Raw genomic sequence first — 72089 nt, 5'->3', positions numbered from 1 at the left:
CCCAGTGGCAGGACCTTCCCATTTAGCAGCAGTGGCTGCTGCTCACAAAGTACCTTCTCCCAAAATCAAAGTTCAAGAAAGATCGGGCATGTTACAAAGTTTACTGGATTTGTCCAAGCAAGAACTGGCTCGATTTAGTCCGTTACGTACCCCTGCACGACGTGTCATGCCTGTCCTCAAACTGATAAAACGTAAAGACAATCAGTGGCGACGCGTTCCAGTATAAAAAAGGCCTGTGACCGAGTAGGGTATCAGTGTTTTTAGGTGCTCCTAAAGACTCAAAGATGTCACCCTCCAGAAAACCCCAAGGAAAGAAAAGGAAAGGACTACCACCACGTTTAGCCAAACATGGGGACCTGTTATCTGTCCTGTCCAAAGCTTCTCCACCCCTACGAAAAAAACTCATTCAAACGGCCTCCAAAGAGGTCATCGATACCGTGTGCGAATGTTGTTTGAACGTTTTGAAAGGCACGATCCCTTTGTCCAAACACCAGAAACAATGCTTAGGCAAACATCGTCACGTTCTTCGGAAAATGGTTCAAAAGAAAATTCCCATTCGTCAAAAAAAGAAGATGTTGGTCCAACGTGGAGGCATTTTACCTCTCTTGTTAGGCCCCATACTGAAAGGAGTCTTGGGAACCATGTTGGGAGGACTGATGGGAGCAAGATGAAAAGGCCTTCGGAAGTCCCAAGATCTCAGAATTCACCCCTGACAACCCCATGGAAGGACGAAAACTAGCTTTAGTGCCTTACAAACGATGGATGGAATACCATCGGTGGCAAGAACTACGCACCCCGCATTTACCTCCCAATCCCAATTTGAGCGAGATGTCCCAGTTACAACACGAATTGCAATCCTTGCTGGATCGCCAAGATTTGTCCGAAACAGAAAAATCGCAAAAGTACGGTCAACTCTTGCAACGACTGCAACTCTTTCACCAGAAAGCTTTAGACGAAACAGCTCTACCCACTTTGAAAGATTTTAAGACCTTGATGAAAAGTCCAGCACCATCACCAGTACCAGTACCAGTACCACCAGTACCCGTGACCAAGACAGAAAAAGGAAAAGAAGAAGAAGAAGGGTTTCAAACTCCACCCGAAAAAGTACGCAAGTTAACAACACCACCTACCTCCAGAATTGGATGGATTAAAAAGATGATGGCCACCCCTTCTTCCTCACAAGAGAAAAAGAAAGTGAAGACAGAAGTGAAGACAGAAGTGAAACAAGAACCGATATCCCCCGCTCAGACATCCTCCTCTTCGACACCTATTGCTGGCCGCACACGCAAAGCCTTGCAATCCAAGAAAATACCCCAAGAGAAAAAGAGTAGCCTCTTCCAAGAGTGGGTGCCTTATTAACACACCAATCAACACAAAAAAATGGAAAAAGTCTTAGCTAGCATTTACTACGATCCCTCCCATCCTGCAGGTTACGCAGGAGTTCAAAAATTGTTTCGTGCTGCCAAAACGCGACTGAAAAGTCTCCGTTTACCTCAAGTGCAACGATGGTTACAAGAACAAGCTACCTACACTTTACACAAACCCATTCGACGCAAGTTTGCCAGAAGTCGCACCCGAGTGGAAGGTATCGATCATCAATGGCAAGCCGATTTAGCCGATGTCTCTCATTTGGCCAGCTACAATCGTGGTTACAAATATTTGTTTTGTGTCATCGACGTCTTTTCCAAATTTGCCTGGGTCGTGCCTTTGACTTCCAAATCGAGCAGCGAGTTAGTGCGAGCCCTGCAACGGGTGTTGAAACAAAGCGGTCGTCACCCTCTTCGATGGCAAACGGACAAAGGCACCGAATTTCTGAACCAAGCTTTCCAAAAAGAATTAAAGAAACGTGACATTCATTTTTTTACCACCGAGAATCCCGAAACCAAAGCCAGCATCGTGGAGCGTTTTCAACGCACTTTGAAAGAACGCATGTGGAAATATTTTACGCATCACCACACTCTGAAGTACATCGACATCTTACCGCACCTGGTGCAAGCGTACAACCAATCTTACCATCGAAGCATCGGACGTGCCCCGCAAGACGTGACTCCCGACAACGAAGTGCTGGTGTTTGAGCGCCTGTTTCGTACGTCCCCGACGAGGGCTGTCCCTAAGAAAAGTGGAGAGTTGGCCGTAGGAGATTGGGTGCGCATTGGCAAAACCAAACGCACTTTCGACAAAGGTTACTTACCTAACTGGACGACCGAATTGTTTCGCGTCACTGGACGAGTGCATGGCCGTCATCCTGCCGTCTATAAATTGGAAGACATGAACGGAGAAGTACTCAAAGGAACGTTTTATTTGCCCGAGTTACAACGTGTCACCAAAAAAGAAGACGACGTGTACGACATCGAAAGCATTCTCGAACGCAGAACCCGTAAAGTGGGCAAACGACGTGTCAAAGAAGTCAAAGTACGTTGGAAAGGATATCCACCCAGTTTCGATTCTTGGATCGACGCTTCGCAAGTCATCGACTATAAAAAGAAGAAGTGACCATCATGCCCTTTCACACAGCAGCAGACGCAGCTACGTCGACCAGTCCTTCTTCCCCTAGTTCTTCTGTGCAAGATTTACAAAAACAACCCTTGTGGGTGTGGTGTGGAGAACGTGTGCCTAAAACGCAAATCGTCTTTTTCTGCCAAATCTTCGTGGTGTATTGTGTCATCGGGGCAGCCATCGCCAATTTGAGTTTGCAACAAGGAGACAAACAATTGTGGACCATTTTATTGAGCAGTTGCATCGGTTACCTACTTCCCAATCCCTCCCTGAAATTCTCCTCGAACGGGAACGTTGTGTCCAGTGCCAGTGCCAGTCACCAGTCCAACCACAATCAGAACCCCATTTTGGGCGGAGACACACCTCTGACATCCACTAATATTCCCTCGGACAGCCACAGAACTCTGGAATTATGAGTCACCAAAACCAATTTTACTTAACCTTACCCAGTGACAGTTCCATGGAGGTGTTTCCCAACAACACGTTGTGCTGTTACACAGCCAAATTACCTCAAGCCATCCCCTTAGATCACGAAGCCCATTGGGAAGTGGCTTTAGTAGAAATGATTCACCCGACCCAAGTCCTCAATGTCATTGCCCAGCAAAATACTTTTACGGTGGAAGTTCATGACGAGCAATTGCAAGAGTACTTGGATAAGAATGTCAAATATGACAATAAAACCTATGATGAGAAACTTAAAACGTGGACCTACAACTTTGTGATTCCCCCAGGCTATTATTTCAGTGGTCATCATTTGGTCAGCGCCATAGCCTCCAAGTTTAATGGTGTGTTTGGGGAAGTTTTTAAGAAGGACAATTTCAGGAACAAAAGTGTCACCATGGAGTACCACAAAGTAGCTCGTCGCTTCTTGATGAAATTTGAGCGAAGTAAAATCGTGTCCATTATATTTTGTCCCGAATTGTTTGACATGTTGGGCGGGGACATGGAGCTGAGGAAGAACTTAGAACGAAAAACATCACCCGAATTACCAGTCATTTTCGACAACGTGACTTTTGGCCAGTATTTTCGTACCCCGGTAGAACTGAACCAAGGACTGAATTTGATGTTCGTGTACTCCGATGTGGTGGAATACAACGTGGTGGGACACACCTCCGTACCGTTACTGCGTGTCATTCCTTTCAAAGTGGATTCTGCCACAAACGCTGACGAGGAAGGTGGAAACACTTATCACGTCCACCGCGAATTTGTCCATCCTCACTATTTGCCGGTCACTAAGTCGTATTTGGACACGGTCAACATTACTATAAAAGGAGATTTGGGACAAAATATTCCATTCACTAACAAAGGAAAAGTCACGGTGAAACTCCATTTTCGAAAACGGTTCTCTCACGACTCGTAAGTAAGTCATGTATCCAGTGTACCAAGGGGTGGCTCGACAGCGAGGACACGGTTTAGGAGACATGTTAAAATCGGCCTTTCGTTCGGTGGCCCCAGTGTTGAAACCGATGGTGACACGAGGATTGCACGCCTTGAAAGATGCGGCACTGACACAAGGCAAAGAATTTCTCCAAAATGTCATCATCGACAAACAGAACCCTAAAGAAGCCTTCATGAGGGAAGGCAAAAATGTCTTGCTGCAAACGGGCAAAGACATTTTAGGCCGACGAGACACACCTATAAATGCCCTGCAGGCTACCGAGTCAAGCATTCAGCAAGGACAAGGCAGAAAGAGACGACGAAGAAGAAAACACCCTTTCACCAGACTTCAAGCGAGAAAGGCCAAGAAAAGAAGAACCGTTCGAGACTTAGACGTTTTCGATTATTGAAACACAGCAACAACAAAAAATGATGCACCGAGAGTCTTGCGCTTGTTCCAAGACGGAACTGGATCTGTTTGCCATGCCCCCCACCATGATGACCATGCAAGAATCCCAATGGGTGGAATTTCATCCCGTCTCCTCATTGACAGCCTCAGCTCCCATCGAGTTTGAAATCAAAGGACAGCCCGAAGATTACATCGATCTGAATAGCAGTTACTTGTACCTGAAAGTCCAAGTTCTAGATAAGGAGGATGGTGCAGTAGAAGACACTGAGAATATAGCTCCCGTCAACAATTTCATGCATTCCTTGTTCAGCTCAGTGGACTTGTACTTGAATAACAAACTAGTCAGCAGTAGCATGGATACTTACCCTTACCGTGCCTACCTGGAAAATCTCTTGACGTACGGAATAGATGCCAAGGATACTCATCTCAATGCTTGTGTGCTGTGGGAACCTGACGAAGCGAACGAGTTCAACACATTAAAAAAAGACAATGACGGCTTTGAGGAAAGACAAAAGAAAATCCTAGGTGGAAAGAGTTTAGAACTGATGGATCGTTTGCATTTGGACATGTGGTTGCAAGAGAAATATTTGCTGAACGGTGTCAATGTGCGCCTGAGACTGAATCGCAGCAGTGCCGCTTTCCATTTGTTGGCTGATAGTGATGCTACTAAAGGTGGCAATCCTAAAAGCACAATCCTACAAGCCAGACTCTACGTACGGCGCGTGGAAGTGTTACCCAAAGTGGCAAACGACATCAGTCAGACGTTGAGCAGAACGACAGCCAAGTATCCCATCCGACGTGTGGAAGTGAAAACGTTCACCATTTCTGCTGGACTACAATCCATAACCGAAGATCATCTGTTCCAAGGACAGTTACCCAAACGTTTGATCCTTGGTATGGTCTCGAATGCAGCCTTCAACGGAGCCTTCAATCAAAATCCTTTTAACTTTCAACACTTCGACGTAAAGAAAATCGAAGTCAGTCGTGATGGCAAGACCTTGTGTACCCGACCTTTCGAACCTGACTTTGCCAAGAACAATTACTTGAGATCGTACTTGTCCCTGTACGAAGCCACCGGACAGTTAGGAACCAACACCACTCACGGCATTACGTACAACGATTATGACGGAGGCTATGCTTTGTGGGCTTTCGATTTCACTCCAGACCAAGGCAGCGACGAGGGACATTTCCACCCTATAAAATCTGGCCAGATTCGTGTGGAACTTCAGTTTGCAAATCCTCTGACAGAGACAGTGAACGTCATCCTGTATGCAGAATTCGATAATACCATAGAAATCAACAGTTTGAGAGAAGTCATTCTAGATTATTAGAAAGCCATGGAAGACTGTTATCCCTCTTTACAAAGTGGAGAAACTTTGGAGACGGAATGTGAGGAGATCGTGGAAGAAGGATCCCAAGACAAAGACGAAGAAGTTGTCATGATGAAGTCAAGATGGCCAGAACAAGAAGCCCATTTAGTCTCCTGTTTTGCCAAACACTTGGTCGACAAAATGACGGAATTGATCAAGAAAAATTGCTATGGATGTCAAAACGATCATCCCAGTCAAATTCAACACGATAAATGCCTGATGTTGAGTCAAGAAGAAAAATTGGACGAGTATCTGGACGAAGCTTGGAGTCTCATCTCGAACAAAGACGTGTTGCACCAGTGGTATAAAGACTTGCGTGAACATTCTTGTCCAGCATTAACCACTCAAGAGATCCATCGTATCGAAGCTCTCCTGAATCAGAGTGAGGAAACAGAACGAATAACCGTTTATTCCTCAGACATTTTCAAGCAAAAAGTCAGGATCGAATTGACGACGTATTATTACCTGTGAAGAAGAAAACAAACACAAAACAATGGATACCTGGGAACTTTATTACCTTTTGAACCACAGTTCGTATACGTCTTCTTGGAATCCCGTCGTCTGTGCTAAAGATGAACTCCCTCATCGCAAACCTAAAGACCATCAAGCTTACGTGATCAACACGGACGACAGTCATCTCCCAGGAACCCACTGGGTAGCCGTCTACTTTCCTCAAGAAGGCTGTGTGGAATATTTCGATTCGTACGGATTGCCCCCTTTGGAAGACGATATCATCGACTTTATGAGAAGAAATGCTCAAACCACCCGATTCAATAACGTGAAATTACAAGGCACAGATTCCTTGGTGTGTGGACAATATTGTGTGTATTTTCTGCATCATCGCAGCCTGGGCTATTCCTTAGAACATTTAGTGACTCATTTCGATCCTCGTTCTTCTGCTAGAAACGATGTGAAAGTAGATCGATGGTTTTGTGACCATTATGCTTATCTTTTGTCTCAAGCTAGGAAACGTAGTGTCCATCAATGGCCTAATGATTTCCAACAGTGGAAATCACAATTTCATTCACAACGTTGTCAGCCTTGTTTAAAGTAGATTGTATTTGAAGAAAAAAATGTTTGTAATTTGAAAAAAATTGTTTGATGTTATAATGTTGGATTATTGTTAGAGTTGTTGTTAGTTAGTGTTAAGTGATTTTTGAATAAAAAATGTTGTGTTTTGAAAAAAATGCCTTTGTGGTTTGTTTAGCTAGAAGAATGTTGGATTGATGCTCTTTCATTTCTTACTATCCCTCTCATGAACGTTGCGGCTCGAAAACCGTGTGGGGATGTTTTCCTTCACGTCCGCGCTTTCACTTTAAGAACCGGGTTGTTCCCAGTCTAGCCATCCATTGTCGACTCATCCTCCTAAGAAGATGTGCTCCAAACTAGCTAAGCTCAACGAAGCCTACGTGAATCTGCATAGGGTCAGACACAGTCTGATACCGAAGCCAGAAGAAATAGAGAATGTGAGAATGTTAAAAATCACTGAAGACCTGATAGAAGAGCTCTTCAGAGAAGAAATGAACAGGGAAAAAGAAGAATGGACAGAGAAGTACAGACTTCAGAGACAGCAGCAACAACAACAACAGCAGCAGCAACAACAACAGCAGCAGCAACAGCCTGAAGCTGACAGAGGCTTTGTGGATTGTCGTATCGACACCAAAGAATTCTTCTTCTCTTTCCGAAGAAGCAGACCTATCGCCAGAAAGTCTATCCTCAGAGGACATCGCATTCTTAGAAACTAAAAAAGAATGCCATAGCAAAACAAAAAACAGCCCTTTTCAGGGCTACCCAATACTCTAGAAAAGAAATAACGATCGATTTGCCAATGTATGTAGGTAGAGTAGTGTGAAAATAAACACTAACTCTAGCTTTTAAAAATGTGAGCGTATGAGTTTGTGTGATTGTGTTTGTAAGTGATAAAGTAGGTTGGTGTGGATAGTAGATTAAAATGATGTTTGTTTTTGGGGTTGTTTGAGGTGTATATTAGGGGTTAGATTGGATTGCTTTGCGTATGTGGATAGTCAATTGAAGTGATGGGTAGCATAAAAAAGTGAGCGAGTGTTTCTTTTAGGTCCGCGCGTTGTTGTTGTTTTAGGTCATGATCTAGGTAAGATGAATTTTATGTTTTTAGGGGGATGTTTTCCATCACGTCCGCGCTTTCACTATAAATTGAAACTCGTTCGGCAGTCGAGCTACCCTTGTTGATTGATCAACACCAAAAATGAACACGAGACTTGAGAAACTGTTGGAGCTTCATGTGCATCTGGAATATGCCAGGCGCATATTAAATGAACTGGCCGCGGAAGCCATTGTCGAGGAGGGAAGGATAAGAGAGGAGGAAAGAAGAAACAAAGAAGAAGAAGAAAGAAGATATAAAGAGGAAAGAAGAAACAAAGAAGAGGAGGAGGAAAAGGAGAGAAGAAATTTCAAAATCCCAGAGAGTGAAAATTGGGATTCTGAAGCAACATATCCTGCCTCTGCTCTCTCCCCTCAAAAGGTAAAAAGTAACTGGGGGATAAGATGTGTATGTGGCGCCAGGCCTGGAAGGTGCCACCATTAACCAGGTGCCCATGAAGTTCCAAACAAAACAGCCCTTTTCAGGGCTACCCAATACTCTAGAAAAGAAATAACTATTAATTTGCCAATGTATGTAGGTAGAGTAGTGTGAAAATAAACACTAACTCTTTATTAATAGTGGAAGTGTATGTGTTTGTGTGTTTGTAAGAGCTCAGGTATGTTGGTGTGAATAGTAGATTATGGGTTTCTTAGCAAATGTGGAGAGTATAGTTAGGGTTATATTATATGAAATGAGAAAAGTGGGATGTTTTCCTTCACGTACGCGCGATGTTCGGTCATCATCTAGGTAAGATCCATTTTATGTTTTAGGGGATGTTTTCCTTCACGTTCGCGCTTTTCGTATAAGAACCCACAGTATTCGTCGTTCAAACCATTCTGCAAAGAATACAAAGAAGATGGCGTCAAACCAAATGGACAAATTACAAACCTTGCAAGACGTTTTAGACAACTTAGGAATAATGGAACAGATGCTATTAAGACTGGTTGAAGACCATTATTCCTATAGTCCCCATCGTGTAAAGATGGAAATTAACAATTTAAGGAAAGCAAAGGACAAGATTAGTGGTGTCATGAAAGAGATCAAGGAGGAGAAGGAGGATGAAGAGGAAAAGATAAGAATAAGAACATGGAACGAAAAAATTGAAAAAGAAGAGGAAAATGAGAAGAGGAAGAAAGAAGAAGAAGAGGAGGAAGAGAAGAAAGAAGAGAAGGAGAAAAAAAAGAAGAGAAAGAGTGTTGGAGATAAAATAAGAAGTTGGTGGAGGAAAAGAAGAAATTAGAAGCAGAAGAAGAAGAAAACCCAAAGGCCCTTTTCAGGGCCAGCCATATTTCTCGAAAAGAGATAGTCTTTGAATTGCCTACCCCTTTTTTAAATTTAAATTTAAATTTAAATTTTAAAAAAACTTTTTAAAAAAAAAAAAATCCCATGTTAAATTCCCCTTGTACGTATAGTATCCCACAATTTATTCCCATGTTAAATTCCCTTGTACGTATAGTATCCCACGATTTATTCCCATGTTAATTCCCCTTGTACGTAAAGTGTCCCACGATTTTTCTCCATGTTAAATTTCCATTGTACGTAAAGTGTCCCAAGGGTGTTTTTAATGCTAATTCCCATTGTACGTAAAGTGTCCCCCTTCACTACTTGCATTTCCCTTGCTCGGCTATCCCACTCGCATAAGAAACACATGTATTTTGTATATCCTTGCTGCAGTCCCATTAAAAGGGCAACTACCTTCAAATCACCACAGAGGTGCCAGCTGTACTTGTTATACTCAATGGAATTCAGTAGCTGCCTTAAGTTATCGTATGTCTCTTTCATGTGGACAGCATACGCTACTGGAATAGATGGAAGAATGTTTCCATTGTGCAAAAGCACAGCCTTGAGACTCAGTTTCGAAGAGTCCACAAATAGTCTCCATTCTTGTGGGTCATGAGTGATTTTTAAAGCATTCATGAGGCCCTCAATATCGGAACAGAATATCAGATTACTTTCCTTTCTGAAGAAAGGCTCCAATTGCTGGTGGCGCTTTCGATATGCAGTAATTGTGACATCTTCTTCTAGAAGATTCCATTGTTGGAGTCTTGATCCTAGCAATTCTGCCTTGTTCTTTGATAAGTCCAAATCACGAATCAGGTCATTTAGTTCTTCCTGTGTTATTCTGTGTGGGGTTGATGATGCACCACAGTGAAAATCTGGATCACTGCATGCTGATGGACCAGGAGAAGAACAGGTCGACTCACCTTTGTCTTCGTCAGATGAATCAAGAGAATATTCTGCTGGAGGTTCTGGAATAGGAAGTCCCTCACCATGTGGAACTGGTCTCAATGCAGACGGAATGTTTGGGTAGACTATTCTCGACTTCTTTCGCTTCGTTATTCCGCCGGAAAGAGGAGGAACCAAGCAGAAGTAACAGTCATTTAGGTGGTTGCTTGGCTCTCTCCACACCATTGGGACTGCAAACGGCATTGATGACCTTTTGCAATTCAACCACTGTGAAAGCTCTGTTGTACATGTAGCACAGCATATATGCGGAGCCCAAGGCTTGTCTTGGTCACCAACCTTGCATCCAAAGTAAAGATGATATGCCTTCTTCACTTGAGAATTGATACTTTTCTTCTGGTTGGCAAATGTCACTTCCCCACAAATATAGCAAAAATTGTCCGCGGTATTAACACACTTTCGAGGCATTACTGTTCTTTATTGTACGTAAATGGATAAAATAATAAGTTTTATGTAACAGTAGCTTGAACTGTCTCGCACAACGTCTAAAATATTTTAAATGCTGAACCTATCTGATTGGGCTTTATATAGTACACTGCTTACGTCAGCTTCAGCAGCCGCCTGGCATTAGTATAATAGGCCTACACATGTATAGTACACTGCTGACGTCAACTTACTTCAGCAGCCGCATGGCATTAGTATTGCATTGCATCAGAAAATGATGCAATCAACTGTGGATGATGTGAGCATGATGGTATTATGCAATGTTACATCATTATTCCGGATGTTGCTGCAGTCCTACTGGAGAAATTTACACAGTGAAACATAGAAAATGAGGTATATGAATATCTTCAAAACGAGAGCCAATACAAATTTTTCACGGTTATATTCGTGTTCGGCACACCAAAATACTACAGATTAGGGCCTTTTCAAGTCAGTAATGATTTCACTGTTGACCAGTGATATTGTACTTTTAGAAATTGTAAATGATCTAAGCACACTAATAACTAAATTGATTGCTCCCTTGTACTCCAAAAATCAGCCTGAATTTGTCTAAAGTACACTATCCTTAGCAGCTATTAAAATAGGGAAACTGAATTTTGCCGGACTAGATAATGCAGGCCTCTAAAAGTGCTATAAATGAATTTTATATATTTGATATTAGGCCCATACACACAGAGAATATTTTAGTTATGTATTAGTTGTTTACAGTATAAAATAACAAAAAAAGTGAATTCAGGTCAAGCAGAAAATGAACTCAGTTTTGGACAAGGTCAAGTCCAACATACAATGTTACATTAAATTTAGCATGTAATGAAATAAAATTTTGTTTGAAAAACCTCACTAACAAATAATGCAAATTATATATATATATATATATATATGACACTGATATGACTCCTATTTGCATTATTAAATTGGGGGCCCCGAGTGGCCGTTATTGATCACTGCCAACTCACCTCTGGCTGTGCAGGTTCGAGTCTTGGGATTGGCCAATGTGGATATGTGAGAAAGCTTGCCGGTAGCTTCTCGCGGGTCGGTGGTTCTTTCTGGGGTTTGTCTGGGTTCTTCCTCCACCATTTATACTGGCCGCCATGTATGGCCTATCTTGTGCTGAAAAATGGCGTTAAACCCTGTAACAACAACAACATAATTGGACTGTCAATAGACTAATAAGAAGTCAATAGCAGGTACTGGATTGAGTCATTAAATATGAATGATTTGCTTAACTATTTAAAGAGCATTACAAATACCAAGTGAAATATCTCCATTTTTATTTCTCCATAGATTCGTTTCTTCTTCTTCCAAACCTTACAAGACAAGTTATTTTGTGTGCATATTTAGAATTGTTCAAGGGAGGTCATAAATACAATTTCTTAATGGGTGAGTTTGGGTAAGATGTAAAGGGTGAGGTTGCAGGTCAGACAATACGTTCATAAGTGGAGTAATAACAAATAAAATAGATGAAATTGTTCAGTTTAATTTAATTTCAAGAAATAAATTTCCCCCAAAATTACCAGAGTTCAACATTTTATGCACCTGCTTAGTAAACTAAGCAACTTGCAGTATACTTAAATATGGCTATAATATCTTACATTAAATCAATTTGTTTCTGAGGCAGCATCACATATATCAACATTATCAGTTGTACATAATACAAGAATGAATAGATTATACATGTGCTCAATGCGAGCTTGATATTAAAAAAAGCAATAATCTAAAGGAAAATAAAGTCATACCGAGTGATAAAATTCCTCAGATCACCTCCATGATCCATTTTGACTTAGGACCCTGCCTATCATATCACACCCATGGCACCATCAAATAACATATACAATCTTCAGTTGGAGGTGGTTAGATACCTACAATGCTTTGCATGATAATTAATTATCACTGCTTTTCGCACAGAAACAACAAAATACTAGATCTTTTATTATTTAAAGATCACTGCCTTCTAATAGTTTGTATTTTTACCGGTAATACTTTTTACTTAATGTGCTATTTTCTCATAATGTACCAATTTGTTTCATATGCTTTTGCATAACATGCCTGTACATTACACCATCCAAACTGTATTGAGACAGCTTCCAGCGCTCAAAAATCTGATAGATGCATGGAGCCCCTCTAATTTTAGATCGGGCTGATCCTGTATTCTAAGTGCGGTGTCCATTGGTCTTCTCGAAAAAAATTCTAATAGCCATGAGGAAACTTTGGTTTCTCTGATGAAATGTGTAAATGTATTTCCAAAAGTTGACATATGTGCCATAACACAGCGCAATCTAAATCAGATCACCTGTTTTACGTGAAATTGATATATGATTTTAATCAAACTGAAGCATGGCGTCTCATGCTAAAAATATGATTTTGTACTCCCAAACCCCCTGACACGGTCATGTTACGAGAAAACACAATTTTCAGAATTCTTCAAAAAGAAGACAAAAACCCCACCACTTTCAGTATATGCCATATTTTAATATTGTCACACAAGGTATAAGTATATCCCCATGATATGTAGAATATATAAACAATATACAGTCATGATTGATTGGTGCTAATATAAAACTATCCCTTACAGAGTTTAATTAATGGCAATTAATGGCAAGGAGGTCGGGTATAAACCATCATTTTGCATAATACTTAATTGGCTCAAAATATCTAGTGAAATGTGTTTGAAGGCTGCAGTGGGTGAGCCCATTGTGCTAATTTGCATAGGTAGGATCAGGATGTGGAACAACTCATTATAGGTAAATCAAAGAGATGCTTGATGCATGTACAAGAACAAAAGTTATTACGTACCATTGCCTTGAATGAGAATGTTTAAGCCATATGTATTATATTTTTGACAAGTTTGTGAACAGCTGCAATGTTTCGTTGAAGTTGGATTTTACTGCATACATAGAATGAAAAGCATGATCATTTAAGCTGTTGGAATAGTGTTCAAGTGTAATTCATTTTTGAAGCCAATAGCTACCAGCAAAGTCCAATAAAAATAAATTTCAGAAGTCTTGGTTGACGGAGTTTTACTTTGTGAAGCATGCCAGCAAATAAAAAAAAAGGATAAGGCGGGCTATTAATTCTTTACAAATACTGCAAACATGACCGCCATACATCAACTCAGTTCTGACCAGGTCTCTCTCAGAGAATCCAGCAGAGAAGTTTGAACACCAGGACCATCCAGTCCCAAGTGAGTGTAGTGACGAACACCAATGACACTTGCATTACTTTGAAACCCCTTTGAACCCTACTGAATTTATATTCGAAATTGTTGATGTTGCAATGTTGTGTGACAATATTAAAATAGAAGAAATTTTTGGCATGTGGAAATAGGAGCTCAGGCTTGTGAAATTTCAGTCAGGGCTTGTGAGTTTAAGTCACCAGCCCTTTGCCTGTGTCTAAAAAAACGAAATCTTTGAGCCTTCCCAATGAAAATCTGTTACATAATTCACTAAATGAATGATCCGACTTAGAAACTGCGAAATTTTCATGGTTTAAAAATGTTTATGTCTTTTAAATTGACAGCAGAATTTATAGTGAAAATTGTATTAATATTAATAACATCATAATTTTACTGTATATTTAAATATATATATATATATATATATATATATATATATATATATATATATATATATATATATATATATATATATATATATATAAAATCAATCATGCTAAGTGGTTATCCCATCAATTAGTTGTTTAGCAATTAAATAAAGCAAAGCAATAAATCAACAAGGATGCTCAGACTTGCTGGTAGATTAAAAGAAAGTTTATTAATAATTAAATCCAGTAAGTGTTCCTGGTGAAACAAAATTTGCTCACAAATTTACATCCAGTGCATTCTCTGATCTCAATAACGTTAGGAGAATAGATACATGTACTAGGATGAAATGAACATATATGCAACCAATCCCATGGGTACCCATGAAGGGACGATGAATCCTTGGACTCCTAAAATGAGGACAGTACAACTGGCAGTCACATAACCCCTGATGACAATACACAGATAAGAAGGGAAAAAAAATGAATTTTCCTTACCAAGAACAAATCCAGGCAAACCCAATGAAAGTTGATGTCAGTTCAACCTGGTGGTCATCTGGGCTGGACCCACTAGATTTAATTCTGTGTCTCTGAGATGCTAGATTAAAAAAGTTAAAAGTCTGAGAGGGCTGACAGTGTATGCCAACAGCTTCTATTATGTCTCAGAATGAATCTGAAAAAATCTTGCAGAAATAACTCTCATCTCATCAGCTAAAATCTTTATAAGGCGAATCTGGTCTTTTCTAATCTCTAAGTATGCTAAGCTTATTAGCCATGCATGACTGATACCAGGCCTTGAGAGATTATATCTTCTTCACAGCCTTTATTGGAAGAAAGATGTGTCACTTTATCCCACAACATTGTGTTTTTCAAGTAATTTGAATGCACAAACTGGGTCTTTCATCATTGTCTCTCTTATCTCTTTGATTGTCCACTGATGGCAACCTGCTCTAAGCTAAGAAGTTTAATTGTACCATTAGGACCACAGAACAAAGGGGATGCAATTTGCCAACCCTGCATGTCAGTGGTACATATATCAGAAAACATGTTAAATATAAGAGCAGTTGAATGAGCTAGGGCCTGTCTCAAGGCTCAAATAATTGAGCTGAGTAATATCAAAACTCACTGAGGATCCCATTCAGCAAACTGGGTCAAAGATTTTGACCTATTCAATTCAAAATCGGCTTGTCAGTTTGACAGACATTTGTTGTGACCAGTATTTCCTCTACCATGATGCCTGAAAGTGGCTTACTTTTTCAACTCATAAAATGGGAGAAAAAGGTTTGCCAATTGCATAACTAGAGTCACTTTAAGGAGCAATGCTACTGACTTTGCACCAGTACCTGATAATGTAAGACTTTAAAATGTAGGGCTCTTTAGTTTATGAGATTCTTTACGACTAAAGGTTTCAATTCCTTTCTCGCAAGGTTTTACTCACAAAAGCAGGTATGAAGGAGAAGCATGAGGAAACAACTTTTGACTATGACAGTTAGAGTTGGCTGGGCCTCACTAGAATATTCCTAGGGATGTCTATCATTAGATCAAGATCTTTCACCCAGGTCTTGTCTCACCTGAGAGGGGCCATCAGAAACACTTTGCAATCTGTCCCTTCATGTTTTTTCATTATTCTTAGTACAATACCAGAACAGTTGTGGGTGGGTGGGTGGGGGGACCCAAACCCTTGCCAACTGACTGATAGTGCATCAAAGCTCAGGTTTGAAGACTGGGGATCAAAGACCAACTGTGGGTAGTTTGTGATTTCACCTTGTAGCAGAAAAGCTCATATTGGACATCTCCAAAGTGCATACATCTGCTGAAAGACCAATGGATGGATGGGCTACTCGCAGTGTGAATGGTCTGGTCCTTTTTCAACAGTGAGTCAGCCAGGACATTAAACCTATCATGTCTTATCTGGAACATGATTATTAGCTGGGAGGACCAGCACTGAAAATCTCAAACCAGAATGCATACTTTGGGTGTCTATGTCTCTCGCACCCACCCCCATTTGAGGAGGTAGGTCACAATCACTAAATAGTTCATCACGATGAAAACTACCTTCCTGAAAAACTGATCCTTCCTGATATGAAATGTATTAACTATATCCTTCATTTCTAGAAGGCTGCTGTGAGGAGACAACTCTAGGTCATCATGGCATCCACAGCTACACAGGCAATTGATGATATCTTTGGGTGCAGACTAAAGATGTCATATTCCATTGATTGAGACTTCACTGATCTCTCTTTGCTATTCTAGTTCTACTGCAAAACCATGGACCGAATCTCTTCAGACCACATTGCACACACATTGCAAGTAAAACTTAAAGAACATTTTGTGCAAGAGACATATATTGCTTTAAATTTCAAACAATTGGTACATTTCATCGCAATTGTTCAATTGAAATTATAAGAACGTCAAAATTATTTGAAAATAACAACCTGAAAGTGTTCAAATATAATAATAGAACTTAATACTTAAGCACAAAGTACTAGCTTGTTCAAAATGCAACCAACAACAAGCACCAATGACGAGGGTGTAGCACAAGGTCAGAATAACAAAGTCCACAACTATGAAAAAATTCAGCTGAGAATTTTATTTTAAGAAAATGATTGTAACATGTAGCAAATACATTAATACTACCCTGACTTTCCAGCTGGATGGGTAAACATAACATGAATGAAGATATCCCGTGGATTCTGAGGCTGAACAATGCGATGTTGACAGTACAGGTGGTATATAGATTGTACTAAGCAGAAACTTAGACCGGTAAATAACTGATTGATGGGTAGTCACCTATCACTGGTAAGGGGAGGTAACAGGAGTTAATTCCCTTTGTTGACATATTATGTAGACTGGCAATACAATTTTTTTGTTCTTTTTGAAATTGCTGGAATTATAGGCGATGGAGTTTGTTTCTTTAACATAAATGTATTAGAAAAATAGGAATGTGACATATTTATAAAGGATTAAATATACATATAAAACTTAGACATACATTATATTTTCATGCTATTCACAATCAAAGAAATTGAACAGAAAACCAGACACGATGCAATGAAAGTAAGAAGGCACTTGATGCAACTGAGATTCTCTAGAAGTGTTGGCATGCTATAATCCATTAAAACAGGTACCGTAGCTGATTGCCATGGCACGAAACATGTTTATTTACACTTCTTCATATCTGTACAAATTAGAGTTCGTTGCATTCTTTTACAACTTGATAGTCTGACTAGTTGTGTTCAGCAAGACTCATATAACTTTTCATGATCTCTCCTGAAAGTAGGACTGTTGAAAAAGATTAAGAAAAAATATACAGAGCAAAACAAAAACAAGTTTCTCTTGTAATGCAAAAATGAGGCTTTTATGAAAATCTGGAAAGCTTGTATTGGCTGATGAGATAATGTGTCTTTTCTCTGTACATCATTAAAGATGGTTTCATTGGTTCATTGAAACAAACTATCTGCAATGTTTTTTGTTTACAGTGCCATAACCAATGACATTCTTTTAAGTTTCAAATTTAATTTTGACTTGAATGATCATAAAAAAATATAAAGAAACAAGAGTCCTTCAAAGGACTTATGATGTATGTCTGAAAAGAATTTCCAGGCAAACAAGATAGATAATTCTTTTTAACTCTGGAGTATTGAAACCATCTATTATATTCTTGAGCAATAAGATTTTCAAATTAGCTGTTGTGGAAGCCATCTTGAATTTAAGATCGGCACCATTTTCATTAGGACAAACTAGACATCATTATAAGAAAACCCCATGTCAATATGACCATCCATTCAGAAGCAGTAGCAATAACAAAAATTTTAAGATGGCCATTGTGACAGCCATATCCAACACAAGACTGACAGCAACTGCATCTAGGACCAATCAGATATCATAAAAAGTTTTTGGGTGCAAATCCTACGTCACTATGGCCATCAATACTGAGGGGTAACACTAACAAGATTTTCAAGAAAGCTGCCATGGTGACCATATTTGATATCAGATCAGCATGTTTTTCATTCAGGACCATCCGACACCATATCTTTTTCAGTGGAAACCCATGTGAATATGACTTTCCATTTGGGAGAAGCAGTGATGACCAGATTTTCAAGATGGCAGCCATATTTGAGGTCAGATCAGCACAATTTTCATTTATGACCAAGTAGTTATTATAATTTGTCTTCTGGTGAAAACTTCAAGGAAAAATGACTTCCCATTTGGGATGAGTAGCAATAATAAGACTTACAACATGGCAATTGTAATCCAATATTAGTGGCCAGATCAGCGCCATGTTTATTTAAGGCCAACTAGATACCATAAGAAGTCTTCAAGTGAAAACCCAATGTCAATGTCACTTTTCATTCATAAGTAGTGATAACATGATTTTCAAGATGGCTGCTTTGTCAGATGTACTAGATGTATAAAAGCATTCATCCATAGGTTACAGGATTCCCATGAAACCTCATGCAAGCATTCATCCATAGGTTTAGTTCGTCCTAAATAAAAATAGTGCTGCTTAGGCATCCAGCATGGCCACTATGGTATCCATCTTGAAAATCTTGATACATGTCTCACTCCAGTACTGAAAGGTATTTAAACCATGGTTGCTTTCTGTCCCAGTTGGTAAAAAAATTTTTGCTCAATGTTTTACTACTTTTTAGCAATGGCAGCCAGATTTTAGGGCAGACTGGCATCATATGTATTAATCTTTAAGGCCTTCATGCTATGGTGTACTTTTTAGCAGCTTTTGAATTTTTCGTAAGGTCAGTGACTACAACCCTATTTGATAGTGGATCTGTATAATTTTTGTACATTTAAAAGGTATTCATGCCTGGCTGTTTCTGGAGAGTTTGGTCAAATGCTGTTGAAAGGATTATAGATGTTGTTGTTTTTTTAAAAGGATTTTACATTTCTGTTAATGTGGCCATATATGATGATAAATCAACATTATTTGTAAAAATCTGAAAGTCTTTCATGTCAAAATGTTTTCAGTCAATATTTGGTCAAATTCTGTCAGAAGTATTCAAGAAAAAGTCACTTCAATTTTTTTCCATTTTTGTAACAGCAGCATTTTCTGTGCAAACTTGTGAAATTCTTTTGAGTGGTTCTTGAGAAGTCAATTAAGGGTTTTCTATTTTTAGTAATGGTGGCCATTTTCCAAGGCATCTTTTGCACATAATTAACAAAACTTTAATTCCATAATACTTTCTCTTAAATTTGCTAAAATTCTTTTGAGCTGTTTTTCAAATGGAGTTGCTTCAAGAATTGTTTATTCTTAGTAATGGTGGTCACATTTGATGGCAGATTGGCATCATTGTTTTTAAAACTGATAGTTATAATGGTATGATGCTTTCTGTCATATCTGGTAGAACTGTTTTTGAGTAGTTGTTTTAAAGGACTTTCTCTTTTATGTTGTTGTTGTTGTTGTTGGGTTTAACGCCATTTTTCAGCACACGATAGGCTATGCATAGCAGCCAGTATTAATGGTGGAGGAAGAACCCTGGAAAACCCCAGGAAGAACCACCGACCCACGAGAAGCTACTGACAAGCTTTCTCACATACCACATTGGCTGAATCCTAGACTCAAACCCATGCAGACAGAGGTGAGATGGCACTGATCCGTAACGGGGAGCACTTTAGACCACTCGGCCACTTGGGGCCCCTCTCTTTTTTGTACTGGTGACCATATTTGATGGTGGATCAGCATGATTGCTACAAAAACTAACAACCTCTACATAACGATATTTTCTGGCAAATAGGGTCAAATTCCATGGAATTGGCTTTTGACAAGTAGATGTTTAAATGTTTTTCTATTTTTAGTAACAACAGCCATATCTGATGGTGAAAAGATATCAAACGCATCATTTGTAAAAATCTGAAAGCACTTACTACCAGGATGATTTCTGCAAATTTTGACTGATATTGGTCCAAGATTTTTTTAGAATTTAAAAGCAAATATTGTTGGAAGCAAGACATGTGATACATAATGGATGCAAGATAACACCATAAATTCAACAGACTATAACCTGTGAGCCAAAATATACTAACTCATGTTGATTCAGATTTTAAAAATACAAGTTGGGAACACTTTGATCAAAGGCAAAGAATTTATTGAAAGATACTTTATGAACTTATATTAATTTTTCATTTAGAGATAAAGAGCTGCCAAAAATGTGATATAGCACAACCACCACCACATAGCACAACCACCACCACATTATAAATACAAAGAAATGCACTTTAAATGTCCAAATAGTGAAAATACATACAATGAAATATTCTGTTCTGTTAGTGCTGTTAGACTCTGCCAACTACAAATTCACTGTTTTTGTGGGTTACCAATTTCCATGGGTTTTGTTTGTCATTGCTACAGATGCATGAATCTGGAACTCATAGCACAATGAACCATTCCAAAGTCAATAAATTTAAGTGCTGATGACATCATTTTCCCCTAAACCATACAAACTGATACCTATGAAAATAAACGAATCAACGAGTATTTCTAATGTGACCATATTAATCACAAATGTTAACTGAAACTGCTCTAGTTTTTCTTGCAGTATTTACAACTTGCATAATTGCTACCTAAGTTTTCACACATTTTGCCAAAATTCATCCAAAAAAAAGCATTCTATGAAAACTCAAGCATGGCTGACCAAGTTGTCACATAGTGTGCAGACAGTATTGTTCTTCACCTATGTCACTTTGATGATAGCAGCATTAAAGAGCAGGTTGATATTTTCTTACAAGAATACAGTGGATATAATATATGATGTGATGGCTACATAGATGATAAACAGTGCATATACTAATGATCTAGAAAGCGTTAAACTCGTGCACTTAATTGCTTTCACTATCTCTGATCCAGTCTTAAACACATGCTCTAATTACTTTCATTATCCTTCCTTTTCAGTCATAAACTTATGCTCTATAGTCCATTCCACACAGCATTGGGAAAGATACATGTGAAGGTTCTCACTGAATTTTCACATCAGTATTTCGAAATGTAAATAAAATTACTTAATTTTTGTGCATGAATGATTCAACATAATTTATACTGACAGACAGTGCAACACCATTCATTCGATACATGCTGAAAAAGACTGGTCTGTGTATATGTAATCCATCATGCTCATCTTAAGTTCTGATGAGTCAATTTTAGATACTGCAAGGAAATCAAAGGGAGGCAACAACATTGCGATTGAATAAGAAAGCTGATCACTCCTTAATAAACAAAATTCACTCTTTCACAAGTAATGGAAGCACTGAAGATTTTGACACAGACAACACTACTTCAGCATGTAATAAGTGGCAAGTGTGTTAAACTGTTTGTCAATACAAATGGTTCTAAAATAGTTCATGTGCGAAATTAAGTAATTTTACATAGATTCAAGGATGCTGACATGAAAATTCACTGAGTTAAATATTCAATATCATTTGTGATGTTGTGTGGAATGAACTATAATTGCCTTCATAATCCTTGTGTTCCAGTCAAGCCTGACTCTGAAGCTGATTCTTCATTCTGCTTTACCTTTGAATATTTAATGGGGCTGCCCCCCACCCCCATATAAACACTGTCCATAGCTATTATCCGGGGTATATACTCCTTTAATGTGGTAAAATGAGTAATATTAGAAACATTTCCCATTAGGCTGTTAAACTGAATTTCCTAAAATTCTTCTGACATTTGTTTAATACTGCCTGAATTTCACATGGCAAAAATTACTTCAGAAATTAAATTCTTCTCAGATGTTGTTGAATTAAATCTTCACATGAGTATGTCTTGATCTAATTAATTAATATTTTTTTGTATAAAAAATAATCTTTCATTTATTCATCATTTCAATACATCAAACACTATGGATTGTACAATATTACAAAAATATGAAAAGCAAGGTTTAATATCACATCAATGCAAATGATATCTTCATTTAATTTCATATCACTGTCAAAGATATCTTTATGAAATATCATATCATTGCAAAACAATATCTTAAATATCATCACATAACACTTTCCTCCTCAAAATGGAACTCAGTCATGAGATCAATCTGATACAGAATTTTGCAGGCACTGAATCAACTTTAGGGCTATACCATTTAAACAATACAGGAAGGGTTAGAATACTGATAAATTATTTATTTTTTTTCTTTTACAGAAAGGGTTAACAAAAACTCTGTAAGAAACATATACCTATCATTGAATGATTCTATCAGTGCTGATAGTAAGCTGCAAAAATAGTATTCAACCCCTCCCAAAAGTAGTATTCAACTCTGCCCAAAAACAGTATTCAACCCCTCCCAAAAAGATTAAATGGAATAGTCTATGAATAGCGTGTAAATGCTTTCATCTCTCACAAGTAAAATAAAAACTATAGAAAATGGTCATTTTGTATACAGATTTAACAGCTTGGAAGACTTTTTCAAACATTATATTTCTGTAATAACATACTTTGAACAATTATACAACTGTGAAGATATTAGAGAACAAGCACATTATAATTCATCATCCATCTTGAACCTATCGGTGAATTTCTCTGCATTTTTATGAACTAGGTAATCCATGTAGCCAACAATGGGATATTTCTTCTTGTAGACACTAATAAAAATGTCATCAAGAGCCTTTAATTGTTCATCTGTCAAACCGCTCTGAAAAAAAAATACAGGATGCACCTATAAACACATTTTGCGTGTGTGTGTTTTGGACTTAAAATTTTTTGTTAGACTTATCACTACAATGTCCGTAGCATGGTAGTTTATAATGATGTCTAGCACTGGGGCATAATGCCACAGACATACATATTTTGCAATACAATGCTGTGTCAGCAAGTATTCTAAAACTCATTTCATACCAAAATGAATTGTCTATCCTCCAACAAATAATTTTTTCTAACCATTACTGACTCATTTTTCATCATGATTTCCTTAATTGTTTACAGTTTGGGCTTAATTACATTACCTGTTGGAAAACAAAGATAAAAAAAAGGAATTACATTCAGTATCTCTCCAATAATAAGACCAAGTCTGGATTTCACCAACTGAAAGTCCAGAAGCCAGTAATCTGAATGGTTGAAAACTAAGCCTGACTTTAAAATGACCAATCAAATGTTGTGAGATTCATGTTGCTGAAATTTGGTACAGAGATCAAGCATAACAATTATTTCAAAAAGCATGGACGGGCTTATTATTTGACAAAAAATATCCTTTGCATATATGTACCAAAAGTTTGCATGATGGATAGGTTTATCATCAATCATAGGCCTACCATTCAATGAATATGGTATACAAAATACATGTATTTCTATGCACACATACTGCATGATTAGCATATATATGCATTTACTTTCCATGGTAATGCCTTGTGTTTTAACTTGCATGTATTATATATATATATATATATATATATATATATATATATATATATATATATATATATATATATATACACACTGTCACACAAAACCATGTATACTGTGCAGCAGGATATATATATATATATATATATATATATATATATATATATATATATATATATATATATATATATATATATATATATGTAACATGGTGAATATTTCTGCATGATAACCTCATGTTAGCTGAACATTGTCCACTACCAGCATATGTATCTATTGCATACAAACAAATTACACCAAAAATAGACAATAGAATTACTGGGAAATGGATGTATTATATTTAATAACAGAATGTATTCACTTCATATTCCAGAAATGTTACTAACAGATGTTTCTTTCGTGGGTCAGAGTTAAATCACAGCTCCTCATGCTGGTCCAGAAATGTCTGTGGAATGTTCTTGAAAACTTCATCAGCTGTGTTTTTTATAGCATCCAAATTGTCATTTTTTTTGTCCCCTTGCAGGCTTTCCTCCTGCAATTTATGTTCTGTCTTATCGCCATTTCTGTCATTTTTCATCTCCACTGATCTAGTCTTCTCTTTGGAGTTGGCAATCTTTTCAAATTGTTTTTGTTCCACCAAATAATCCATGTAGCCAACCACAGGATACTTTTTCATGTAGGTTTCCTGGAAAGTCTCATCTAGCATTTTCAACTTGAAATCAGGCAGGTCATTCTGTAGCGAAATTATGGTTTAACTCTCATATTCGAGGAATTAAGCATGTTAAACGCTGCATTACTTTCAAATTCTGGTGGGTTTCTTTTGTATGAAAAGTGGAAGCAGAACTGGTAAAACATGTTGGGCGGTAAAATTGCAATTAATATCTTGATAGCCTCAAGTACAAATAGTATAATTATCTCTGGCACTACATTAAATTGAGCAACATGGTGCTATATTTAGGTTTTTAAATTTTTCATGGACTTTATGGCCAACCTGCAAAATCTAGTTATCACTGAGTACAAACAAAACCTTAGTGTTTAATGTTAAGTTAGCTTTAAAGGACTAATCAATACTAGTTACCTATTTAGTCAATACTAACAGGAGCGTCATATAGCCAGGTATTGACTTGTCAGCTTCTTTATATCTGATCAAAACTTTTATTTCTTATAATTTGTCTTCAAATGGAAACTGAAATGCCATGTTTTTATGCTGAAGATGTGTAAAGCATCAACAGACATAATGTAGTAAAAACAACTAGTTAATCTGTTTTATTATCCACAGTTGTTCCGAGTGATGAAAGGAAGAAAACATAATGAAGCAGAGGTATGTTTCAGAGAATTGTTGTTGCTGATGTAGGGTTTAATGCCATTTTTCAGCACAAGATAGACTATACATGGCAGCCAGTATAACTGGTGGAGGAAGAACCCTGAGAAATCCAGGGAAGAACCACGACCCACAAGAAGCTACTGGCAAGCTTTCTCATGTACCCATGTTAGCCGAGCCTGAGACTCGAACCCACACAGACAGAGGCGAGATGGCAGTGATCCAGAATGGTGAGCACTTTAGACCACTAGGCCACTCAGGGCCCCTGTTTCAGAGAAGAAAAAATTTCCATGAAGAGTACCAGGAGTTACAAGTGTAACTGCTTTTACTGTTTTATTCTCATAATTTTAGCATAGATAGTCCCAGTGTTATTTGTTTAGCACTTGTACAAAAATGGTTGTGACAACCTAACTTTTTTATTTTTACACATTTCTGAGAGCCAAGACTGCCTATGGGTCAGAAAGAAACCCTGCTTCACCTTTGGTAGTTTATCATTATATGAGGAAAATTTTGTTTATATTCTGAGATGACAAATTCTTAAAAGATCTGGACCAGAAACCTAGACCTCAAGGGTACCAAGATTGTTCTGGAGATGTTGCTTACCTACAGCAATGACTGAAAAAATGCCATTTATGGCATTCCCTTGTCTGTATTGTCATCACAGAAAGAGCTGTGTTACCATGGTAACAGGTATATTAAGGCACATTACACAAAGAATCAACATCACACAAAAAATATCAATATTCTAACTGATAAAAGTACAATAGGAAAAGCCATTACATTAATTTATTGCACAATGAATTAAAATTCGGGAAGGATGACTCTGTTTTATGCACTAATTTGTGCTGCAGAACAAATTAATTTTTACACAATCAGCACCTGCTTATACTCCTCAACCATATGTTTAATGAAAATATCATAAATAATTACATGATTAATGCATTACATACACAGCCAGTCATGTTAACTACATATTATGACTATTAACTCGTTCTATCATTGGTCCCAGACAACAAACAAGAAGCATTTCCAAGCACCATATTAGCCAACAATACATACTGTATCCCTTGTGCCCCAGAGTCAAGATGTTAGGCAAGCAATCGTCTTGGTAAGTGCTTTTTTCCACCATGCAAGTGAGGTGAGCTGTGATTTTAACTCCATCCACCAAGAATTAGCATTGTCTTTACACAAATACAAAAAGAAAAAGCTGATATAAAAATCTGTGTATCAGACAATACCATAATGTAACATGCAATACTATTTACAGCTCCTCACTATAACAAACAAACTAGGCTCCATATGAATTGCTTGCGGTAACTAGGCATTTGTTATAACGAAATATTCTGTTAACATATAAGTGCTTAATGTGATTCATTGTAGGCAGCACAGTGATGTTTGTTATAGTGAATGTTCACAGAATCATTGAAATGGTTTGGTACATAATGGCACAGCAACACAAGTAGGTTATTTAGTGCCAAGGCAGTTGGAATGAAGTGCCTTGCCCACGGACACACCACGGTAGCTGACCCAGGCTGGTCAGATGGTAGGATTCTAACCGGCACATTTTCTGTGGTGAGTCCAGTATGCTAACCACCGAGCCACTACAACTCTCCACTGAAATGTTTCATAAAGTCCATCTCATGCTTTCAATACAACAGTGTAACATCACACTATAACATCCCATAAGACAGCATATATGTATCGCATAACACACCAGCATAACATATGGGGCATCTGATTGTAGCTCAAGTCATACAAATTTTAACTTCTGTCATGTAATGAATAGAATGTGTAAGAATATTTGTACTCAACTTCATGTGAAATATATGAAATTCCAATAATTTCAATGTTTTAAATGCAAAAGCTCACTATGGCTCACTAAGCATGGTGATTATTCCCCCTTTATATCCATTTCTTATCCCTTGTCACTCAAGTAAGATTATATATGGCGGTTCTTACATGAGTACTCATTTCAAATGAAATTTATAACTGAAGTTGACTAATTTCCATACCTTGTAAGTCTCGCTGAGCAAAAATGTGAAATTATTCAACAAAATGTCATAAATTTGCTTTGAATTGAGCTTGTCTGTAAGATTCTATTTATCACATGATGATTAATATTGATTTTATTACATAATACTGCATAAAAGTATTATGAATCAAGTTTGAACTACATTTAGATGCCTTGCGTATAACAATTTTACCTTACATCATGTTGTGACATCATTCATGTGGAATATGACAAAATACAATATATATATATATATATATATATATATATATATATATATATATATATATATATATATATATATATAAGTACTGACCTAAAGTAACATGGTAGCTAACTGATAACTTTATGCTGACATAATTAGAAATTATGATAAATTACTTTCCAGTTCTGCACCCAATTACACTGATTCCAACAGACAACTCTGGAAGTAGGATAAGATGGCTTTCAAAGACTGTTGCTACTGAAAATGAATTTATATTTAACTATTAATAATAAGCTGCATGAAATGTTACATATGAGGGCAGTCTATAAAATGTATCTTTACGTTTCAGTGTTAATCAAAAGATAACCAATTACCACATCAGGTACAAGATCCTGTGGTTCAAGGGACCAAATGGCTACAGCGCGGGTGGCATCCTTTCCTACTAGAGCATTGTACTCAGAACCCTTCCCATAGAAACCTGGAAATCAAAAGTACAACTCTTAAAAACAAAAACAAAAAAAAACTGTATAGAGACTGTGAAATTACTTTTGTTTACAACAAGTTTGGTCTATAACTGCTGTGGTATTAAAAATATTAAAACATATGGTCGACGAAGTAAGAAAAGGTGTCATATGAAAAATTGGAGTTCAAGTCCACTTAACCCTTATTAAAAGATGTTACCTACAGTAGTAGATGTTTTCAGAACTGTGTAGGACACATTTGGCATATCTCTGCTTTTGTCAGCTTTTCTGCATACATGGCACATGCAGCATGTAAATGCCATAAAAATGACTGTAGCACATGTATGCCAGAGACATACATGTAGTATACAGTACATTTAACTTAAATATACTGATATGCATCACAGATTTAATCCATTCAACATTGCATGTCATGCTTCAGTTTTGTAATGAAGAGCTGAACAACAAAATACATTATGTTCTTTTATCATACAATAATACTGATATCAACAATATAATGATTCTACTGCTTTATAAATTTTTTTAGAGGTATATTTTTCATCAAATGGACAAAGCATTTTCTTACGTGTTAAATACTGTTAAATAATAATAGTATTAAAATGTTATAAAAACAAATAAAAGATATCCAAAAATAAACTCTAATTTTCTTAAGTATCAATTTGTCAAGACTTATCACTCTATCTGCACTGCCGAATTTTAACCAATTAACATTAGGAACGGGCTATTTAGGGTTACTGTGATCTGCCTTGTAACTGATTATGTTCTATGTCTCAGTTCTGTAAGACTTTTAGATACAATACAGGCAGACTGCAAATGTCATTCAACACCACCACAAGCAGAAACAAAAATTATACAGACAAGTCAGGGCCACCAACATAAATAAAATCAGATTTCAAAGCATTTGGGTGAAAGTAGCTGGAGTCTGACATTTACAGGGAAACTTTTATGGAAGTGTATTAACTTTTCACCAGGCCTAAAATATGCTTTACTGTCCTGCTAAACTTAACCCCCACATGGCTGTACACCCTCCCCAGTCAAAGTCAGTACATTCCCGCTTCTTTAAACTTCCTAATACTTTGAAACAATGTTTACAGAAGTGAGTTATGTTTCAAGCTATTTTTGCACATTTCTGTACATAACTTTACATATCAATTTGAAATTTAAAGAAAGTGCAAGTACCAAAGTCTCAAAAGGAAAAGTTAATTCACATGGGAATTTCAGCTTAAATTTAAGAATAGGAAAAGATTGTTTTGCATGATTTCTCCTGCAACATTTTCTGCATATACATGTCAGTTATTGATAGTACAGTACGCAATGATCATACTGACCATCTTTTACTTATTCTGGTGTAGCTGACACCTAATCTCTGTGCCATAATACAAGATCAAATGGCAAGATCACTACTATTTCACTTTAGAAATCAATTATACCATTTTAATATACTGTAAACTCATAATATGAAGGGAATCTGAAATCCTTTTGTCAATGACCCCTGACCTTAAATACAAAGGATCTTCAATCACTTGTTTACTTTATGTTCACTTCTTTTTTTTGAAGACTGTACAACATGATGTTTGCAATTACAACTGCAACTCGTCACTCAAAAGGTGACTTGGCCATATTTCCTATTTAAAAGAGGTAGTCAGGCTACTAAGTTATTACAAAGCTTTTGTGCAATTCTTCACTTTTACATTTTTCAAACTTTACTTCTGATTGGCACCATGTAGCCATTATTGTGCTGATGTGCCATTAAATAAAACACATATATACCAGCTATAAAAATGCTACAAATTTCAGGTTGAAATCGAACATGTTTTGGAATATCTGGTATATGTTTTCAATGCTATCTGACCAGAATTTCCTGTCAAGTTGATTTAAATATTTCACTGTGTTTTTCAGTTTGAATCCTGGTCCATTTAAGCAGGAAATCAGAAATCAAGCAAGAATTAATATTTTACTGTATCTTGAATTGCTGTTTATCTGGGGCACAATAGTAACAAATTCCTGCAGGATGGTTGACCAATTACAGCTTGACTATTTCATACAGACATGATATTCATATAGGGTTCTTCTTTTATGAACATTTTCACCAACACAAAAATTAATTTAACATTTTCACTTCTACCTTAATTACCCCTAACAGTGACCTTGATGAGATTTTCATATGATTATTCTTTATGTATACAGCAAAACTTTCGAGAGACCCTTTATCTTGATAGACTGAATTATCCATGCACATATTTATTGATTATATAGTGTTATGACTAGTAAGAGACCATAATGTTTTGGTCTCTCAGCATTAACTACAGCTGTATTACTAGTTAATCCTTATGATTGCAATTATCTAGTGAAAAGAAATGCCCCTCTAACATACTTCAAAGAAACCATGTTTTACTGGGTGCATATGTAAGCAACTGATTGACAGATAAACAATTCCCTATTTTGTTGTAAGAGTGTTTAAATTAATGACAAAAATATAAATCATGAATGTAAACAAAGCTTTCTCAGTCTGATTTGGAAAAAATTGTCACATGATCAATATGCCATAATAATAATAACTGATATTTAAATACACATGGCTTATACAGGACACTAGAGAATCAGTAGAAACATTTAAAAAGACGGCAGAAATGTATGTTGACTTTCAAAAATAAGCCAGCAAAATCAGTTTCCATTTTTCGGGGAATGGACTTGTGATGAAACTGGACCAACACAAGGAAGATAAAAAACAAATGGTGAAAATTCCATTTGATTGGTTATATTTTAGTAAGAGTACCAAATGTGCGTGTGAATTCATCTTGACAACAGTTCAAATCTGCAGTCTCAAGCTACATGTAGTTAGGTACAATACTTGTGCCAACCATTTTTTTGTATTCCCCAAGTTATATCCCACTTTAGTTACTTAGGTCAACTTGTCAGATATTAAAGACTGTACGCTAATGAACATTTTATTTTGAATTAGTTGTTTTATACATATATGCTGCTTGGTATATCTTTTAAATCCTTCTTTTGTTTAATTTAACGATGGTAATTCATGTTTATATATACATGTACAGGGTAATTCCAGGTGTTTACACATGTAAGTTTCTTTGGTGAGATTGCTAGTTTACTTGTAGAGAAAACTACAAAGCATTCCCAGTGACCATACTTGGTATTTAAACTGTTGAAAATTGTATTGTTGTGGTTCATTTTATGTTTTCAGTATTGTCATAGGGGTAAATAATTTATGAATTAAAGAGTATAATGTTTAAACATGTGCTTTTCATTTTCCTTTACATCCTTTTGAAATTAGGTGTTCCCAAATTTATGCCAAGAAATCACAGATATATGCCAGAGATTTCCAAGTTCAAAGAGTAAAGGACTTCCCATCCAGAAATTTAGTTGTGCACCTGCACGCACACTTGCATGTGTGTGTGAAGTTTACCTATATGGTAGGCAGGACAATGATTTTTTTGCTCTGAATCGAAATGATTTTACTTCAGTCACCTTTTTAGTGAACATAATTTAAAGTATAAATACTTACAGTGCTCTTTACTTACCCTTTCCATCAGAGACATCAAAAACAACTCCCCTCACTCCCATATAAATTGGCTTCTTGGGCTGCAACAAAAGACAAGGATGAAAGCCAGTGATATTTTATAAATAAATCAGTGTAAAGAGCTGCATTTTTGCATACATGACATCTTGACCTTTGACCACCATCTGTTCGGATCCTGCATCCAGAAGCTAAAACATTCATTTTCATCTACTCAAGAAATATCAATACCTAATGTCATTCTCCTTCCACCCCTGGTTTTGATGGAGTTCTAGTCACAAACGATGATACATTTTACTTACTTAAGTGCGACTGATGAATTACTCTCAGCCAATTTCACAGGGGCTGATTGCAGGATCTGCAATCTGAATTGTCTTCGTCAAGAAATATCACTTTAGATACTACCCTATCTCAAAAACAAGTGAAAGTGTGTGAGTGTGTTTTGGATTTTTAACATAGCTTTAACAGTTTTTCAGTCACATCACTATGATGTTTGCAGTGTGACAGTTTATAGTGATGTCAAGTACTGGGGCATCACGCCGCATGATGTCCAACACAGTCACATTATCCTGACACCAGGCCGACCAGTCCTAACACTAACCTCTTGAAGCTAGTACATGTACCATTTTCATAAGTCTTTGATATGACTCCTCTGGGATTTCAACCCGCAAACTCCTGCATCTCAGGCTGACACTCTAACCACTAGGCCATTGGAGTGGTCTAACAAGTGAAAGAGTTAAGATGGCAAGGAATTATAACCAAGATAGATAAAACCAAATCAAAATTAAATATATTGGCAAAAGTACAGATAATAAAAACAAATAATCAAGCCCATGATGTCAAAACAATATAATCCTCATTATGAAAACAGCCTCAAACAAAATTATTATTGACCTCCCCCAACCTAGAATGTACCGTAATCAATGATCATATACCTTGCCTCAATGAATCTCTTCATATTCTGCAGCTGCGACTGTAAACATTAATTATCAAAAAACAATTCTGACTAATGTAATATTAACAAAATGTTAGCTACTGTGAAAAACATAACACAATTTTTTTTTAAAGCATTCATTTTGTTCTGTAATATCAAATTAGAGGTCCTTTAGTGAGTCGATAAAACCCAGAAATTAATTTTGTGTTCTTTTTTTAAATCAAAATCAATATTTTTCAAATCTGTTTCAGAAGATATTATTATTGTCTTCCCTATATGCCAGATTTTACTGGGTGAAAGTCACAGGTTTTGAGTAAACTTGCAGTAACAGTCAGAAAGACTTGAAAGCAAGCATGTAGTTCATGCATTAGTAATTAGATTGACTGGCCACTGAGGCTTCACATGAATGCAAGCCGTCTATTCATCTATTTCCTATACTCATTTGTATGTACAACACAGTTAAGTTGCTGATGGCAAGCTTTCACAATATACAGCAATATAGTGTCTGATTTGGATTTTTAATGTAGCTTTCACAATATACAGCAATATAGTTAGTACTACGAACCATTTGCCACTGAGTAAATCTATTTATTCTTATTTATAATTACACCGATGAGAACAGGATGTCTGTTTAGAGTAGGGTATACTTAGTATGGGAAGAACCTATGTAGTCATGACCTAATACTAAAACATATGGTAGTAAAGCCATAAAATGTAGATGACAGTGACCTCCTTTGGCTGTAAGCATGTAATGCTAAGAGATGAATCCAACTACAGTATCGAGTTTCATCATTTCAATATACAATAAATAGCACCCAATAAATTAACTTTAAACACAAAATTTCAGCAGTCACTGACACATGAAATATAGTTCATAGCTGAAAACAACATAACTATCTAATTCAAAATGATTTAATTAGTTAATTCGAACAAATGGAAACTCCTTTGTAAAATCTGCACACAAAATACTCATGAAAAGGCAAAAAAGTAAAGGATTTGTCCCTTTTAAATCTTGTGGGAAATTCTGTAAGCTGGTTTTGTCCAATTTATACTTTTATTAGAATTCTAGCGCTGTTTTTCTAAATACATGTATTTGTATCTATTTTCAAAGCATTTCAAGAGTCATGTTTTGCCAATAAATTTTCAAAGTGTAAACAAAGATTATTTTTGTTGGGTTAACTTTGCAAGATTTTCATGTTACACTACTTGACCTTGCAAGTTTGTCCAACAACCAAAATGTTAACTAATGCAGCTTTATAGGGGCAAACCTAAGGAGTTTCTTTGATAGTAAAAGTTCTAAATACTTGGTCACTGATATTGGTCAGATAGATGCACATTAAAAAAGAATATCAAAGATATAACAAAATGCAAAAACTGAGTCATTTCATTAATCAATTTATAATTTCTGAATGACACCAGGGGGTTCATAACAATCTCAATTTATCATTTTATCAGGTCTAACTACTGAGCCACAATGTGTTTATATATATATATATATATATATATATATATATATATATATATATATATATATATATATATATAACCATGTTGGCCTATTCTGCATTTCGTGTAATTTTCCACAACGATACATCATTTCTGTCAACATTTTTTGGTCAAAAATCCAAATTGTATCATGAAAGAATGATCATTCTTTAATTTAGGAAAGTGATATTCATAAAGTGTACAAAAATATCATACATTTCTATTCTAAATGCATATGAAAATGTGATTTCTAAATATCAGCATTAAGACCACTCCAAGACCTCCTTGAACTTGTAAACCCTGAAAACTAATGTAATATTAATCTTTTAGAATCATAGAAATAAATACATTATTTAAAAGACAGAAATGTTTACCTTATATCAATACTACATCTTAACCTGGTTTATATATATATATATATATATATATATATATATATATATATATATATATATATATATATATTACAAACATATGGTGATACAATTAACAATTTGACGCTCACACAAACTTCAGGAATATACGATGTTTTAAAGTATTCGTGGCATTATAACCACAAGGAATTACTTCATGAAAAACATTGCGGCTGGACCTGGATTTAATAAATGAGAAATATATTTATCGTCGCGAGTCATTTTCCGACGGTCAACCCCGCCCACAAAAATGAATTTGTCAAATATTTACGTCTGATCCGTCGTATTTTCTAATTTCCTCCGCAGTAAATATTCGAGCTTGTTCACCATTAATTTCTGACTGCAGTTCTATTTCTATGGGTTTATACTTCTCGCATAAAACAGGAATTAGCAAACAAAAAAAGACAGCTAGAAACTGTGTCATCACGGGGGCTGCCATTTTACCGGTACTTTTAATACCTACAATTTGATTGGAGTAAAGAAGCCCATTGTCCAATCAGATATAGGGTTTTAAGGGCATTGGGTCGTTCTGGGAGGAAATATTTCCGTTTGATGGTAGATAGACGACGGCTGAAATCCACCACAATCCAAAATGGACAGTGGAGGAAGAAAAGTAGTTGTTTGCGATAATGGTACTGGGGTAAGTAAGGAACTCAATTATATGTTTATTTTAGGTGTGGCCGTGAGAAATGTTTTAACACTAGGTCGATGAATATGGGTCTTTGAGACCCGGAAGTGTTCGATGTTTCGACTGTTTTTCCTTGTTTTGCCGAATATATTTGTAATAAAAACAAAAATTAATAAACTTCACAGCTTTAGCGAAAAAGAGACAGCTATTCGCACTCTCTAGTTGGTTCTGTAGCAATTAAATTGACAACAAAATAGAGAATTGCTGCAAGTTATTTAGCTGTCAGTTTCCGCATTTCTCTGTAAAAGAAACAAACCATAAAGCACAAATACATTGCCACAATGTATTCAGACAAAAAAAGAATCATTAGAAATCAACGTGAATATACTTTTCTGATACTATGCATACGAACTGACCAAAAACAATCAAAGACTGGAATTTATTACGACAAGTATCACTGCATAATCCTCAAAAAACCGACTTGAAAACTGTTCACAGTAGTAGGTATATCATAAAATAAGTTCGTCTTGTAAAGGTGTCATTATGATATAGCAGTGTTCCTGTAAAGATTGGGAAGAGGTGGTGGTAATGGATGAGAGCTTTGTGGAATTATTGATTCCAAAGTTAATATTTAATTTTCATTGCAGAGATACCCAAACTTTCCTCATTACGTTATGCTTTGAAATTAATATCATATTTCAGTCATACCTGAGCTTTGGTATAGCTGCAATGATTATTTTTTATTTCCTTCATCTAGTAGGTTTATACACTTGGGAATGTGGGTTATTGAAAGAAGACAACGAGAGGACCGTGGTAAAATCTGACATGTAGTTACATATATATCACTACAAACTGTATAATATCAAAATACATACCTGTCACACTGTACTTTAAGAACCCCCATTGGATTCTGTATGATGGTGGTATCTTTACAAGAAGAGTATTGATGATAGCTTGTATTTTAGATGCCTACATAAATCCATTTTTTATTCACAACAGTACGATACAGAGTACAGTATTATCTTTCCAGTTTTTAATATTGAAAAAAGTTATGTTTCGATTGAAGTCCAGTGCATGTTTCCTATTGAACACATGGTAAGTAGGTACAGCATTGTGTTAGACTAGCTTCACATCGATAAAAGTTTACGTGTATTTTGTAATTTTTAATAAGGTAAAGCAATTATAAATATTTCCAAACCTTTTTACTTATTTGGACAGTATTGTCATTGGATCTGAAATGGTTACTTTATTACTCCAGGAAGTATTATGAACAGCTTTCCAAATAATTCTCATTGTGATTTTTCTTCCAAGCTTAGCATATTACAAAATGATGACATTTGTCTAAACATTGAACCAAGGATTCAGACATTTTGTGGTTCACTGCAGGAATTATAAAAAAGATGAGTATTTAGAGAATAAGAGTAGAAGTACTGAAGTAGAAATGTAGCCATAGCTTTGGACAAAATATTCTTTTTGATAATTAAATTAAACTTTTAATTTGGATGAAATATTAAATTCTTTCATTCACTAGCAACACGGAGAGCTATGGTAGACCATTTGGTAGTGTTAAACTTGTAATTCAGGGGTTGCATTTTCTGTACCCACCAGGCAAGTTCAGGTTGATTGCCTCAGTGTCCTTGGAAAGGGTACTTACCTTTCATTTCCTCAGCACAATACAGCCAGTCATTCCTGAAAAAATGCTATTATAAACAACAAAAAAGATACCAACAACATGAGGTTAAAGGAAAATGAAAACATTTATCCATTATTTGCAAATTGAGATAAGATGAACATTATGAGTCTTCTGTCATGATGTACATATAGATAACCATCAATCACTAGCTTGACTGGTGAGTCAAGTCAATTGATCTGTTTACAGCTGGTCAGTGATGGATCACATACCTTTGTACTTGTAGCACTTGTAATACATGTGTGTTGAGTTGTACTTAGATTTGATGTACATACTATCCATTTATGGTAATCATGTGGAATTGACAATTGTTATTTTTGACATCGGAAATTAAGTTATCTATGAGAAATCCAACTCTCTGCATAAGACCATAACATTACCTTAAATTCTATGACATAAATAATCACAGGTTTGAAGTTGCAGGTTTCAGAGAAATATCTTTAAATAAACCACAGAATACCACTTTTATTATCAAATCTAAACAACACATTCTTTCACTTTAAAATTATTTTGTACAAATTTCATTTATTAAAAGTATCCTGCTTCAATGATAGTTTAAAGGGAAGTTCTGGGTAAGCTAGAAGAAGTAAAGTTGTTACAGTTTATTTTATGTATTATATCTATCAGATCTGAGACAATTGGTCTACCAATTTAGCAGAAATTGTTCATTAAATTCTTTGTTTTTCCAACCCCTAGTTTTTGCTATTTTCTTGTGCTTTTGTAATATATAACTGGTACTTTTGGTTATTACAGTGTTAGTGCTGTCAGTTGCATTAAACTTTGATAATAAAGTGTATGTATGTGTGTGTGTGTGTGAGAGAGAGAGAGAGAGAGAGAGAGAATGCAATGATTTAATAATTCTTCCTCATTATAACATGATATACTGGGGTTCTGTATGAATATAAAATATCTGGACATTCATTGTAATACTGTCAGTGGGAGTCCGAGTTAATACTTTCAGTGGGATATGCACATTATACTGCCTTATCATTTACCTGTGTATAAACTTGTTCAACTGAAAATGCAGCAGACTCGTCTACTTGTGTTTGCAGTAAGTTGATTGGCAGCTTTCCTTCATTATTACATGGTAGTTGGGGTCCATACCTGTCAGATATATTATGTACCAAACCATATTATGGTGAGATTGGGGGAAAAAGGTATGAATGTTTGTACATGTATGTGTATTGTTGAAGCAAAGTGCCACTCAAATTGTGGTAATAATGTATAGTACTGGTTGTAATTGTAGTTGGAGGCTGCCATATAAATTGATACAAGCCATTTAATGATGCCTTTTGAGGTAAACTTGACAATCATTACTATTTTTAGCACATATTCTGCCATTAATGATCCAGAAAATTGTTATGTAGGCAAACAAAAACTTAGATGCCAGATATGCAGAACTCTGAAATGCTTGTAATATCCAAATGTAATTCATTTTTTAAATTAATCGGGTAACAATTCATCACTGCTTACTGTTCTAATTCATCTGAAAATGGGAAAGATATTGGAGTAAATCGTGATTTGTAAGAATTATACCTTGATGTACACAGATTTAAGATAGCATCATAAAGCATCAGCAGTGGATAAATACCATTCCTGTGCATTTTTTAAATCAATGGACTTGGCATGGATGTGAGCTGGAAAGTAGACTGTAGGCAACTAGCATCAACCAAAAGTCGACAGTGTTTAAAATAAATGGCTGGATAAACTTTAAGTATTCATACTTCATTCATATTTTGATTTTCTTAATGTTAAAGTTTTTCTAGTTATACAACTAAAAATTGCTGTGAATAAAAATCAGTTTTATGTATATCTTTATATGCTTTTACAAAGTTTGTTTTTAAGCATACATGTATTTGGATTAATCATAATTTCTTTTTTAATTTCAGTTTGTAAAATGTGGATTTGCTGGTTCCAATTTCCCATCACACATATTTCCATCACTGGTGGGAAGGCCAGTTATTCGATCCACAGAAAAGATTGATGATATAGAAGTTAAGGTATGTGTCCATAGATAAACTTGATGAATAACTAGCTTGAACTGATGGTTTATCTCGCAAATGTCTTGACATATAGCAAGACATCATTGGGTCCTACTAAAATTTTAATTGTCCCAAATTATGCTCTGAATTTAAATTTGGGTGTAAACACAACATGTCTTTTTATTTGATCATGCAGATAAAGAAAATGAGCAGCCAAAGTGTCTTGTTTGGAAAAAAAATTGTAGTCTTGTGGGAAGCCTGGTCACCTTTGGCCTGGGTTTCCATTATATAGTGTGTACACCGAAAATGGCAGCTTGACCAAATAATAAAATGCACTGGTAATTGGATCTAATGCCATTTCACTCTGAGCTGCTGTTAAAATTAGCATTTTTTAATCACTGGCAGAGGTCAGATGAGGTATTTCTTCCCCAAGGGGATACATATGTGGATAAATGATGTCCTAATTACAACATGTGTTGACCATAATGCATTTTTCCCATGAAGAATGGTATTTTGCAGTTATGTGACATATACTGGTGTTATTCATGCAATTCATGTTGGCTTCACTCAGAGGGTGCTAATTCCACATGACCTTTAATGGACAAATTGGGATCTAACTAGACAATTAGTAGATTATCTTGTGTATATGAATTGAGGTGATTATGGTCAGGTAAAAAATGTATTGCAATATGCCTTTCCCTTGGTAACTGTTGCCCAACAGAGTTTGGAAACATAGACCATGGCACAAGTAGGAACAAGTTATAGATGGACTGCTGAAAAATATGAAAGTAGTGGACATCAGCAATGTGAAGGGTAGGGGAGATTAAGTGGCTAAATACTTGTTTCATATATCATGGTGGAAATAATTGTCATTTTGTAGCTTTTTCTACCAAAAGATCTTGACTTTCCTGTATAAGTTATCTTCTTTTCAAGATATCCACTCCTAGATTGTTTTAAAACATTACTTCAGTTAGCTTAAATATGCATCACATGTTTATTTGCACAAACGTTGTGTATTAGCACTGCTTTTGTGTGAAGGTGGATACATGGTAGTGTCACTGCAGATTGAGAATAAAACAAGATTACTTAAAAAAAGAAACGAGTTATTATTCGAGAGAAAAATGACATTGGGGCACATTTTTTTAAATGATTTACATTGTTATTCTAGAAAAACATTCATGCCTTGATTTAATGAATTTTTTGTGAAATTTTTGTTCATCTTTGAGAAATACTGGAACTTGCTTAGAAGTTTGTAGTTAATCCCATCTTTGGAACTAATTATTTCAGTCACCTATTGTGCCTTTCACTTAGCTCTTTTGCTTTTGTTGATCTCTTTTGCAAATGAGTTTTCTAATCTATGGTTTAATGTTAGATACTTTAATTATGTTAAATATACTGGAGTTATTATTGTGAATATGCAAGATGAATAATGTGGTATATACGTTCCATTTCATCACAGGACATCATGGTGGGAGAAGAGGCCAGCAAACTCAGGTCCATGTTGGAAGTCAACTATCCAATGGAGAATGGCATTGTCAGGAACTGGGATGACATGTTGCTTTTGTATGACTACACATTCAGTGCACAGAAAATGAACATTGACCCTAAAAACTCAAAAATCCTGCTTACAGAACCACCAATGAATCCTATGAAAAATAGAGAAAAAATGGTGGAGGTATGATGTGCGTGAAGGACGAAAGAAATGATACATGATTTTAAAGGCCTTTCTGTGCCCCTTCATCTGCATTTTGTAGGAATTAGGAAAATGATACATGATTATAAATTAGGAATGTAATTTTACTCCTCGTATGTAATCTATACGTAGCTGTATTGTATAATGACCCCAAACTTCAGTGCAAAGCATATTTATTATGTTCATGCCATCTATTACCATGTTTCCATATCTGCATCATGAATCTTTATTTTGTCTTGTCTTTTGGTATTAAGTTCATTAGTGGTATTATTATTGAGTCACGGTGGTTGAAGGCCAGAATTACACTAAGTTACAGTGTCATTTTCAGACCAAGCTTCGTGCAGTCGTAGCTGAGAGGCTGCATGAGTAGCATATCTGGTTCACTGTCTGGGTGGTTGGTGTGTGCTGTCAGCAAGAGGAAGTGTTAGTGTGATTTAGATTTTTAATGTAGGTTTAACAGTTTTAGTCATATTGCTATGATATCTGTAGTGTGGCAGTTTATGATGATGTCTAGGGCATCATGCCGCAGACATGTAGCATCATGTCACATTATCCTGACACCAGGCCAGCCAGTCCTAGCAGCAACTGCTTAAAACTGAGTGACAAGTGAGGCAGCTGCTAGTTACATTTTATTGTCTTTGATAAAAACTCAGCATGGGTTCAAACCCACAACCACCTGCATCCAAGGCAGACTAACCATTTAGGCCACCAGACTATTCAAGTTCTGCAAAATGAAACTAGTGTGTGTTAATGTTATAGTTTTAGTTATGAGTTTTGTTTCATACATTTTTTTCAATTATCAACATTCGCAGAATCCATTGCGAGTTGTTCATAGTGAATGGGCCAATTCATTATGTTGGCTTAACTTTATCCTTGTACAGGGTGACACACACGCCCAATCAGTGGATGTAACAGGGTTCTCAGCAGACTCTTACACTTAGGCAAGTGGAATTTAAAAGTTGAACCATTTCTGATGCATGGAAATTACAACTTGTGCATTTTTATGACACACGTTCATTTGGGCTGGAGGATCGTCTCATGTTACCCTTGATCTACCTCTGGCATAATTTCATACCAAGCGCATGCTTTCCATATCAGATCACTATTTGCTATAGACTACTCTGTACATCTCATCTGTTAATAATATACAAAATCAATATGAATTGAGCAGTGCTAACAGGTCAGTGATGTTACACTTAGGAGAGCATAACTGAATCAAGGTTATATTGTTTTTAGATTATCTTTTGATGTTTGACATTTATGATAGAGGAAGAGGAATCATTTCTGACTTGACTAGAATAACTTTTCATCCAATATCAGTGTTTGTTTGTTACCCATTAGTATGCATGTGATTCTGCCAGCGGTAGGTCAAAAATAAAGGCCATCTACTACGCATTCAGTTTATAGTTGAATCTATCTTACTGCTTTTGAAAATATATAAAACGCTATTATTATTATTTTTAAGATTTTTAAAAAATGGGTATATATGTGCATGCTATCCCCATATTACAGCAACCATTTGGAACCAGTCTGCTGAGGACTGGAAATCATATACTGGTACAGTTATGTGAGGCCGAGTAATCAGATTATGAAGGCTGACTTGTGTCCACAACAAACTGATAATTGATTACCTTACTTTTGTAATCTTTAGAGTTTAAGGCTAAATGTGGGATGTTTTGTGAGGGTGTTATAAGTAATAAAGGGATCAAAGGTGGTAATGGATTCCAAATTTTTTAAAAATAGAAATTGGCAGACCTTTGGCAGGGGTGAGATTAAAAAGGAGCGATCAACCAAACATTGTTTTTTGCAGAAACACTTCAGTTGGTATTTTGATTTTTGTATTGTTTAATTGTTAGTTTGCTATTCAGGATGTTTAATGAGGAATATTTAAGGGCAGTTGATGAGTGTTTTAGTTCAGTTCATGTCAGAATGCCAAAACATAAGCTTTGTCCTATTGCTACCCCCCCCCCCCCACCCCACTTGCTAATAAATATGAAATCTGGATTCCATCTCAGGTCTATCTCAGAAACTTTCTCCTTGAGATGAGTACTAGAGAGTAATGTCATATCCTAATCATACAGAGAAGACATTTCAGCAATTCCCTTTATGCTCATTTGTGCATCACAGACCCCCAAACTTTTATTTGACTCTCGGTTCTGACACCAAGTTTTTTCCCCACACAATTGGACTCCCAGTTCTAACACCAAGGGGATTTTTGACTGTATCTTGCACTCCTAGGAGAAACACTCCATTCTTTGCAAAATGAAATGATTCAAGGGGAAATCTGGATCAGGAAACTATTATAAGCCTGTTAAGTGTGGAACTTAATGATCACAATGTCATTAGAGGTCACCAGTCACTGATCTTGTGAAGGAAACTAAAAGTGCTTATGGCTTTTTTATTTAAAAAAAACTTCGCAGTGAACTATGAGATATACACCTTATCCTTTTCTTTGTATTGTCGTACACTGGCTCTTTAATTAGTTGCAATGGCTCAGAATTACATTTTCATATATGTCTCAGGCTCAGAAATAACCTGCAAGACTCCAAGAAACTGAAAATTCATAACAGTTCTGAGGAGAAGGGAATAAATCTCATAAAGTTGTAAGAAAACTTTAGCATCGTTTTGCTCCTCGGATAAGGCTTCAACCAAGAACTCATGACTGAACAACAAATGACTGTTTGAGATTTAGGTGTAGAGGGTCAAATGACTGTTAAGTTTTTTAACCTACTGAGAACCCTTTGTAAAAAGGAGCATTTTGCAAAATAGATAATTTTAGAATTCTTGGATAAATAACCACATTAGCGAATTGTTCAGTATATTATCTGTCATTTCCCAAGCTTTTACATGTGACTGTGAAATTACCTCAATTCTGAACTACATTTTGATTATTATGCAAATGAGAATACAATCAACTCAGAAGTAGACAAGTTTAAAAATTACTTTGCATTCATCATTAATTAAATCACACTATGATTAATGTATTCAGTTTTCAAGGCAATACAAAAACAATGCAAAAGTGCTGAATCAGTGGTTTTGAGTGCAACCTAGAAAAAGGAAAAAATTCATCTATATATAATTACATTGGGGGTAGTATGTTCTTGATAGTTGGAACAAATTGTTATAGTGCATGTTATTTCTATTTCAGGTTATGTTTGAAAAATATGGTTTTTATGGTGTATACATAGCAATCCAAGCTGTACTAACTCTGTATGCTCAAGGTATGTGTCTAGATTATTCCAACCCCTTCTTTGTTTAAAAATATCTAGATATTTTTTTTACTAATACTTGAAGAAAATAAAGACTACTAACTAGTATCACACATTTCCAATAGCTTTATACTTGAAATGTCTTATTTAATGTCAATGTATGTACATGGTATTTCTGCTGAATATTGATCTCCACACTTCGTATACTCCCACCATACTATGTTTTGTTCATCCATATGTTGGTTTGTTACAGATTTTGTTTCTGCATAATTATTTGAGCTGGCCACCATCTACAGTTACCAAACTTTGTAGATGGTTTCAACATGGGGTAAGGAAGACAAAACAATATGATTTCAGGTTAAGCAAGATGAAATGTCTTTTTGGATAAAAAAAAATCGTATTGTAATTTGATCAAAAATACAAATTCAGGGTGACTGTACTGAAAATTAAGTGGTTTGCAAATAATAAGAATGGACCAAGATGGCTTCCACTTGTGGTAAGGAAGAAGCCATCAATTACACTGTCAAAGGGGTTAAAGGTCAAGGTCACTGACTGAAAGAAAAAAATGGTTTCTGCACAGTAACATTAGCAGAACATCACAGACATGGATCAAACTTTGTGGATGGCTTAAACGTGAGACATGGCTGAAGCCTATTGAATTTTGGAGTCCAAAAGGTCAAGGTCAATGCAGCTGAAAGAATAAAGCTGGTTGTAGCACAGGATTTCATTTATATACAAAGAGTATTATTAAACATGTGCTGTTAACAGAACTCTTCTTACAAACTTTTGGGGCCCTGGTTGGTGGAGTGGTTTGCAGCACTTGCCTTTAACAATCACTGCCATCTCACCTGTGTCTGTATGGGTTCGAATTTCAGGCTTAGCCAGTGTGGAGCTTCCCATGGGTCGGTGGTTCTTGGGGTTTCCTGGGTTCTTCTTTCACCAACAGGCTGCTATGTATATTGCCTATTTTGTGCCAAGAAATGGTGTTAAACTCGAAATAAACAACAAATATTTGGGGATATTGTGATGTCATCTCACCATCCTTCTGGCTGTTACCACATCTAAACTACAAGGTGGAATGTAACAGAATGTAGTTATTTTGTCCTTGTGGCAGCATTATGGTAAGCATGTGTGAGAGGGTTGTTGGCTCCTGCTGTTGGTCTCTGGGAGCAAAGGTCATATGTACACAAACTTTGATTTACATTGTCATTTTCGATGTTCTGACCAAAGTTCATATTTGCTGTCATGTGAAGAAGATGAACAATATATGTTACTGATTTTGCATTTTGATTCTAGGTCACTGTGCATTGGTGGCAGTGAGTATGAGTTAGGTGGAGAGGTGGTATGTGGAGTTAAAGATTGTGGATTTGTAATGGCAAATCACTGCATTTGCTGAGTTTGTTGTTGTCGATGTCAGATGAAGCAAAGAAAAAGTGCAAGAACTTGGACATGATAATTGGTCAAAACTGTTGAGCCACAAAAATGAGGATTGAAATTATGTTACTATGCACTTCATTATAACACCAGTTTTGACACAGTAAGGTTGTGAATGGTTCCTGAAGTTTTATGACCCTGTCACCAAGTTATCTTGTCTGATTTTTGAATTGCTACAAAGTTGCCTGAGTAAATTACAGTTCATTTGTAAATTTGGCCATCTATGGTTGTGTTCTTGAAGAAAAAATTGTCTAAGCACTTTGTTTTTCTTTAAATAAATAAAGCTTCTTCTTGTTCTTTTTGAAAGGCTGATAATCGTTATCTAATTCAAGTTGAACTATATCTAATAGAGTTGATAATTCTTCTATCATGGTTTGTATACCCTTGAAAAATATTTGAATTTGACGGGTTGCCTTGCCTCAAAAACTCCTTAAATTTTTAAAATGTGAGTTCTTGAATTTGTTGGAAAACTCTTTGAATTTATTCCCAAAACATACTGAAGTTTTCAGGGAATAGAAGGTGTAAAAACTTGAAAAAGTACATCACTTTAAAATCCAGAATTGTTGTGGGTGTATGTATAGCAGTGTAGGTGTCTGACTGCCCATCCTTACATCTTTCACTTGTTAGTGCAACTGATAGATTGCAGTGAAACTTGATAAATATTATGGTCATCACCTCAAGATGCACATATCAAGAAACCACTTTGCTGATGCAGTTTTTGTTATTCAAGTTATTGCCCTTTATTCTTCTAGCAGTGTATGACAGTCGTGTTATGGCAGCTAATACCTCCATTTTTGATGGATTGCCATGAAGCTTTTATATTATGGTCCTGAAGGTGCAATTTCAGACAAATCATTTTGCTCCCTTAATATTTTTTTTTATTGAACTTTGCCTTTCCTTAGTGCAGTGTGTGACACAATCTTATTAATATATCTTGCCATGTAGTTTTGATGGATTTACCATGAAACTTGGTAAAAAATTATGAACATCACATGATGATGCACATAATAATAAATCACTGCTTCCGCATTTTATGTTAATTATTGTCCATTCTTGTGGTGTATGTGCTGTGTAGTTGCAGTCTTTTATGAAGTACATATTATGGTCATCATCAGAAGATTCAGTTATTGACAAATCTTTGTGATTCCTGAAGTTTTGGGGTAAAGTTATTTCACTTTACTTACAGTTGGATGATATGCTGAGCTGCTTTTTGAGTCATTATTTGATTTCTGAGAAACTTGGCACAATTTATGGTCATCACGAAAAGATGTGCATGCTGACAAAATATTGTACTCGCACTATTTTCAGAAATGCTTTGTGCTTTTTTAATTCTACAGGTCATAGACCAGAAGAGTTTCAAAGAATGTCTTTATTCTTATGTCCATTAACATGGTTGTTATCACTAATCTTCCAAAAACTACTTGGATGATTGCCATGAAATGTTATACACACATTCATCCCATGGTTTAGTTGTACTGAACGAAAATGGTATTGTTCATTTATCCAGTATGGTCATTATAGTATCCATCCTGAAAATATTATCACTACTTCTCCTGAATGAATGATCATATCAGCATTGGGTATTTACAGAAAGACTTATTGTGATGTCCAATTGGTCACAGATGAAAATGGTGCCAATCTGATCTCATTGATGGTTGGTCATTTTGACATTGTGCTTGCACCAGAAGACTTCTTATGATGTCTTGTTGGTCCTAAATGAAAATGGTATTGATCTGATTTTTAGTGTGGTCATCTTGAAAATCTTCTTGTAACTACTTCTTCTGAATGACTGGTTATATCTGCATGGGGTTTTAACTGAACGACTTGTTATAGAGTGTACTTGGTCCTAAATGAAAATGGTTCCAATCATTTATCCAGTATGGCCACCATTTCAGCCATCTCGTTTTCACCAGAAGATATCTTTTGATGTCTAGTTTGTCCTGAATGAAAATGGTGCCAGTCGCTTATCCAATATTGCTGCCATCTTAAAAATCTTGTTATTGCTACCTTTCCTGAAAAGATTGTCATATCAACTTGAGTAGTTTTACTAAAACCCTCCTTATGTGTTATAGTTGGTCTTAACTAAAAAATGGTGCCACTTGGACATCCAATATGGCCAACCCACAGTGACCTTTTTGAAAATCCGTTATCACTTCTCCTCAATGAATGATGATATTAGCATGGGGTTTTCGTTCAAATATTTCATATGAAGTCTAGTTCCTTACAAATGAAAATGGTGTCAATCAGGCATACAATATGGTTGTCACAGTGGCATCTGGAAAATGTTGTTGCTACTTCTCCTAGATGGTTGGTCAGATCAACCTTGTGCTTTCACTCAAAGACTTTGCATGATGTCTAGTTAGTCCTGGAAATGGTGCACATCAGATATCCAGAGTGGCTATAATGGCAGCCATCTTTAAAACCTTGTTATTGTTACTCCAAAATGGAAAGTCATATCATCATGGGATTTTCACCAGAAGACTTATTATAATGTCTTGTTGGTACTAAATTAGACTGGTGCTGATCAGTATGGCCACCTAGGTAACCTTCTTGAAAGTCTTGTTATCACTACTCATCTTAAATAGAAAGTCAGTTTGACATGTTTTTTTATCAGAAGATTTTTTTGTAGGGTTTAATTGGTCCTAAACAAAAGTGACTGTATGGCCACCGTAGGACAAAATAAACAACATGCAACACCCCATGATCCTGCACTTAGAGTGCAGCACTTATAATTACATTTCTGAGTGATTTGACTCTTTCATAGTTAGGGACGTCATATTTTGAGTTGTGTCAAGATATATTTTAGCATTTCTGGGGGATTATTTTTAAGATTTTCAGAGGAAGTTAATTTGCATTTATGGATATAATTACAATCTTAAGTTCATGAAAGAGACCCAATATTTCAGTTCACTCTAATCATGTAGTTTGAAGACACCATTATTGGTTATTTAAATTGTACTCTCCCAAAAGAAAACTGTTCATACTTTTTTTTATTACGTTCACATACTAACGTGTCTCTGTTAGTGCTAGAAAGTGTTAAAAGCTATTTAGATATTCTTTTTCTTTAGTGGGTGTAATATGTGTTCTGTAAACATACATTTTGGTTCTATGTGTTGTGCAAATTAAAACGTGCTAATTTTTTTTCTTCTGGCCAGGTCTCATTACTGGGGTGGTGGTGGACTCTGGTGATGGAGTGACTCATATTTGCCCAGTGTATGAAGGATTTGCCCTTCCTCACTTGACTAGGAGGTTAGACATAGCTGGTAGAGATATCACCAGACATCTCATCAAGGTAATTGACACTGTGTTCACTCTTTTCTAATCACTGTCCTCTTTTGTTGAAATATAATATGCACATAGCCAGTTTTGGCTTGATATGTTAATAGCCCACTCATGTTTTAGAAAGTAAGACAAGACTTTCTAAATGTACGTGTATTTTTTATGTGGTATAGACAAAACTATTTTTTACTGCCATTACATGGACAAGCATGTTGTGAAAGAAATGGAGGAACTACCTGCTGGTCTTTATAAACACGTTAATATTTGTGCCAATAAGCCATAATGAGCATGTGTATTAACCTGTATTGTTCTTCGCAGTTCTACTTGCTCACGAAGAAAGATCAAATTTCAGATATTGTTTCCTTTTCTTTCATTTTTTACATGCAGAGAATGCTTGAGAGTTGTGTTAAGTTCCAGGAGGACATGGTTTGGGGTTAGTGGTAAACAGATAAATTATTTGGTTGATGGCAGAGGACTGAATAACTTAAAAAGTGTGAGGATCAATTCTTTGGTGCAGATTTCTAGTTCATTATGCAATGGCTAAAGTATGTCAAGAATCAGATTGTAGTCATCAAAGACTAATCCTTGTCTTAAATATGACCATGGCTTGGACAGAGGCTTCTTAGGACTGCAAACAAATTACGACCAGTGACCAAGACTAATTCGAGGGAGCCTTTAATTGGTCATGGGCTAAACAGTTGCCATGAGATTGGACATGATTACCAGTATCTTCCAGAACTTTCAACAGAATGGATTTGCACATTAGCTTTATGTACTTTTTATTTTTTCACCCACCCATTCTGTCTGTTGTTGTCGAGGAAATGGTCAGAAATTGAATGTCTACTCTGCATCATCAGAAACCAGAATGTAAGAGTGTAAAAATAGTTTTTTTTTTATATTGATCTTTTGGACATCTGGGTCTGTAGTGTGTGTGTGTGTGTGTATATATATATATATATATATATATATATATATATATATATATATATATATATATATATATGTGTGTGTGTGTGTGTGTGTATATATATATATATAGATAGATAGAGAGAGAGAGAGAGAGAGATGGATGGATGTATACAAAGCTAGTAGCAATTTTTTATGAAAAATATATTTTTCTTTGGTACTTAAGTTCATTAATATGCCTAATGATGAAAATTTTCATAGGGTCATGAAATTTGTATATGAAAGTGACCACTAAATCAGCTGAAATTGGTACAACAGAGATAGAAGTAAATCACAGTATGCATTGAAGCAAGCGTGCTTGCATGCAAAACAGATTAGCATGATTAGAGTTCCAATAGCCCATTTCATACTGAATTTAACCAAGTTGCTCTGTAATTATCTGAATAACCTCCCGAGTTACTTTATACTCCAGCCAATCAAACACTGGTGGGTATATGTACATAACGGAATGGCGTCCATTGTTGATCGGAAATATTTCAGAAATTAATTAAATGATTGAAATTTATACGTAAATTATCCATAGACTTTAAAAAACAAATCTGATAAACTCATATGAAACGCATTTTATTCTAGTGACGTTTCGGATGCACAGAAATAGTTTGAACAACTTGCTCTTTGATTGTGAGGATTAAATTTACTTTGACACCATTTCCTTACTTACATGTACGTAAACAGCTCAAAGCTACTCTCTCGTATTGGTTTGAAATCCGCCCTGGTTTCCAGAAAATAAGACAGGATGGTTCCAATATTAAATTTTGTCAATATCTGTGGCAGCATCGCTGTTGAATATGCATTTTTCAACTTGATAAACGATGTTGAAGTAGTTACAGAAGTTGATGCTGAAGCGTTAGCCATATTTTGCCCACCACCTATCGAGTGGCTATTACGGTCAGCTGACCACCCGCCACATGATCAAAATTCTGAGCAAATTACAAAGTTCACTGAAGTCTGCATGAAATGGGCTATTGATGCAAGTATGCATGCAGACACAGATTAGCATGATCAAAGAGTCCCCATTGAAGGAAGCATGCATGCAGACACAGGTTAGCATGATCAATGAGTCTGTATATTTTTCATGAGATGGAAAGGACAGTGACCATTATAATAATGAGAATGAAAATAATGTGATAGGTCTCCAGTGATGAATTATCTGAAATGAGACTCGTGATATGTATTTCATTTTACCTCTAAGAAGTACTGAGGAGACCAGTTCAATCAGTATTTGGATAAATATTAGGAATTATGAGTCAACTTAGAAGTATCATTTTATAACAACACAATTGTTCTTTCTAACCTGTCTATAATGTTCTTCATTGTGTCTGGCAGAAGACTCATCATTATGTAAAGTGGGATTTGTTGTTCATGGTCTTTGTATACAGGTGACTGATATGTAAAGGTTAATGCTACAGCAGGTTATACTGTTTAGAAAGTCTTCCATCATATGAGGGTCTTATTGCTGGTTGTAGCTGTTTCATGTGATAACTTTGAATGTTGCTTTATGGCGATTTGGAAGTATCATCATGTGATAACTTTGAAAGTTGCTTTTAGGAGATTTGGAAGTATCATCATGTGATAATTCTGAAAGTTGCTTTATGGGGATATTTGGAAGTATCATCATGTGAAAACTTTGAAAGTTGCTTTTAGGGGATATTTGGAAGGATCATCATGTGATAACTTTGAAAGTTGCTTTTAGGGGATTTGGAAGTATCATCATGTGTTAACTTTGAAAGTTGCTTTATGGGGATTTGGAAGGATCATCAGCTATTTTTATGAAACTGCCAAGCATAAAAGCTCAGAAAGACAATTTTAAATATAAAAAATATTTGTTACTATGTATAAGTAAGAAGTAATCATCATAGTTGAAAAATACTTTCAATGACATATTGTCATAATTTAAAATGCAGACTCTAGTTATTTCAAAGATTGAATTTTTTCTCCCAACTGATTGCATTTGTAGCTAAACTTGAGTCACTGCAGCACTTTGTTTGGATGATCTTATGTTTTTGTCAAAGTTATATCTTGTTATATAATGGTCTGAATAGACATTGCACCCATTTTCATTGCATTTTTCAAGCCAGCTATAAAGAGTTGGAGTTATTATATCATTTATTGTCTTTTCCTTCAGTTCAGGCACTAGATATGATCATATTTTTAAAGATTCTCATTTCCTGAAAAGTACTGAAACTGATCACCTCAGACTTATCATCTTCAGGTTTTGATCTCAGTAAAACCCTTAGCATGAATCACACGTCTTTATAACCACATGAATATTTGTGCCAATAAGCCATAATTAGAATGTGTACTAAGCTGTATTCTTCACAATTCCACTTGCTCACAAAGAAAGATCAAATTTCAGAATTTGTTTTTTCTTCACTTTTTTTTTACATGTCGAGAATGCTTGAGAGTTGTGATAAGTTCCAGGAGGACATGGTTTGGGGTTAGTGGTAAACAGATAAATTATTTGGTTGATGGCAGAGGACTGAATAACTTAAAAAGTGTGAGGATCAATTCTTTGGTGCAGATTTCTAGTTTATTATGCAATGGCTAAAGTATATCAAGAAAAGATTATAACCATCAAAGACTAATCCTTGTCCTAAATATGACCATGGCTTGAGCAAAGGCTTCTTAGGACAGCACACAAATTACGACCAGTGACCAAGACTAATTTGAGGGAGCCTTTAATTGATCATGGTCTAAACAGTTGCCATGTGATTGGACATGATTACCAGTATCTTCCAGAACTTTCAACAGAATGGATTTGCACATTAGCTTTATGTACTTTTTATTTTTTCACCCACCCATTCTGTCTGTTGTTGTCGAGGAAATGGTCAGAAATTGAATGTCTACTCTGCATCATCAGAAACCAGAATGTAAGAGTGTAAAAATAGTTTTTTTTCTATATTGATCTTTTGGACATCTGGGTCTGTAGTGTGTGTGTGTATATATATATATTTATATAGATGGATGTATGTATAATAATACAAAGCTAGTGGCAATTTTGTACAAAAAAATATTTTTCTTTGGTACTTTGATCGATATACCTGATGTTGAACATTTTCATAGGGTCATGACATTTGTATATGAAAGTGACCACTAAATCAGCTGAAATTGGTATAACACAGGTAGAAGTAAATCACAGCATGCATTGAATTGGTATAACACAGGTAGAAGTAAATCACAGTATGCATTGAAATTGGTACAACACAGGTAGAAGTAAATCACAGCATGCATTGAATTGGTATAACACAGGTAGAAGTAAATCACAGTATGCATTGAAATTGGTACAACACAGGTAGAAGTAAATCACAGTATGCATTGAAATTGGTACAACACAGGTAGAAGTAAATCACAGTATGCATTGAAATTGGTACAACACAGGTAGAAGTAAATCACAGTATGCATTGAATTGGTATAACACAGGTAGAAGTAAATCACAGTATGCATTGAAATTGGTACAACACAGGTAGAAGTAAATCACAGTATGCATTGAATTGGTACAACACAGGTAGAAGTAAATCACAGTATGCATTGAATTGGTACAACACAGGTAGAAGTAAATCACAGCATGCATTGAATTGGTATAACACAGGTAGAAGTAAATCACAGCATGCATTGAATTGGTATAACACAGGTAGAAGTAAATCACAGTATGCATTGAAGCAAACATGCATGCATGCAAACACAGCACAACATTAAAGTCCTCATTGAAGCAACTATGTAAACAGCTGAGTCCCAACTGAACCAAGCATGCATGCAAACACAACATGATAGTTCCCATTGACTCAAACATGCATGCAAACAGTACGTTCAATGATTCCCCATTGAAGCAAGCATGCATGCAAACATAACATGATAGTTGCAAGCATGCATGCAAACTGTATGTTCAATGAGCCCCCATTGAAAGAAGCATGCATGCAAACACAGATTAGCATGATCAATGAGTCTGTATATTTTTCATGAGATGGAAAGGACAGTGACCATTATAATAATGAAAATGAAAATAATGTGATAGGTCTCCAGTGATGAATTATCTGAAATGAGACTCGTGATATGTATTTCATTTTACCTCTAAGAAGTACTGAGGAGACCAGTTCAATCAGTATTTCAATAAATATTAGGAATTATGAGTCAGCTTAGAAGTATCATTTTATAACAACACAATTGTTCTTTCTAACCTGTCTACAATGTTCTTCATTGTGTCTGGCAGAAGACTCGTCATTATGTAAAGTGGGATTTATTGTTCATGGTCTTTATATATAGGTGACTGATATGTAAAGGTGAATGCTACAGCATATATATATATACACACACAGTAACATCAGTAATATTCAGTTTTTATTATTAAAGATTTTGAAAGTCTTGTATCTTTATCCATTTTGTTTTGTAACTGAACATTTGGTAAAATATTACGTGTTGGAGGCTTCATTTCTATGTCCTTTCTCGGCCATATAATTTGAAAGTTATCTAATAATAGAACTATAACCATGTGAGACTGCTTTCTGCGGAATACATGTTTTACCTGTCACAACCACTAAATTTCTAAGAATAATATGACCATTTCAGAAAATTTTAATTTTTTCCAGTCTAATTCCAATGAATCTTTGTCTGTTTCAGTTGCTTCTTCTCCGTGGCTATGCATTTAACCATTCAGCTGATTTTGAGACCGTGCGTATGATGAAGGAAAAGCTGTGCTATGTAGGCTATGACATTGAACAGGAGCAAAAACTTGCCTTGGAAACAACAGTCCTAGTTGAAACTTACACAGTAAGAAGTGGATTCCATGTCAGGCTTTTTGAACCTGTTGTAATGATGTGCATTGTAACATATCTTATTATTTTTCCCTATGAAATAAATACAGATACTGCTAAAAGGAATTGTACAGTGTTTTAAATACAGAAATTGCTGAAATGACCATACAGCATTTGATTTGTTTAAATACTTGTCAAAACTGGTCTAAAGTATTTAAACCAAAATGTTAAATCTTCATTGGAAAATAATGCTGACATTGTAACCCACAAATGGCATTGTTTAGAATAGGCCAGTAATTTTTTAAATAGTCACTGGACCATATACCAGAAGTTGATTTAGAACATAGTTTGAGATCTGTGTCTTTTAGAATGGACCAGTAACTTTCAAAATAGTTGTTTGCCTAAAGACCAGAAGTTGATTTCAAACACGGATTGAGATGTACGTCATTTAGAATGGACGAGTAACTTTCTAAATAATTGTTGGCCTGAAGACCAGAAGTTGATTTTGAACACTGAGATACGTCTTAGCACATTAAATTGAGTTTGGTGGCTATTTTTACATAATTTGTTTTCAGATCAATTATCCAGGAATTACTTTGTGATAGTGAAAAAGCAAAATTCAGTTTTATCAGTGCAAAGTTGGCAGTGATTACAATGCAGAATATTGTCTGATGCTTTACATTTGCAGTATAAAATTTTAAAGACCTTCTGAATTTAAATTTTACATTCTCCCATTTGAAATTAAAAAATGACACATACTCTTTGGTAAATTATTACATATTATTTTGCTCTTATTTTTACGCAGATATAACCAGATTTGAATAGCAGCCAAACTATATGCATTATACAAAACTGTTCTGACACTGACATGGAAAAATGTTTTAAATATACTCATGAATAAGTTCACTTCAAATGCAAACAGCATATACCCTGACTTGTGGTTGCATCATGTGCCAGCATATCAGGGTCTGTGCTGCTCATTAGTCATAACAAATTGCAGAGACCCAAATTTGCAGGCACTTTATACAGTTTACATTTGGATGTATTTACTTCAGAATAGTAAATTACAATCTGACTTTCAAAACCAGCTGATGATACAAATTAACAGTTGTTAGAGTGTCCACCTTGGATGCGGGAGGTCGTGGGTTCAATCCCTGGCTGAGTCATACCAAAGACTTAAAAGAATGGTACTAACAGCTGCCTCGCTTGATGCTCAGCATTAAGAGGTTAGTGTTAGGATTGGTTGGCCTGGTGTCAGGATAATGTGACTGGGTCGGACATCATGCTACATGTCTGCGGCATGATGCCCCAGTGCTAGACATTGCTATAAACTGTTACACTGCAGAGATCATAGTGATATTTCTGAAAAATTGTTAAAGCTACAATAAAAATCCAAATCACACACACACACACATACAAATTAACACAAATCATAACCAGGTAATCTGGCCTGATTATGTTCGAATCTTTATGTGATGTAATCATACAGTATTTCCAAATGTTCTACCAGAAGTAAATTTGACACTAAAAACATTTCACCCTTGTTATAATTTATTTTGGTCAAGCCTTTATTGGCAAAGAGTATCCATGGACATGTTCTCATTTTTTTTATTTGGCTGTTGAAAGTGCAAGGCAGTTTATGCTACACTCAAACGTGACACACATACATATTCTTAGAGTTACTGCATTGTTTTTTGAAATATTCTTGTCACCATTTTGCACAGCACTGCGTTTGAATTATGTCCATGCAACCCAGACTTTTGACCTAATGCCCAAATGCTTTGCTGTTTTCTTGCACATTCATTCTCTTTTTTTTTTGTCATAAACTTTAAACAAGTCTCATCTTTTATCTCCTTTTTTTCTTCTTTTGGTTCTTAGTTGCCAGATGGACGTGTGATTAAAGTAGGTGGGGAGCGTTTTGAAGCCCCTGAAGCCTTGTTTCAGCCTCATCTCATCAATGTTGATGGCGTAGGTGTAGCAGAACTGCTGTTTAATACTATTCAGGCAGCTGATATCGACACACGGCCAGAGTTTTACAAACACATAGTTTTGTCAGGTGGTTCAACCATGTATGCTGGTCTTCCAAGTCGCCTTGAGAGAGAAATGAAGCAACTGTATTTGGAGCGTGTTCTAAAGGGAGACACATCTAGATTATCTGTAAGTATTATTGTCCATGTGCTAATCCTCAATGCCAGAAATTCGTGTTTTTCATCTTATGATGTTCTGAGTTTTTATTACACACGAAACTACATGGAGGAAGCAATATATGGAATTCTTCATGTGCATCCAGCTGTCATTCTGCCTATCACAGTTTTGTGTACATAACCAGTGCTGCAGTTATTGCTGGATTACTGGAAACTTTGCGAATCTTGTGGTCATCAACAAGATGTTCATATCAATAAATCATTTTGATCTGGCAAGTTTTAGTTCACTTTTTTCGTCAGTTGACATTTACTTGTTGCTACTCTGGAAGCGATGTTTTGATAAAACTTGGAATATAAGCACATACCATTGAGATCTCGGAAGAATTAGATAGTAAGATCTAAAAATATTAAGTTACTCTTGCTGAACAACGATGCTTGTTCAGCTCTGGAGACAGGGTTCCTACGCTACCAGGAAATCATGAAAAAGTCGGGAGAAATGATAAAATTTTTTCCGACTGTGAAAAGTCCTGGAATTTCGCAAATATTGTTGAAAGTCTGGAAAAACCTGGGAATTTTCTGCCACCAATTGACGCCAGAAACAATGATGTAACTGAGTCATAACTAAACTGATCATGAGTTAAATTTATCAAGTTCTAACAAACTTTAAACATTGTTAATTTTGTGATCTTGTATTTGATTGTCAGGTTTTTTCAGCACCCAGGCAAATGTATTTCTTATCAGGACACTGCTTTAATAGTCAAGTATTATCAGGATGTTGGTTGAGTTTGATTATAAACAAAATCTACAATTATTATGAGGTTAGCTTATTACTGCTTGGGAATTTCAGTTGGATCTTATATGTGGTTAGCTTATTACTGCTTGGGAATTTCAGTTGGATCTTGTTGGAACCTGATTAATAAGCTTATATCATCATTGTCTGAAGCTGTTTAATTAGTGAGTTCTACACATTTTAAAGAGATCTTGTTCCAACCTGATTAATAAGCTTATATCATCATTGTCTGAAGCTGTTTAATTAGTGAGTTCTACACATTTTAAAGAGATCTTGTTCCATCCTGATTAATAAGCTTATATCATCATTGTCTGAAGCTGTATAATTAGTGAGTTCTACACATTTTAAAGAGATCTTGTTCCATCCTGATTAATAAGCTTATATCATCATTGTCTGAAGCTGTATAATTAGTGAGTTCTACACATTTTAAAGAGATCTTGTTCCATCCTGATTAATAAGCTTATATCATCATTGTCTGAAGCTGTATAATTAGTGAGTTCTACACATTTTAAAGAGATCTTGTTCCATCCTGATTAATAAGCTTATATCATCATTGTCTGAAGCTGTATAATTAGTGAGTTCTACACATTTTAAAGAGATCTTGTTCCATCCTGATTAATAAGCTTATATCATCATTGTCTGAAGCTGTATAATTAGTGAGTTCTACACATTTTAAAGAGATCTTGTTCCAATCTGATTAATAAGCTTATATCATCATTGTCTGAAGCTGTATAATTAGTGAGTTCTACACATATTAAAGAGATCTTGCAGCATACTGAGCCATCTAGAGCTATACTCTCTGTTTCTCATTCCATTCAGTTAATTTGGTAAATAGCTTTATATCATCAAGATCTTGGATGAGTTTGATTCTGATCAAGAGACTATGCATATTAGTTACGCCATTATTATTTTTATCACACTATATTAAAATAGTTAATATCAACATAGTGTGAAGTTTAGTTTGGTGTATTATGGCATAGCAACATTAGTAAATTAATTTAGTGCCAAGGATATTAGAGCAAAGTGCCTTGCAGTTTGTTACACCGTTGTTATCTTGGACCCTATTTCACTTACACTGATGAAGATTGGTATGTGAATGCATGTGTAGAATATAACCCAAACATAACAAAACCCTGGGCACTATGGCCTAATATTTATGTTTCAGTATTGTATGTCCTTAATATCATAGATCCTATTTTATCTATTCATGGAATTTAGTATGTGGATTCAGCTTTAGGTGAGTAACCAAATCTTACCAATGCTTGGTAAATGTGACCTAATTTTGATGCTTCTGTGACTTATATAGTTTTTGCTATTGATTGCACCTTAAGTATCTTGGAACTTCACTCATGAAAAATGATGTATGGATGTACTTCAAGTACAGTAATTCAACCATACTAAGACATTTACTGTGACCTAATTTTTGTGTACAAGTGACTTGTGAAAATATTTTCAGCAATATGTTTATTATGGTGTACAAGTGATTTGTGAAAATATTTTCAGCAATATGTTTATTATGTCCTGAATATCTTGGTCCCTGTTTCACCTACAGTTGTGAAAAATGTCATGTGGTTGCTGCTCAAGAAGACCAACTCAGCCATACCAAAAGGAGGTTATCTTGACCTTGTATTCCTGTGAGTTTGCACATTTTGTACCCATCCTCCCCAAATCTTAGAGCTTATTTCACCTACACATGAAAATTGGTATGTAGATACATCTTATGGTGAGCAGCACTGCTATACCAATACTAGATCAGTGTGGCATAATTTTCATGCTCAGGTGACTTGGATATTTTCAGCTTACGGCCATCTTAGACTATTTCAGCTGCATTTATAAAAATTAGTATATGGATTCATCTGAGGGAGTGTAACACAATCATACCAGATTTAGGTCACTGTGACCTACTTTCTATATGTTGATTACTTCTAAATTTTCAGCTTTTAATTTGTAACATCATTATTATCATCGACACTTTTTTTTACCTACACTAGTGAAGAATTAAATAAGTATTAGATGCATCTGCACAAGTAACTAAATGTGAAAATCCAGTCTTCATACTTGTTGTCACTATATTAATCCTTATTAAATTTTAATTGTCATAGGTGTGCACTCCATTGGCTTTATCCAGGTACAGAGAAGATCTGAATTAACTCCCTTTTGCTTCTGTTGATGTCACACTGACACATCTCACTTCAATAAGTATTGAGATAAAATGTTTTTTACAAGGTTATGTACAGTTTGCTTTTGCTGGATGTACATTAAATATGAATGCATAAGTGATTTTATATTTTTATATTTTTATCAGTGTTGAACCAGTTATTATTCACAATTGTGTTGAATCAGGAGAAAACTCTATAAACTTTTCTCTGTTATATCTGTGACAGATATGGAAACTTTGAATAAATTAATTCATTTATAAATGAAAAAAATACTAAGCCATGCTACATGTCTGAATTTCATTTACTTTATAAGGTAAGTGTGAATGGACCTTTGACCTATGATATTAAATTTGCATTTAAAAAGTGAACCATAAGTCTCCTGCAGTACTATTTTTCTGCTGTTACACATATATGTTTGATGTATTTTGTGATAAAAGCTACCTCTTAATAACAAAATCTGCATGCATAGTCGGTCTTTTAATGTATTTTGCGAGACATGTTATTATACATTGTCACATCAGCCTTTTTTATCCCCAGAAATTCAAGATAAGAATTGAGGACCCCCCTCGGAGGAAGCATATGGTTTTCCTAGGTGGCGCTGTGTTGGCTGACATCATGAAGGACAAGGAAACTTTCTGGATCACCAAACAGGAATACGAAGAGAAGGGAATGAAGAAGGCTCTAGAGAAACTCACAGGAATAGCAAAATAATGATGGAAAATACCATCTCATTCTGTACCCCATACCAGTGTACGCTGATAAGGGGTAGCTCCTCTTGTCATTATTATGGATAACTGTGAACCACATCATGCTGGTGCATTTGAATTCTTCTGAAATATTCTTATGACTGGGCTCATTATGAAGCTTCTGCATGGACAAGTGGAACAAATATTTATGTATTGACCACCCACCCAGACATTACACATCATATGGCTTTTACACTGAATCCGATATTCCTATGAGGCTTCTTCCAATGAAATATGAACAGTTTCCCCTACCCCACCCCCATGAAAGGAAACTGGAATGTAAACAGTAAGCACCAAGTTACTCTTGGTTCTCGTCATTTATAAAAAAATAATGCAGTTGCAAAATGATTCTGCTTGCATGTTCCTGTTTGTCTTGTGCAAATTCCTATAGAAAAGTTAGTCTTTATATAATAATTGTGAGGGTCTTTTTTTGTGTAATGAGAAAAAGTTTCACTAAAGTTAGCAATATGTGCCATATAAATGAAGTCAGATGTTGGACAGGTATTATCGGTTTTGAGGATAATTTTTAGTCTTGGATAAGAGAGTCTAATATCTGCTTTTGATATTAGCTGATAAAATTTGACAAATAAGGATTTGTTAAGATTATGGTTTATCATTTTCTTTCCATTTTAGTTACAGAAAAGGGAGTTTGGTAACACAGGATAACATTATGATGCATTATGAATGGAGGTCACTTGCCTGCCTGTGAGTTGATATTGTTACAGAGGCATTGGTTGTTACATTTCTTCATAGCTTTCATATGCAGAGGGTTTCCTGAGTTGAACAAGAACAGGAGTTTATTTCAGTGGCAAGGGAATAAATTGCATATTCCACAAAAGATATTACTTTAACTTGTTCCTGTTTCCTATACATTTTAAGAAATGGATGTTGTTGACAAAGAGTTTGGATGATTTTGCAGTTATACTTGCTTCGTATGATATCATGGGTTCTGTGGCTTTAATTCTCTCAAATAAATTTTTGTTGTTGGAGGGCACAGTTGGCAGAATGAGGGCCATGGAAGTAGCTTCCATTATCAAGTTGATTTTCACATACTTTTAACAATTTGTTTTCAAATTTGATCAGCTAATATCAACAACAGATATTATTAGACTGTCTATATATGCATTAAGTTCCCAACATTAGACAAGTATATGCCAACATACAAATAATCTTTCAGTATTACCATGATATCAGAGTAAAACCCCTTGCAAAATCTGAAATCTAGATGGCGTCTTTTATTATTCTAGAAATTAGATGCATCTTACTGTAGAACAAAGAATAACATGTATATTATCTTGCAGGTCAGTGTCTTCTTGTGTATATGTTTGTCAATAACAAATTTTAGAACCCACGATACCATAGCACGCTGGGCTATTGCACTTTTGCCTCCATTGCATAATGGAAGAAGAACAAGAAAGAAACATAATTTTATACTGCAGTTAAAATTACTATGAAATTGTCAATTATTAGTTCTTATCTGCAGTACATGAAGATAAAATAGTAATCACAGTTAATACATTTTGGTTTTGAAGATTTTAATATCAGTGTTGTCAATTATTCATGAAAAACTGTATATGTCTATAACTGGACCTCAGTTTGAAGTCTGATGGACCTCAGTGTTGTCAGGCAGATTCATGAAAAACTATATATGTCTATAACTGATGATGGACCTCAGTTTGAAGTCTGATGGACCTCAGTGTTGTCAGGCAGATTCATGAAAAACTATATATGTCTATAACTGATGATGGACCTCAGTTTGAAGTCTGATGGACCTCAGTGTTGTCAGGCAGATTCATGAAAAACTATATATGTCTATAACTGATGATGGACCTCAGTTTGAAGTCTGATGGACCTCAGTGTTGTCAGGCAGATTCATGAAAAACTATATATGTCTATAACTGATGATGGACCTCAGTTTGAAGTCTGATGGACCTCAGTGTTGTCAGGCAGATTCATGAAAAACTATATATGTCTATAACTGATGATGGACCTCAGTTTGAAGTCTGATGGACCTCAGTGTTGTCAGGCAGATTCATGAAAAACTATATATGTCTATAACTGATGATGGACCTCAGTTTGAAGTCTGATGGACCTCAGTGTTGTCAGGCAGATTCATGAAAAACTATATATGTCTATAACTGATGATGGACCTCAGTTTGAAGTCTGACTTGTGCTGTTAGTTGGAAGGGTTTAAAGCTTATAAAATTCTATACATTAGTGTATAGGTTAGATTTATGTGCAAAGAATTGTATAGAGCAGTTTATCAGTAGGCAGCCTTCCACTAGGCAGCCTTCCACTTGTGTTTTGTAGTAGCCAGCCTAAAAGTTCAAGGCTAAGCCAGTGCAACAATGTAACCAAACATATTAATGTTGTGCAAGTTGATTGCTGCACTATCAGAATTGTTAAAACTAGGTTTTTGAAGCAACTGCTAGTTGAGTAGGTGTCTAACAGTCTGATATTACATTCAAAAAAAATATCCATGTAGGAAGTAGGAAATCACAGATGGCATGCATTCCAGTAATACTGAAGTTTATCAGATCTTATAGTTTTGATTGTGATGAATTTGATACAAGACAATTTAATCATACAGTTTTATGTATACAGTACTCAGCCAAAATGCAATTTCTACATATAAAAAAATCCCACAGGCTTCTGTAGTAAATGGTTTTCATAAAAAAAGGCCACAGACATTGTAGAAGTTCTAGAACTTAAATTATGTATCACTCGTGTTTTCAAAACCACTGGTTATTCAGCTGCCAAGATGTTAATTTTTTTTAGGATGTAGAACATTCTCATGGAATTGGAATGCTGATAATGAATTCCTTGTTATTCTAATTAGTTTTGAGTGATTAAAAAGCCTGTAGCAGTGTCAATTAAGAATATAATTTAGTCTGTTTTATGGCCTTAAAATAGCTTCTTGTACATCAGACAGATCAGTCTTTTTCTATAGTATTTTCACTTTCTTTGATTTAATAATTAATGCAAAGGAATTGCATTTTTTTTCATGATAAAAATGTCAAAAATTATTTTGTACAATAGACTTGTATAGAGTGATTTCACTTGTTAAATTGCTCATTTGCAGTTTAGTTCTAACCAAATAATTTTGTGAGAATTTTTATGACTTCAAAAATTGGTCATTCTGCATAAATGAGGAAAATGGAAGAGTGCCAATGTTTTTCAGGGTTACTTTCTTGTATATGCCCACCATAAAGACAAACATTATAGGTTATATATTGCCCATCCATCCATCTCTTACCAATTTTGTTTCTCCACACTAAAGTAATCCACTATCTTCATTTACCAACCTTTGTAATTGGCTTGTACTTGGGGTAGGGAAGAAAGATTTTGATTATGTGGGTCATTGTCACTGACTGAAAGAAGAAAATGGTTTCTGCACAATAACTCAAGATGGCGTGCACTTGAGGGTAAGGGAGAACCATATTGATTTGTTTGGTCAGAAGGTCATGGTCCCTGTGACAGAAAGGGAAGAAAAACGGTTTCTTGATTGTGAGATCTTGATCATGAGCTGTTAACAAACGTTGTAGATGTCTTAAAATTTGGGTAAGGAAGAAGCCTGTTGATTTTGGAGTCAAGAGGACTGAAAGAAGAATAATGGTTTCTGCACAATAACATTAATTCTGTATCACATACCTGGACCAGACTTTATGGATGGCTTACACTTGGAGTAATGAAGAAGCCTCATCTTTGGGGGGGGGGGGGAAGTTAAAAGGTCAAAGCTCTTGTTACTGAAAGAAGAAAAGTGGTTTCAGCAGAAAAATTTCAGTTATCTGTTCAGAGCACCATAAAAAACAAATTGGACTTTTTTCCGTTCGTGGAGCAACATCCATATCCTTCACAACCACATATGCAATAGATTATTGATTAAAGAGATGTACCTCAATATATCAGGTATTTACATTTCAGTACACTATTCTTTTTCATTGCCTCCTTCATTTATAAGTATGACGAACATGTTCACTGCCATACAAATATTACTTATCCAAATGGAGTACAAGAGAAATGCAGTGTAGGATTGTAGTTGTTCCAGAGTTGAAGGACAAAATTAATTTGACAAGAAAGGTAAGCTACATAGTTGTAGAGAATTACAATGGAAACTTTTATAGTAGTTTTTTTGTCTTAGTCACAACTTTGAAAGATACATTTGTTTCAGTGGTTTGTATTCTTTTGTTTTGAAAAGTTTATACTCATTCAATCAGAACAAATGTCGGGATGGGTACAGGTATTGCCAATAGGAGATGCACATAAAATGAGTAGAAATTCTTTGAAACTTTCTCATAAATTATGATTATATCCATAATATATTTAATCTCATTAATTCAAAATGGATCACATTTTAAGCTCGACTTCATGTATTAAAATATTTAGTGTTTTATACAAAACTGGAATATAATTGATTTGTGCTACGTGTCTAGATTTCTCTTTATCATAGTATATTAAATCACATATTGAAAGAATGATAACTTGTTTTTTTTTATGAATGTATATAACTAATGGTATAAATTGTATAGAGGAATAACAAAGTTGTATGTTTGTATATGCTTTGTAATATAACTGAATAAAATCTGTGATTTCTTTTCTCCTAGCATTGTTAAGGAAAAAAATTGCTTCATAACAACTAAGTATAAAGTAATTATATATTCTCATGCAGTTGAATTGTGCCTTTCACTTCATCAATCGTATTTCTACTTTTTGTTTGACCATCTGTTACACTTTCTCAACCCCCAACTTGTTCAATGGAATAGGCAGATATTATTTGTCCACTTTCATTCTGGAGTCACAGGTACAGCATATATTATTATCGGAATCACATGACTTATGATGGTACAGTGAACATTTTTAAATGTTTGCATTTATCACCAACACGTATATTTAAGACACTTGATGAATGCATTTATCAAGAAATGCACCAGATACCACAAGCAAAAATATTACATATTCTTATATCTGGTTCTATGTTGTTTGTTCTGCTGATTACCCCAAACAAACAGTTTGGACCCAGATCTGACCACTTCTTTTGGGCCAGCAGATCTATGTGTTTTGAAGTTTGATCCATCTTGCTTTTGAGTTTTTGCTGGGTGTGTGTGTGTGTGATTTGGATTTTTAACAGCTTTAACAATTTTTCATTCGTATTGCTATGATGTCTAGCACTGTGGCATCATGCCGCAGATATGTAGCATGATGTCCCACCCAGTCACATTATCCTGACACCAAGCCGACCAGTCCTAACACTAACCTCTTAATGCTGAGCGCCAAGTGAGGCAGCTGTTAGTACCATTTTTGTAAGTCTTTGGTATGACTCTGCTGGGGATCGAACCCATGACCTCCAGCATCCGAGGCGGACACTCTAACCACAAGGCCACTGTAGCAGTTTTTGCTGGGAAATGGGTTGGAACTAAGTGTGGCTGAATAAGGTTCAAGAATTTTCACGTATTGAACAGATGAGACAGTATGCCAAAGAAGTCTTGTTGACAGGACGTTTAGTTCATGCAGTTATGGAGACCACAGCTTGAGTGTGTGTTGCAGAATGTTTCCAGTGATGGTCATTGTTAATTTTGTGTGTGTGTGTTTGTTTGTATGCTTTGTAACTTTGAAATCTTTTGAAATTTTGGGGGCAAAACATTATTCCTTAGCATCTTGTTATATAATTTGTGTCTCAAATACTGTGGAGGGTTTTCAGAGTCTGGTCCTTGTGGGGCAGCCTGTTTTATGGATGTAAACCCAAATGGCAGGAATAATTTCACAGATGTTAGGATCAAACATCTATCTGATAAATCATCTTCAGCAGCATGTTTTCTTCTGCTTGGCCCACTATTTTGTTTCGTCACACCAGCATTAGTGTATATGGAGTTCTGGCAAAATAAAAAAATTGATAGAGTATCACAATTTTTTTCACGTGGGCTTAGTCAGGCCATTGTTTGTGGCCTGGAATCTCACAAAACCTCAGAAGCAGTAATTAATAAGTTTTATATTTAAGGAATTCTGGCTTAATATCAAAATGTAAAATAGTATTTGCATGCCCATGGGTAATAAATAATACAATGAGAACTCGAAAGAGTAGCTGGTGATGCAAACAGATTAATCCAAATTAAATAATGTCATGGCAGTTTTCAGAAAGGACATAGAAATATTTGAAAAAATTAACATGCAAAAATGGTTAGTAACAAGAAATATTGACTGTTTACAAGTTTGCACAGGATGAAAATGTGGTCAAAGCTAGTGATGTTAAACAACATACAGGAGAATGAAAGTTTGTTTATTGATTTAGAATTCAGAAAAGATATCCTCCAATGCGTGTGCTCTGTTTTTCTTATACCTCTTTGGAAGTATTTTTATTTCAGTTAGTAAATATGTTTTTTGTACCCTTTTGCTGTAAAATTTTAATCAAGTATATTATGATTAGTACAATAAATAACGTATAGTACAGTATGATTAGTACAATAAATAACGTATAGTACAGTATTAGTACAATAAATAACAACATATAGTACATTATTAGTACAATAAATAGCAACGTATAGTACATTATGATTAGTACAATAAATAACGTATAGTACATTATGATTAGTACAATAAATAACAACGTATAGTACAGTATTAGTACAATAAATAACAACGTATAGTACATTATGATTAGTACAATAAATAGCAACGTATAGTACATTATGATTAGTACAATAAATGATGTATAGTACATTATGATTAGTACAATAAATAACAATGTATAGTACATTATGATTAGTACAATAAATAGCAACGTATAGTACATTATGATTAGTACAATAAATAACAATGTATAGTACATTATGATTAGTAAAATAACAATGTATAGTACATTATGATTAGTACAATAAATAGCAGCGTATAGTACATTATGATTAGTACAATAAATAACAATATATAGTACATTATGATTAGTACAACAAATAGCAATGTATAGTACAGTATAATTAGTACAATAAATAATAACGTATAGTACAGTATTAATACAATAAAAAAGTATAATACAGTATGATTAGTACAATAAATAGCAATGTATATTACAGTATTAATACAATAAAAAAGTATAATACAGTATGATCACAACACAAAGACTTTCTCATTCACATCCTTTACCTCAAACAATAAATATCGGCAACACCAACATTAAATTCACACAATCATTATGAAACCTAGGTGTTAGTCTGGTCAGTACTTTCACATTGCACCAACATGTCATGAACATATGCAAGGCTGCATATCTTGAGCTGAGATGCATCGGCTGAATTTGCAAATATCTTTCAGTTGATGCCACTAAAACACTTGTGTATTCATTAATACTTTCAAGACTGGACTATTGTAACTCAATTCTGTCTGGTTCATCTCAATACCTGCACCAGAAACTTCAAAAAGTTCAAAACACAGCTGCTTGGATCATACTTAGAGTACCATCATCAGAGCACACCTCCATGCTGCTCTGTACCCTACACTGGCTATCCATTCGATCCAGAATCAAACACAAAATTTGTTCTCTGTGCTATGTTCCACTGTCGGACTCTAGTCCAACATACCTATCTGACCTCACCAATGTGTACACACCAGCAAGATACACTTGAAGTTGCTTAGAGGATAAATGGACATGAAATACTTTCTAAAGAAGTTTTGCTAAACTGATCAAAATTATTTTGCACGTGCTTATCATCGGTTGATGACATATGGGGTGCGATCAGAATGTTGATTCTGGTTTCCAGACATCTCAGCAGGATTTCACAACATTATATCCAGTCTATTACCTTAATATCATCGCAAAAAATATGCACATATACAAATACAAAATTACATAAACATATAATAAAATTATTTACAGCGATGTTAGCATAATCCAAATTATCTTCATTAACGTCATCAAGCCTTAGTGATGGAAAAATATCAGATACTAAGTTCACAGAAATGATTAAAATTCACAAAGAAGTAATTTCTGTGATGGAATCTACGTCTGATTTAAATAATAATGATAATAATAATAATGTCGACGCCGAACGAGTTGCTATAGCAGATTGACAATACAACTCCATTAAAAACTGCGATGTCAGCAAGCTCAACCAATCCTGGATTTAGTGTTAACTTTCCAACTGTAATTCTAGTGAGGGAAATAGCACTAGCACAATTATATCATAGTTGGCCAAATATTAGATCAAATTCATTCAATGGATTAACAGCAAATAATGCTCTGGTATTTGCTTATAAAAAAAAAAACCCATATGGAACTCCCGATTGGCAGGTTGTTGGAATTCCTACAGACATTTATCAAATTGAACAAGTCAACGAAGAATTAAATCTATTATGGAAAGATAAAATTTTTATCCATGCTCACGAACCAACATTATCAGCTGCAATATAAATTAATTCTCTAGATTATGCTGTAGATATATATCAATCATTGATCCGAAGTGTGTTTGGATGGCTTGAAATTCCACCTGTTTATCAAGGACCACCAGAACCAAAACAGGATGATTTCCTCACGGATAAGAAAATATTTATACATACTCCAGAATATTTAAATGTGTGGCCATGGAATCCGGATTTTCATTATTTGCCTTTTAGTCTACACAAACATGATCCAAAAAAAACTCTGATATGATTGTTGTTAATGAAAATTTAGATCGCTGGCTAGTACAATTAAAGATGAAACATAACAATGTCCATATCATTATTACAATTGTTTAAAAATTATATTTTGGAGTATCCTAACAACGATCCAAAAAGGAAAATAATTGAAACTATGCAACTTTTAAATCGAACTGTATCAGACTTTGAGTACGCTAATCAAATTATTATTGAGCATATAAATGTTAGTAGTATTCTATTAGTAGGGACCGGGGGGGGGGGAGGGGAATATATTTTAAGCAGCTATTTGCTAATCATTATTGTTATGTATATTTGATTTAATTATATCTTATTATATATTTATTTTAATTTAATTGTTTGTCAGTTTTAAGTATTTTTATTTTTCATTACACGATATTGTAATGTAGATTGATTCACCAGAGATAAAATTTTTCAGCAAAAAGTTTGACCTTGACTGTTCGTTTTAGTAAACACCAAATGTAGACATAAACCCTGACCTTGATTCAAAATTAGTAGCAGCTGTCACGGAATTGTGTACGAGTTATATCAATATGTATATGTTGTCAAAAATGTACTAGGGTTTCGTTGCCGCGTACAGCGTCACCCGAGGGTGGTATATTTTATCGGCTCTAGTTATTTCGAAATCCTGAGCGAAACACAGACCCCTGCACGTACAAATTGCCTGCAGCGGGAAAACTAAGTACCTAGCTGCGCATATCTGTCACAGCTAGTGTGCATATATAGCAATTCTCTATAACCAAATTACATTACGCCGAGTCTTGTCAGGAAGCTTACCCCTTTACGGAAGCAAATCTCCAGCTGAAGAGGTAATGCCATTTTCTTATTAATATTCGTTTATACGACAGAATTGTTTTCATACTTTAGATGTTTTAGAACCTAAATTAATGTTTCAAAAAGACTTATATCTGCAAACATATTCATTGAATGCAGTAGCTAACGAGCAGGAAACATATATTTATTCTAAATTCTACAGAGAGTCAATACCTAGGTTATACAACGCCATATTAGAAATACTTTATTCTGGTTCGAGTTAGCTATTTGTTGTAACTGAACAGACAAATTGATATTTAATTATACGCTGCATGCATTGAACGATTAATATAATGGGTAACGAATTCATGTGCGCGCATGCGCAACATATATCAATGCAGAAGTACTTATCCATGTTATATGTACTACACGGTTTAGTTGTTATAATTTTAGCTGCCTTATACCATGCCTTGTGTATGGTTCGATGTGGAGTCACCAGCTGTAGAGCTGCCTTATACATGCCTGCCATGCCTTATACATCGTTTGATGTGGAGTCACATAACTCTGTGGGGTTTCGTATGACGTTTACGCTGTGTTATAGTGACGTTGAATCGGAAGAGTGGTCTGGTTTTCTCGATGCGAGGGACCAGGGCTTAGCGACCATCGGACTGTGATGTCAGGGCTCTCGAGGGATCCTTCAACAGACTGAGAGGAGCGAACCATGCGTGGGTGCTTTTCTGGCCATTGACTTGAGCGCGTGGAACCGGAGTTGCATCTTGGTCGTCAAATGGGCGCCACGATAGTTATATATAGTGTTCCATGTTATTTCCACTAATGCATTTCATAATTTCATTCATTCCTATTGCTATATCTTTATGTGAACGATCGATAGGTTCATAATTTCATTCATTCCTATTGCTATATCGTTATGTGAACGATCGATAGGTTCATAATTTCATTCATTCCTATAGTTATATGAACGATCGATAGGTTCATAATTTCATTCATTCCTATTGCAATATCGTTATGTCAACGATCGATAGGTTCGTAATTTCATTCATTCCTATTGCTATATCGTTATGTGAACGATCGATAGGTTCGTAATTTACCTGCTTTTCTAAATCATTATTTGAACGATATATTCAAATTCACATGCATTTCAAAATCGTTGTATGAACGATACATTCAAGACTTTATATTGGGGTGTAGATCACTTTTATTTTGTTGATCGGTGATAGGAATTCACGTTTGTTTTGAAATTCCATTTGTTAAATTCATGTTTGAGTTTTTTCTCGTTGAGTTGTTGTTGTTAGTTCCATGTTATGAACTTTTAACTTTATGATTTTCCTTATCTTTTTGTCTATAATGGTGTCAGATTTGCTAATATTTAAATTGCGTTTATAAATAAACATCTTGTAAACGCAGCTGCTTTTGGTGTCTTCCCTAATCCAGTCCCAAACCGGCTTCATCCTGTGACAGCAGCCACATAAGTTCTATTTTTGTTTTAAAAGGATTGGTTGTTGTCAAAGTCATGATGGGACGACGTGATTAAGAAGTAAATAATTATTTTTTTAAAAATTTTATTTCTTAGAGTAAAATTATTGGTTTTCGTCAGGTTAATATTAGGCGTACGTGAGATAAACACGATCACGTGACCCCCTTTTTTGATTTTCAACTAGGGGATTTTAGAAACGGCATTTTAGAATACGATATAACCTTTGGTTTTAGAGAAATAATCTCAGTTGGGCTTTTTTCTTTACACTGAAGTGTTATGTCGTTTGGAGTTAATTCAACTTACTTGGATTCAAAAGGACTAAATTTTTTTCCTGGAAAAAATACGTGTGCTCATATGAAATATTTGAACAAAGAGAGCTCTTATAAAATTTTATTTGCATTTCCAAAACCGAGTTATATTTCTTGTTTGTACAAGGAGCTGTAGACTTCAACACACTACAGGTTACATCATACGTCATCGTCTTCCATCTTGGAGTCTTCGTCGGGACTTGAACTTGAAATCATTAGGATATTTTATTATTAGGACTTCCAAAATTTTATTCGTGGAATATTCTTCAAATATATTTGGCTTGATTATTAAAACTGCATGTTCATATTTTTTCAATTTTACAGAATTTTTCCAGGGAAATAAATTATTTCTTATATTCTTCAAGGCTTGTTTTCACTCTCTTGTGTTGCTGTTTATGAGCCTAAACACGTAACAAAAGATTATAAAATAGCTGAAGAAGATTTACTAAATTTTCATATTACCAGGAATTAATACCAACGAACTAAAATACAGGCCAACAGAATTGTAAATGAAAACGTTCCAAAAATCGTTGAATCATGGAGAAAAATAGCCTCGCCAGCAGGTACAATAAAAAATAATGATTCTTACAGAGGCGGCCGACATATTTCACCAAGAATTGTTAATATAACATCAACAATTGCAATTAATCGCGTATGTGATGCAGTTGATGGCAGTTATCAAATCGATCTTGAAAAATCAAATTGGGCACAAGAAGGATATATTCTGTATACATTTATGCCCCAAGTACCTAATGGATATTGGATCGCACAGGAATCTAGTCTATTTGCGATGTCATAATCCGCTATTATCGAGGATACATTACAAATTTACTGAGCAATCCGGACATTTACCTGATTTCCAAAATAAAACTCTGAATGTAAATCTGTATGTAAGATAATAGATCTTCACGTTAGTGATTGATTTTCAATCCTGGTTCATAAACAGGGGAAATAAAAAATATATATATATAAAATTAATTTTTGACTGAATCTCGCTCAGATTTAGGTTAATGCTATTCAACCTTAACAAAGTCAAGGGAGTCAGATTTTATAATTGATGGAATGAAATGTTACTAAAAATAAAAAAAAAATTAGCTAGATTTTATAACTTGATGGGTATATTACCCATAATTTTTCAGATTAACAAAAAATTCATTAAATTGATGGGATAAATAATACTGAAAAAATAAAAAATCTCATCGAAAGCAGGAAATTAAAATCTTACATAATAATAATAATATCACATTTGAATTGGTAAAGGAACAAATAAATATATTATAACTAAATTTATTTTTTACTGATTCTCGTCTAGATTTCAGGTAAATGGTAATTAACATTGACAAAGTCGAGGCAGTCAGTTTTGTAAACATTTACAAGGTTTTCCAATACATACAAGATCAGACATTGCCCTGGGAATGCTAGGATGGACATCAGCGCAGTCCGAAATTGATAGAAGAAAATTGATGTTTTTACACAGATTGTGTTTGATGCCTAACAATGTACATACTAAACGTGTGTTTAACGTTGCGTTATTTCACTTCATTTTGAGCGGATGCATGTCAAGCTGCGGGTTAATTTCAAATTTATATTATACCTCAAAGAAGTTTGACTTGCTCGGGTATCTAACTGATTATTTACATCATTCTAAAATTCCAGATAAACATAATTGGAAAGAAATTGTAAGGTCAAACATT

At 35.3% G+C, this 72089-nt stretch overlaps 2 protein-coding genes and 2 non-coding genes across 5 annotated transcripts; 3 read left to right on the top strand and 1 right to left on the bottom strand.

The window, feature by feature from the left end:
- Positions 1-16571: 16571 nt before the first annotated feature.
- LOC149804386 (uncharacterized) lies at positions 16572-34176 on the bottom strand. Of its 2 annotated transcripts, XM_089939624.1 has the most exons (5): positions 34000-34176; positions 30901-30961; positions 27254-27357; positions 23729-24075; positions 22497-22635 (listed from the first exon to the last, which is right to left on the bottom strand). In XM_089939624.1, exons 1-4 carry the CDS (start codon positions 34165-34167, stop codon positions 23758-23760), a joined length of 651 nt encoding a protein of 216 aa, XP_089795750.1. In that variant the 5' UTR covers positions 34168-34176; the 3' UTR covers positions 22497-22635; positions 23729-23757. The 2 variants fall into 2 exon arrangements, with proteins under 2 accessions (XP_089795758.1, XP_089795750.1); XM_089939632.1 differs by lacking the exon at positions 23729-24075 and having other exon boundaries at positions 16572-22635.
- A 55-nt stretch (positions 34177-34231) lies between these two features.
- Positions 34232-63856, top strand: LOC149804383 (actin-related protein 2). Its single transcript, XM_089939620.1, has 8 exons — positions 34232-34368; positions 37936-38046; positions 39488-39703; positions 42870-42942; positions 47520-47656; positions 53224-53373; positions 55236-55514; positions 58988-63856. Exons 1-8 carry the CDS (start codon positions 34321-34323, stop codon positions 59159-59161), a joined length of 1188 nt encoding a protein of 395 aa, XP_089795746.1. The 5' UTR covers positions 34232-34320; the 3' UTR covers positions 59162-63856.
- Positions 49745-49814, top strand: LOC149804385 (small nucleolar RNA SNORD61). Its single transcript, XR_016419890.1, has one exon. It is a non-coding gene; the product is annotated as a small nucleolar RNA SNORD61 (small nucleolar RNA).
- LOC149804384 (small nucleolar RNA SNORD61) lies at positions 52626-52695 on the top strand. The gene has a single exon (XR_016419889.1). It is a non-coding gene; the product is annotated as a small nucleolar RNA SNORD61 (small nucleolar RNA).
- Positions 63857-72089: the final 8233 nt, after the last annotated feature.

Source organism: Sinohyriopsis cumingii, chromosome 2 (genome assembly GCF_028554795.1).
Source record: "Sinohyriopsis cumingii isolate HCF-2022 chromosome 2, ASM2855479v2, whole genome shotgun sequence".
In the NCBI taxonomy this organism is placed as follows: domain Eukaryota; kingdom Metazoa; phylum Mollusca; class Bivalvia; order Unionida; family Unionidae; genus Sinohyriopsis; species Sinohyriopsis cumingii.
The sequence above is the reverse complement of the archived record's forward strand: the minus strand, read 5'-3'. Positions and strand labels throughout refer to the sequence as shown.

What these genes read in the sequence shown, in the direction of transcription:
- LOC149804386 (XM_089939624.1), bottom strand. Translation starts at nt 34,167, where the DNA reads ATGGCAGCCCCCGTGATGACACAGTTTCTAGCTGTCTTTTTTTGTTTG. An exon ending in GAAAATACGACGGATCAGAC is followed by an intron (nt 30,962 to 33,999) that starts GTAAATATTTGA and finishes CTTTTGTTGCAG; the next exon opens with CCCAAGAAGCCAATTTATAT. An exon ending in TGATGTCTCTGATGGAAAGG is followed by an intron (nt 27,358 to 30,900) that starts GTAAGTAAAGAG and finishes TTTGATTTCCAG; the next exon opens with GTTTCTATGGGAAGGGTTCT.
- LOC149804383 (XM_089939620.1), top strand. Translation starts at nt 34,321, where the DNA reads ATGGACAGTGGAGGAAGAAAAGTAGTTGTTTGCGATAATGGTACTGGG. An exon ending in TTTGCGATAATGGTACTGGG is followed by an intron (nt 34,369 to 37,935) that starts GTAAGTAAGGAA and finishes TTTTAATTTCAG; the next exon opens with TTTGTAAAATGTGGATTTGC. An exon ending in ATAGAGAAAAAATGGTGGAG is followed by an intron (nt 39,704 to 42,869) that starts GTATGATGTGCG and finishes TTTCTATTTCAG; the next exon opens with GTTATGTTTGAAAAATATGG.